The sequence below is a fragment of the Oncorhynchus keta genome, unplaced genomic scaffold (assembly GCF_023373465.1).
Source record: "Oncorhynchus keta strain PuntledgeMale-10-30-2019 unplaced genomic scaffold, Oket_V2 Un_contig_26810_pilon_pilon, whole genome shotgun sequence".
Taxonomy (NCBI): Eukaryota; Metazoa; Chordata; class Actinopteri; order Salmoniformes; family Salmonidae; genus Oncorhynchus; species Oncorhynchus keta.
The window spans coordinates 1-60,000 of record NW_026285181.1 but is presented as its reverse complement, the minus strand read 5'-3'; the positions used below and the strand labels follow the sequence as shown (position 1 = coordinate 60,000).

At 44.9% G+C, this 60,000-nt stretch overlaps 4 long non-coding RNA genes and 1 pseudogene across 10 annotated transcripts; 3 read left to right on the top strand and 2 right to left on the bottom strand.

Moving 5' to 3' along the window:
* Window positions 1-8,894: 8,894 nt before the first annotated feature.
* Window positions 8,895-10,580, bottom strand: LOC127922723 (uncharacterized). 3 transcript variants are annotated; one of them, XR_008112076.1, is made up of 7 exons: window positions 10,499-10,580; window positions 10,211-10,306; window positions 10,119-10,166; window positions 9,791-10,028; window positions 9,466-9,511; window positions 9,092-9,141; window positions 8,895-8,988 (listed from the first exon to the last, which is right to left on the bottom strand). It is a non-coding gene; the product is annotated as an uncharacterized LOC127922723 (long non-coding RNA). The 3 variants fall into 3 exon arrangements; XR_008112077.1 differs by lacking the exons at window positions 8,895-8,988; window positions 9,092-9,141 and adding an exon at window positions 9,260-9,421 and having other exon boundaries at window positions 9,791-9,934; window positions 10,071-10,166; XR_008112075.1 differs by lacking the exons at window positions 8,895-8,988; window positions 9,092-9,141 and adding an exon at window positions 9,260-9,421.
* Window positions 10,581-15,151: 4,571 nt separating this feature from the next.
* LOC127922722 (uncharacterized) lies at window positions 15,152-16,081 on the bottom strand. The gene is made up of 3 exons (XR_008112074.1): window positions 15,952-16,081; window positions 15,453-15,651; window positions 15,152-15,218 (listed from the first exon to the last, which is right to left on the bottom strand). It is a non-coding gene; the product is annotated as an uncharacterized LOC127922722 (long non-coding RNA).
* Window positions 16,082-17,674: 1,593 nt separating this feature from the next.
* LOC127922721 (WASH complex subunit 5-like) lies at window positions 17,675-56,391 on the top strand (annotated as a pseudogene).
* Window positions 43,943-45,473, top strand: LOC127922720 (uncharacterized). 2 transcript variants are annotated; one of them, XR_008112073.1, is made up of 3 exons: window positions 43,943-44,246; window positions 44,647-44,796; window positions 44,935-45,473. It is a non-coding gene; the product is annotated as an uncharacterized LOC127922720 (long non-coding RNA). The 2 variants fall into 2 exon arrangements; XR_008112072.1 differs by lacking the exon at window positions 44,647-44,796 and adding an exon at window positions 44,497-44,596 and having other exon boundaries at window positions 44,885-45,473.
* On the top strand, window positions 52,753-55,323 carry LOC127922719 (uncharacterized). Of its 4 annotated transcripts, none has more exons than XR_008112070.1 (4): window positions 52,753-53,014; window positions 53,375-53,495; window positions 54,419-54,459; window positions 54,688-55,323. It is a non-coding gene; the product is annotated as an uncharacterized LOC127922719 (long non-coding RNA). The 4 variants fall into 4 exon arrangements; XR_008112069.1 differs by having other exon boundaries at window positions 53,335-53,495; XR_008112068.1 differs by having other exon boundaries at window positions 52,753-53,055; window positions 53,335-53,495.
* Window positions 56,392-60,000: the final 3,609 nt, after the last annotated feature.

The window sequence follows — 60,000 nt, the reverse complement described above, 5'->3', positions numbered from 1 at the left end:
TGTGTCATGAAGACTTGAACCAGGTTACAGTGTGATTAGTGCAACCAATGACAATAGAGAGGGGGTGTGTCATGAAGACTTGAACCAGGTAACAGTGTATTTAGTGCAACCAATGACAATAGAGAGGGGGTGTGTCATGAAGACTTGAACCAGGTAACAGTGTATTTAGTGCAACCAATGACAATAGAGAGGGGGTGTGTCATGAAGACTTGAACCAGGTAACAGTGTATTTAGTGCAACCAATGACAATAGAGAGGGGGTGCGTCATGAAGACTTGAACCAGGTTACAGTGTGATTAGTGCAACCAATGACAATAGAGAGGGGTGCGTCATGAAGACTTGAACCAGGTTACAGTGTGATTAGTGCAACCAATGACAATAGAGAGGGGTGTCATGAAGACTTGAACCAGGTTACAGTGTGATTAGTGCAACCAATGACAATAGAGAGGGGGTGCGTCATGAAGACTTGAACCAGGTTACAGTGTGATTAGTGCAACCAATGACAATAGAGAGGGGGTGTGTCATGAAGACTTGAACCAGGTTACAGTGTGATTAGTGCAACCAATGACAATAGAGAGGGGGTGTGTCATGAAGACTTGAACCAGGTGTGATTAGTGCAACCAATGACAATAGAGAGGGGGTGTGTCATGAAGACTTGAACCAGGTTACAGTGTGATTAGTGCAACCAATGACAATAGAGAGGGGTGTGTCATGAAGACTTGAACCAGGTTACAGTGTAATGAGTGCAACCAATGACAATAGAGAGGGTGCGTCATGAAGACTTGAACCAGGTTACAGTGTGATTAGTGCAACCAATGACAATAGAGAGGGGGTGTGCGTCATGAAGACTTGAACCAGGTTACAGTGTGATTAGTGCAACCAATGACAATAGAGAGGGGGTGTGTCATGAAGACTTGAACCAGGTTACAGTGTGATTAGTGCAACCAATGACAATAGAGAGGGGGTGCGTCATGAAGACTTGAACCAGGTTACAGTGTGATTAGTGCAACCAATGACAATAGAGAGGGGTGTGTCATGAAGACTTGAACCAGGTTACAGTGTGATTAGTGCAACCAATGACAATAGAGAGGGGGTGTGTCATGAAGACTTGAACCAGGTGTGATTAGTGCAACCAATGACAATAGAGAGGGGTGTGTCATGAAGACTTGAACCAGGTTACAGTGTGATTAGTGCAACCAATGACAATAGAGAGGGGTGTGTCATGAAGACTTGAACCAGGTTACAGTGTAATGAGTGCAACCAATGACAATAGAGAGGGGTGTGTCATGAAGACTTGAACCAGGTTACAGTGTGATTAGTGCAACCAATGACAATAGAGAGGGGGTGTGTCATGAAGACTTGAACCAGGTTACAGTGTGATTAGTGCAACCAATGACAATAGAGAGGGGGTGTGTATTACGTTATTGTTATCGTATAGAAACATCATGGGAATATTGTACATCATGTTAGGATCAACAGACATTATTGATTCATTTAATTTCACATCATAATTTCGTATTTAATTTCACATCATAATTTCGTATTTAATTTCACATCATAATTTCGTATTTAATTTCACATCATAATTTCGTATTTCATTTCACATCATAATTTCGTATTTAATTTCATATTTGTTACATGTAATCTTTTGGTTCAACCTTAATCTGACGTACCCCCACTTTACAGAGTACTGAATAGAGTAACTAATACAGGGTAATGAATACAGGGTAATGAATACAGGGTAATGAATACAGAGTAATGAATAGAGTAACTAATACAGGGTAATGAATACAGGGTAATGAATACAGGGTAATGAATTCAGGGTAATGAATACAGAGTAATGAATACAGGGTAATGAATACAGAGTAATGAATAGAGTAATGAATACAGGGTAATGAATACAGGGTAATGAATACAGAGTTATTAATACAGAGTAACTAATACAGGGTAATGAATACAGGGTAATTAATACAGAGTAATTAATACAGTAACTAATACAGGGTAATGAATACAGAGTAATTAATACAGAGTAACTAATACAGGGTAATGAATACAGGGTAATGAATACAGAGTAATGAATACAGTAACTAATACAGGGTAATTAATACAGTAACTAATACAGGTTAATGAATACAGGGTCATGAATACAGTAACTAATACAGGTTAATTAATACAGGGTCATGAATACAGGGTAATGAATACAGGGTAATGATTACAGGGTAATGAATACAGTAACTAATACAGGGTAATGAATACAGTAACTAATACAGAGTAATGAATACAGTAACTAATACAGAGTAATGAATACAGTAACTAATACAGGGTAATGAATACAGAGTAATGATTACAGAGTAATGAATACAGGGTAATGAATACAGAGCAACTAATACAGGGTAATGAATACAGGGTAATGAATACAGAGTAATGAATACAGGGTAATGAATACAGTAACTAATACAGGGTAATGAATACAGGGTAATGAATACAGGGTAATGAATACAGAGTAATTAATACAGGGTACTGATTACAGAGTAATGAATACAGGGTAATGAATACAGGGTAATGAATACAGGGTACTGATTACAGAGTAATGAATACAGAGTAACTAATACAGGGTAATGAATACAGAGTAATTAATACAGTAACTAATACAGAGTAATTAATACAGTAACTAATACAGAGTAATTAATACAGGGTAATGAATAGAGCATAATGAATGGAGGGTAATGAATACAGGGTAATGAATACAGAGTAATGAATACAGGGTCATGAATACAGGGTAATGAATACAGGGTAATGAATACAGGGTAATGAATACAGAGTAATGAATACAGGGTCATGAATACAGGGTAATGAATACAGGGTACTGAATACAGGGTACTGATTACAGAGTAATGAATACAGAGTAACTAATACAGGGTAATGAATACAGGGTAATTAATACAGAGTAATTAATACAGTAACGAATACAGAGTAACTAATACAGGGCAATGAATACAGAGTAATGAATATAGAGTAACTAATACAGGGTAATGAATACAGAGTAATTAATACAGAGTAATTAATACAGTAACTAATACAGAGTAATTAATACAGGGTAATGAATAGAGCATAATGAATGGAGGGTAATGAATACAGGGTAATGAATACAGAGTAATGAATACAGGGTCATGAATACAGGGTAATGAATACAGGGTAATGAATACAGGGTCATGAATACAGAGTAATGAATACAGGGTCATGAATACAGGGTAATGAATACAGAGTAACTAATACAGGGTAATGAATACAGGGTAATTAATACAGAGTAATTAATACAGTAACGAATACAGAGTAACTAATACAGGGCAATGAATACAGAGTAATGAATACAGAGTAATGAATACAGGGTAATGAATACAGAGTAATGAATACAGAGTAATGAATACAGGGTAATGAATACAGGGTAATAAATACAGAGTAATGAATACAGAGTAATGATTACAGGGTAACGATTACAGAGTAATGAATACAGGGTAATGAATAGAGCGTAATGAATGGAGGGTAATGAATACAGGGTAATGAATACAGGGTAATGAATACAGAGTAATGAGTACAGGGTAATGAATACAGAGTAATGAATACAGAGTAATGAATACAGGATAATGAATACAGGGTAATGAATACAGAGTAATGCATACAGGGTAATGAAGACAGTAACTAATACAGGGTAATGAATACAGGGTAATGAATACAGAGTAATGAATACAGGGTAATGAATACAGGGTCATGAATACAGAGTAATGAATACAGGATAATGAATACAGGGTAATGAATACAGAGTAATGAATACAGAGTAATGAATACAGGGTAATGAATACAGAGTAATGAATACAGGGTAATGAATAGAGCGTAATGAATGGAGGGTAATGAATACAGGGTAATGGATACAGAGTAATGATTACAGGGTAATGAATACAGAGTAATGAATACAGAGTAATTAATACAGAGTAATTAATACAGTAACTAATACAGAGTAATTAATACAGGGTGATGAATAGAGCATAATGAATGGAGGGTAATGAATACAGAGTAATGAATACAGAGTAATGAATACAGGATAATGAATACAGGGTAATGAATACAGAGTAATGAATACAGGGTAATGAATACAGGATAATGAATACAGGGTAATGAATACAGAGTAATGAATACAGGGTAATGAATACAGGGTAATGAATACAGAGTAATGAATACAGAGTAATGAATACAGGGTAATGAATACAGAGTAATGAATACAGAGTAATGAATACAGGATAATGAATACAGGGTAATGAATACAGAGTAATGAATACAGAGTAATGAATACAGGATAATGAATACAGAGTAATGATTACAGGGTAATGAATACAGAGTAATGATTACAGGGTAATGAATACAGAGTAATGAATACAGGGTAATGAATACAGAGTAATGAATACAGGGTAATGAATACAGAGTAATGAATACAGAGTAATGAATACAGGGTAATGAATACAGAGTAATGATTACAGGGTAATGAATACAGGGTAATGAATACAGAGTAATGAATACAGGGTAATGAATACAGAGTAATGAATACAGGGTAATGAATACAGAGTAATGAATACAGGGTAATGAATACAGAGTAATGAATACAGGGTAATGAATACAGAGTAATGAATACAGGGTAATGAATACAGAGTAATGAATACAGGGTAATGAATACAGGGTAATGAATACAGAGTAATGAATACAGGGTAATGAATACAGAGTAATGAATACAGGGTAATGAATACAGAGTAATGAATACAGGGTAATGATTACAGAGTAATGAATACAGGGTAATGCCTACTGCAGTGAAACAGCCACAGCCGTGAATGTATGTCTCAGTATCTGTAACACAGCATGGGCCTAACAACCAAACAATGCTATTACATACAGTATTATCAATCAAATGCAGCTCATACATGAAGTCTAATTAGGGGACCTTAATTCAAGCTGACACAGTTCCTTGAAAAATAAAGTGCAAGCGAGAGTAAGAAATCAAGGCAGAGAGAGAGAGAGAGAGAGAGAGAGAGAGAGAGAGAGAGAGAGAGAGAGAGAGAGAGACAGAGAGAGGCAGAGAGAGAGAGAGGCAGAGAGAGAGAGAGAGAGAGAGAGAGAGAGAGAGAGACAGACAGACAGACAGACAGACAGACAGACAGACAGACAGACAGACAGACAGAGACAGAGAGAGAGACCCTTCCTCTGTACCAAAGTGCTTGGTAAATCAATCACAGCTAAGCTAAAAGACAACCCCAATGAATGTCTGTAATCACCTCGCCTGAACAGATCAGCGTGAGAGAGAGCTCCCACCATGGAAATAGATTTGTTATAGTTGTTTAATGTCTATTATCTATCCAGTTGCTGTTTAATGTCTATTATCTATCCAGTTGCTGTTTAATGTCTATTATCTATCCAGTTGCTGTTTAATGTCTATTATCTATCCAGTTGCTGTTTAATGTCTATTATCTATCCAGATGCTGTTTAATGTCTATTATCTATCCAGATGCTGTTTAATGTCTATTATCTATCCAGTTGCTGTTTAATGTCTATTATCTATCCAGATGCTGTTTAATGTCTATTATCTATCCAGATGCTGTTTAATGTCTATTATCTATCCAGATGCTGTTTAATGTCTATTATCTATCCAGCTGCTGTTTAATGTCTATTATCTATCCAGTTGCTGTTTAATGTCTATTATCTATCTATTATCTATCCAGTTGCTGTTTAATGTCTATTATCTATCCAGTTGCTGTTTAATGTCTATTATCTATCTATTATCTATCCAGTTGCTGTTTAATGTCTATTATCTATCCAGTTGCTGTTTAATGTCTATTATCTATCCAGTTGCTGTTTAATGTCTATTATCTATCCAGTTGCTGTTTAATGTCTATTATCTATCCAGATGCTGTTTAATGTCTATTATCTATCTATTATCTATCCAGTTGCTGTTTAATGTCTATTATCTATCCAGTTGCTGTTTAATGTCTATTATCTATCCAGTTGCTGTTTAATGTCTATTATCTATCCAGTTGCTGTTTAATGTCTATTATCTATCCAGTTGCTGTTTAATGTCTATTATCTATCCAGTTGCTGTTTAATGTCTATTATCTATCTATTATCTATCCAGTTGCTGTTTAATGTCTATTATCTATCCAGTTGCTGTTTAATGTCTATTATCTATCCAGTTGCTGTTTAATGTCTATTATCTATCCAGATGCTGTTTAATGTCTATTATCTATCTATTATCTATCCAGTTGCTGTTTAATGTCTATTATCTATCCAGTTGCTGTTTAATGTCTATTATCTATCCAGTTGCTGTTTAATGTCTATTATCTATCCAGATGCTGTTTAATGTCTATTATCTATCCAGATGCTGTTTAATGTCTATTATCTATCCAGATGCTGTTTAATGTCTATTATCTATCCAGCTGCTGTTTAATGTCTATTATCTATCCAGTTGCTGTTTAATGTCTATTATCTATCTATTATCTATCCAGTTGCTGTTTAATGTCTATTATCTATCCAGTTGCTGTTTAATGTCTATTATCTATCCAGTTGCTGTTTAATGTCTATTATCTATCCAGTTGCTGTTTAATGTCTATTATCTATCCAGTTGCTGTTTAATGTCTATTATCTATCCAGTTGCTGTTTAATGTCTATTATCTATCCAGTTGCTGTTTAATGTCTATTATCTATCTATTATCTATCCAGTTGCTGTTTAATGTCTATTATCTATCCAGTTGCTGTTTAACGTCTATTATCTATCCAGTTGCTGTTTAATGTCTATTATCTATCCAGTTGCTGTTTAATGTCTATTATCTATCCAGTTGCTGTTTAATGTCTATTATCTATCCAGATGCTGTTTAATGTCTATTATCTATCCAGATGCTGTTTAATGTCTATTATCTATCCAGTTGCTGTTTAATGTCTATTATCTATCCAGATGCTGTTTAATGTCTATTATCTATCCAGATGCTGTTTAATGTCTATTATCTATCCAGATGCTGTTTAATGTCTATTATCTATCCAGCTGCTGTTTAATGTCTATTATCTATCCAGTTGCTGTTTAATGTCTATTATCTATCTATTATCTATCCAGTTGCTGTTTAATGTCTATTATCTATCCAGATGCTGTTTAATGTCTATTATCTATCCAGATGCTGTTTAATGTCTATTATCTATCCAGTTGCTGTTTAATGTCTATTATCTATCCAGTTGCTGTTTAATGTCTATTATCTATCCAGTTGCTGTTTAATGTCTATTATCTATCTATTATCTATCCAGTTGCTGTTTAATGTCTATTATCTATCCAGTTGCTGTTTAATGTCTATTATCTATCCAGTTGCTGTTTAATGTCTATTATCTATCTATTATCTATCCAGTTGCTGTTTAATGTCTATTATCTATCCAGTTGCTGTTTAATGTCTATTATCTATCCAGTTGCTGTTTAATGTCTATTATCTATCTATTATCTATCCAGTTGCTGTTTAATGTCTATTATCTATCTATTATCTATCCAGTTGCTGTTTAATGTCTATTATCTATCCAGTTGCTGTTTAATGTCTATTATCTATCCAGATGCTGTTTAATGTCTATTATCTATCCAGTTGCTGTTTAACGTCTATTATCTATCCAGTTGCTGTTTAATGTCTATTATCTATCTATTATCTACCCAGTTGCTGTTTAATGTCTATTATCTATCTATTATCTATCCAGTTGCTGTTTAATGTCTATTATCTATCTATTATCTATCCAGTTGCTGTTTAATGTCTATTATCTATCCAGATGCTGTTTAATGTCTATTATCTATCCAGTTGCTGTTTAACGTCTATTATCTATCCAGTTGCTGTTTAATGTCTATTATCTATCTATTATCTACCCAGTTGCTGTTTAATGTCTATTATCTATCTATTATCTATCCAGTTGCTGTTTAATGTCTATTATCTATCTATTATCTATCCAGTTGCTGTTTAACGTCTATTATCTATCCAGTTGCTGTTTAATGTCTATTATCTATCCAGTTGCTGTTTAATGTCTATTATCTATCTATTATCTACCCAGTTGCTGTTTAATGTCTATTATCTATCTATTATCTATCCAGTTGCTGTTTAATGTCTATTATCTATCTATTATCTATCCAGTTGCTGTTTAATGTCTATTATCTATCCAGTTGCTGTTTAATGTCTATTATCTATATATTATCTATCCAGTTGCTGTGTTAATGTCTATTATCTATCTATTATCTATCCAGTTGCTGTTTAATGTCTATTATCTATCCAGTTGCTGTTTAACGTCTATTATCTATCCAGTTGCTGTTTAATGTCTATTATCTATCCAGTTGCTGTTTAATGTCTATTATCTATCCAGCTGCTGTTTAATGTCTATTATCTATCCAGATGCTGTTTAATGTCTATTATCTATCCAGCTGCTGTTTAATGTCTATTATCTATCCAGTTGCTGTTTAATGTCTATTATCTATCTATTATCTATCCAGTTGCTGTTTAATGTCTATTATCTATCCAGTTGCTATTTAATGTCTATTATCTATCCAGTTGCTGTTTAATGTCTATTATCTATCCAGTTGCTGTTTAATGTCTATTATCTATCTATTATCTATCCAGTTGCTGTTTAATATCTATTATCTATCCAGTTGCTGTTTAATGTCTATTATCTATCCAGTTGCTGTTTAACGTCTTCTATTATCTATCCAGTTGCTGTTAGTCTACACCTGTTGTTTCTCTCTCTGCCATTTCACTGTTAGTCTACACCTGTTGTTTCTCTCTCTCTGCCATTTCACTGTTAGTCTACACCTGTTGTTTCTCTCTCTCTCTGCCATTTCACTGTTAGTCTACACATGTTGTTTCTCTCTCTCTCTCTCTGCCATTTCACTGTTAGTCTACACCTGTTGTTTCTCTCTCTCTGCCATTTCACTGTTAGTCTACACCTGTTGTTTCTCTCTCTCTCTCTCTCTCTCTGCCATTTCACTGTTAGTCTACATCTGTTGTTTCTCCTCTCTCTCTCTCTGCCACTTCACTGTTAGTCTACACCTGTTGTTTCTCCCTCTCTCTCTCTCTGCCATTTCACTGTTAGTCTACACCTGTTGTTTCTCTCTCTCCCTGCCATTTCACTGTTAGTCTACACCTGTTGTTTCTCTCTCTCTCTCCCTGCCATTTCACTGTTAGTCTACACCTGTTGTTTCTCTCTCTCCCTGCCATTTCACTGTTAGTCTACACCTGTTGTTTCTCTCTCTCTCTCCCTGCCATTTCACTGTTAGTCTACACCTGTTGTTTCTCTCTCTCTCTCTGCCATTTCACTGTTAGTCTACACCTGTTGTTTCTCTCTCTCTCTCTCTCTGCCATTTCACTGTTAGTCTACACCTGTTGTTTCTCTCTCTCCCTGCCATTTCACTGTTAGTCTACACCTGTTGTTTCTCTCTCTCTCCCTGCCATTTCACTGTTAGTCTACACCTGTTGTTTCTCTCTCTCCCTGCCATTTCACTGTTAGTCTACACCTGTTGTTTCTCTCTCTCTCTCTCTCTCTGCCATTTCACTGTTAGTCTACACCTGTTGTTTCTCTCTCTCCCTGCCATTTCACTGTTAGTCTACACCTGTTGTTTCTCTCTCTCTCTCCCTGCCATTTCACTGTTAGTCTACACCTGTTGTTTCTCTCTCTCCCTGCCATTTCACTGTTAGTCTACACCTGTTGTTTTCTCTCTCTCTCTCTGCCATTTCACTGTTAGTCTACACCTGTTGTTTCTCTCTCTCTCTCTCTGCCATTTCACTGTTAGTCTACACCTGTTGTTTCTCTCTCTCTCTCCCTGCCATTTCACTGTTAGTCTACACCTGTTGTTTCTCTCTCTCTCTCCCTGCCATTTCACTGTTAGTCTACACCTGTTGTTTCTCTCTCTCTCCCTGCCATTTCACTGTTAGTCTACACCTGTTGTTTCTCTCTCTCTCTCTCTGCCATTTCACTGTTAGTCTACACCTGTTGTTTCTCTCTCTCTGCCATTTCACTGTTAGTCTACACCTGTTGTTTCTCTCTCTCTCTCTCTGCCATTTCACTGTTAGTCTACACCTGTTGTTTCTCTCTCTCTCTCCCTGCCATTTCACTGTTAGTCTACACCTGTTGTTTCTCTCTCTCTCTGCCATTTCACTGTTAGTCTACACCTGTTGTTTCTCTCTCTCTCTCTCTGCCATTTCACTGTTAGTCTACACCTGTTGTTTCTCTCTCTCTCTCCCTGCCATTTCACTGTTAGTCTACACCTGTTGTTTCTCTCTCTCTCTCCCTGCCATTTCACTGTTAGTCTACACCTGTTGTTTCTCTCTCTCTCTCCCTGCCATTTCACTGTTAGTCTACACCTGTTGTTTCTCTCTCTCTCTCCCTGCCATTTCACTGTTAGTCTACACCTGTTGTTTCTCTCTCTCTCTCTCTGCCATTTCACTGTTAGTCTACACCTGTTGTTTCTCTCTCCCTGCCATTTCACTGTTAGTCTACACCTGTTGTTTCTCCCTCTCTCTCTCTCTGCCATTTCACTGTGTGTGTGTGTTGGTTACACAGAGCATGTGACCCTGGAATGGCCTCGTGTTAAATTAGTAATGAATCCCATGTCCCCCCCTGCATGTTATATAGAGCAGCTAATAGGACTCACAAAGAGTTTGAGAGAAGAGAGAACGGGCGACGGTGGTAGACTATAGCAGTTATCAATTCAGACCCATTCAGACCTGTAAAAAGAGATGTAATTTTTAAATGTTATTTAACCAGGCAAGGTAGTTAAGAACAAATTATTATTTTCAATGACGGCCTCGGGACAGTAACTGCCTGTTCAGGGGTTTGTACCTTGGGGATTTGCAACCTTTCGGTTACTTGTCCAACGCTCTAACAACTAGACTACCCTGCCGCCCCGAAATCCCATCACTACATTTACATCACTACTCGGATCAGGGCGCTTTAGGTGTTCAAATCTCATCACAGACAACTTTAGCATTAAGCTAATTAGCAACTTTGCAACTACTTACTACTTTTTAGCTTCTTTGCAACTACTTAGCATGTTAGCTAACCCTAACTCTAACCTTAACCTTTTAAACTTACCCCTAACCTTAACCCTTTAAACTAACTCCTAACCTTAACCCTTTAAACTAACTCCTAACCTTAACCCTTTAAACTAACCCCTAACCTTAACCCTTTAAACTAAGCCCTAACCTTAACCCTTTAAACTAACCCCTAACCTTAACCCTTTAAACTAACCCCTAACCTTAACCCTTTAAACTAACCCCTAACCTTAACCCTTTAAACTAACCTTAACCCTTTAAACTAACTCCTAACCTTAACCCTTTAAACTAACTCCTAACCTTAACCCTTTAAACTAACCCCTAACCTTAACCCTTTAAACTAACCCCTAACCTTAACCCTTTAAACTAACTCCTTGTCACGTTCTGACCTTTATTTTCTGTGTTTTGTGTTTAGTTAGTATGGTCAGGGCGTGAGTTGGGTGGGCAGTCTATGTTTGTTTGTCTAGGTTTTGGGAATTTCTATGTTTCGGCCTAGTATGGTTCTCAATCAGAGGCAGGTGTCAGTAGTTGTCTCTGATTGAGAATCATACTTAGGTGGCGTGGGTTTCACTGTGTGTTTGTGGGTGATTGTTTCCTGTCTCTGTGTATGCACCAGATAGGACTGTAATTTGAGTTTTCACATTTTCTTGTTTTGTTAGTTTGTTCATGTGTACCTTATATCATTAAAAAGTACCATGGAAAATTACCACGCCGCGTATTGGTCCTCTGATCCGTTTCGCCTCTCTTCTTCGGAAGAAGAGGAGGCAACTCGTTACAGAATCACCCACCACAATCGGACCAAGCGGCGTGGTAAAGGACAGCGACGACAGCAGCAGCAGCATCAACAACAGAGGCCACCATCACAGGACTCCTGGACATGGGAGCAGATATGGAACGAAGAGGGACCCTGGGCACGGGCTGGGGAAAATCGCAGCCCCAAAGCAGAGCTGGAGGCAGCGAAAGCTGATCGGCGGCAATATGAGGAGCCAGCACGGCAGTGCGACAGGTACGAGAGGCAGCCCCAAATTTTTTTTGGGGGGGGGCACACGAGGGGTGGTACTAAGCCAGGTAGCAGACCTGAGCTCACTCCTCGTGCTTATTATGAGCAGCGCATTACTGGTCAGGCACCGTGTTATGCGGTTGAGCGCACGGTGTCGCCAGTGCGTGTCCATAGCCCGGTGCGCTATAGGGCAGCCCCCCGAGAGTGCCATGCGAGTGTGGGCATTGAGCCAGGGCGTATGGTGCCTGCTCAGCGGGTCTGGTCGCCGGTACGCAGTCTGGGTCCAGGTTATCCTGCGCCGGCTCTGCGTGCTGTGTCTCCGGGCGCTGGGAGGGTGCAGTGCGTCCTCTGCCTGCGCTCCGCTCGTACCGGGCAACTGTGGGAGTGGAGCCTAGGGGAGAGGTGCGTGTAGTAAGCACTAGATCTCCCGTGCTTACCCACAGCCCGGTTCAACCTGTGCCTGCACTTTTGAGGGTCCGGGCTCGAGTAGTTGTCCAGCCTGGGGAAGTGGTGCCAAGGTTGCGCACCAGAGCTCCAGTGCTCCCCACAGCCCGGTCTTTCAGGCTCCTCCTAACACCAAGCCTCCTGAAAGTCTCCCCAGCCTGGTAGTTCCTGTGGCAGCCCCACGCACCAGGCTGTCTCTCAGTCTCCTCCCTGCAGGTGCTCCCGCCTGTCCGGCGCCGCTGCCGGAGCCTCTCGCCTGTCCGGCGCCGCTGCCGGAGCCTCCCGCCTGTCCGGCGCTGCTGCCGGAGCCTCCCGCCTGTCCGGCGCCGCTGCCGGAGCCTCCCGCCTGTCCGGAGCCTCCCGCCTGTCCGGCGCCGCTGCCGGAGCCTCCCGCCTGTCCGGCGCCACTGCCGGAGCCTCCCGCCTGTCCGGCGCCACTGCCGGAGCCTCCCGCCTGTCCGGCGCCGCTGCCGGAGCCTCCCGCCTGTCCGGCGCCGCTGCTGGAGCGTCCCGCCTGTCCGGCGCCGCTGCCTCCTGTAGCAGCTCCACGCACCAGGCTGTCTCTCTGTCTCCTCTCTGCAGGTGCTCCCGCCTGTCCGGCGCCGCTGCCGGAGCCTCCCGCCTGTCCGGCGCTGCTGCCGGAGCCTCCCGCCTGTCCGGCGCCGCTGCCGGAGCATCCCGCCTGTCCGGCGCCGCTGCCGGAGCCTCCCGCCTGTCCGGCGCCGCTGCCGGAGCCTCCCGCCTGTCCGGCGCCGCTGCCGGAGCCTCCCGCCTGTCCGGCGCCGCTGCCGGAGCCTCCCGCCTGTCCGGAGCCTCCCGCCTGTCCGCCGCTGCCGGAGCCTCCCGCCTGTCCGGCGCCGCTGCCGGAGCCTCCCGCCTGTCCGGCGCCGCTGCCGGAGCCTCCCGCCTGTCCGGCGCCGCTGCCGGAGCCTCCCGCCTGTCCGGCGCCGCTGCCGGAGCCTCCCGCCTGTCCGGCGCTGCTGCCGGAGCGTCCCGCCTGTCCGGCGCCGCTGCCGGAGCGTCCCGCCTGTCCGGCGCCGCTGCCGGAGCCCCTCAGCCCAGAGGCGCCAGAGCCCCTCAGCCCAGAGGCGCCAGAGCCCCTCAGCCCAGAGGCGCCAGAGCCCCTCAGCCCAGAGGCGCCAGAGCCCCTCAGCCCAGAGGCGCCAGAGCCCCTCAGCCCAGAGGCGCCAGAGCCCCTGTCCCTCTGTCCAGAGCCCCTGTCCCTCTGTCCAGAGCCCCTGTCCCTCTGTCCAGAGCCCCTGCCCCTCTGTCCCGAGCTGCCCCTCTGTCCAGTGGGGTCATTGAGAGGGGTTGCCATGGTGAGAAAGCCACGGAGGCGGAAAATGAGGCGGACAAAGACAAGGGTGAAGTGGGGTCCGCGTCCCGCGCCAGAACCGCCACCGCGGACAGACGCCCACCCAGACCCTCCCCTATAGGTCAAGGTTTTGCGGCCGGGAGTCCGCACCTTTGGGGGTACTGTCACGTTCTGACCTTTATTTTCTGTGTTTTGTGTTTAGTTAGTATGGTCAGGGCGTGAGTTGGGTGGGCAGTCTATGTTTGTTTGTCTAGGTTTTGGGAATTTCTATGTTTCGGCCTAGTATGGTTCTCAATCAGAGGCAGGTGTCAGTAGTTGTCTCTGATTGAGAATCATACTTAGGTGGCGTGGGTTTCACTGTGTGTTTGTGGGTGATTGTTTCCTGTCTCTGTGTATGCACCAGATAGGACTGTAATTTGAGTTTTCACATTTTCTTGTTTTGTTAGTTTGTTCATGTGTACCTTATATCATTAAAAAGTACCATGGAAAATTACCACGCCGCGTATTGGTCCTCTGATCCGTTTCGCCTCTCTTCTTCGGAAGAAGAGGAGGCAACTCGTTACACTCCTATCCTTAACCCTTTAAACTAACCCCTAACCTTAACCCTTTAAACTAACCCCTAACCTTAACCCTTTAAACTAACTCCTAACCTTAACCCTTTAAACTAACCTTAACCCTTTAAACTAACTCCTAACCTTAACCCTTTAAACTAACCTTAACCCTTTAAACTAACTCCTAACCTTAACCCTTTAAACTAACTCCTAACCCTTTAAACTAAACCCTAACCTTAACCCTTTAAACTAACTCCTAACCTTAACTCTTTAAACAAGCTCCTAACCTTAACCCTTTAAACTAACTCCTAACCTTAACCCTATAAACTAACTCCTAACCTTAACCCTATAAACTAACTCCTAACCTTAACCCTTTAAACTAACTCAAACCGTAACCCTTTAAACTAACCCCTAACCTCAACCCTTTAAACTAACCCCTAACCTCAACCCTTTAAACTAACCCCTAACCTTAACCCTTTAAACTAACTCCTAACCTTAACCCTTTATTTTAATTTTAATCTTTATTTAACTAGGCATGTCAGTTAAGAACAAATTCTTACCAAAAGGCCTCCTGCGGGAACGTAGGATACATTTAAAAAACAAAATAGGACAAAACACATCACGACAAGAGAGACCTAAGACAACAACATAGCATGGTAGCAATACAACAGGGTAGCAACACAACACCACATAAAGAGAGACCTAAGACAACAACATGGTAGCAATACAACATGGCAACAACATGGTAGCAACACAACATGGTAGCAATACAACACTACATAAAGAGAGACACCACAACACTACACAAAGAGAGACCTAAGACAACAACATAGCATGGTAGCAATACAACATGACAACAACATGGTAGCAACACAACACTACATAAAGAGAGACCTAAGACAACAACATAGCATGGTAGCAATACAACATGACAACAACATGGTAGCAACACAACACTACATAAAGAGAGACCTAAGACAACAACATAGCATGGTAGCAATACAACATGACAACAACATGGTAGCAACACAACACTACATAAAGAGAGACCTAAGACAACAACATAGCATGGTAGCAATACAACATGACAACAACATGGTAGCAACACAACATGGTAGCAGCACAAAACATGGTACAAACATTATTGGGCCCAGACAGCAGCACAAAGGGCAAGGTAGTGACAACAATACATCATGTGAAGCAGCCACAACAATCTAACCTGAACCCCTAATCCCCTAGCTTATCTAACCTGAACCCCTAATCCCCTAGCTTATCTAACCTGAACCCCTAATCCCCTAGCTTATCTAACCTGAACCCCTAATCCCCTAGCTTATCTAACCTGAACCCCTAATCCCCTAGCTTATCTAACCTGAACCCCTAATCCCCTAGCTTATCTAACCTGAACCCCTAATCCCCTAGCTTATCTAACCTGAACCCCTAATCCCCTAGCTTATCTAACCTGAACCCCTAATCCCCTAGCTTATCTAACCTGAACCCCTAATCCCCTAGCTTATCTAACCTTAACCCCTAATCCCCTAGCTTATCTAACCTTAGCCACCAAGCTAACACCCGTTAAGGTGCTTTAGGTGCCAAGGATTCAGAGGTGTTGTAGCAGTGTGAAGAAGGGAGATCCCAAGATGTGAGAGAACTGTGCAGGATAGGAGTGTAAAGCTGGGATAGAGAACGCACTGTGGGGTTGCCAATGCAGCTGGGGATACAAAGTGCAGAGAGAGAGAGAGAGAGAGAGAGAGAGAGAGAGAGAGAGAGAGAGAGAGAGAGAGAGAGAGAGAGAGAGAGAGAGAGAGAGAGAGAGAGAGAGAGAGAGAGAGAGAGAGAGAGACAGAGAGAGAGAGAGAGAGAGAGAGAGAGAGAGACACGGAGACACAGAGAGAAAGAGACACAGAGAGAGAGAGAGAGAGAGAGAGAGAAAGAGAGAGAGAGAGAGAGAGAGAGAGAGAGAGAGAGAGAGAGAGAGAGAGAGAGAGAGAGAGAGAGAGAGAGAGAGAGAGAGAGAGAGAGAGAGAGAGAGAGAGAGAGAGAGAGAGAGAGAGAGAGAGAGAGAGAGAGAGAGAGAGAGAGAGAGAGAGAGAGAGAGAGAGAGAGAGAGAGAGAGAGAGAGAGAGAGAGAGAGAGAGAGAGAGAGAGAGAGAGTTCACGTGGGGTAGAACGTTTCCTATGCAGGGAGTGAAGAAAGTAGCGGATAGCCCAAGGGTGAGTGATTCAACTGGAAGCACCCCCACTGAGTAGGCCAGAAGTAAGGTTAGATTTCTTGCGTTTGTAGCCATGGTAATCGACTGTACTGCACTGATGGAGCAGAAATCAAAGAAGATATATGAGGTAGTTGCAGCAGCAGAGAGATTTTAGTGTAGAAGATCTGCAAGGAGTTTAGAGAAGAGAGGTAACATCCTCCCAGGCTGATGTCGAGGGACGAAGTAGTGGGAGGGTGTACAGGTACAGGGTTAGATAATAGATAGTGTATAGGTGCAGGGTTAGATAGTGTATAGGTAGAGGGTTAGATAGTGTATAGGTACACAGTTAGATAGTGTATAGGTACAGGGTTAGATAGTGCATATTGGTGAGGTTTTAATGGGTGTAGGGTTAGTTAGTAGGCCAATTTTTTCAAAAGGTAATGAATTCATACCACAGAATAGTAGGCTGATACACAGCCAATACAGTAGGTGGCGACATGCACCTATAATATTTGTTTGCGGACCGCCATAATAGCAACGAAGAAGAAGAAGCGGCAGAAAATTCACACGAAGAAGAAAAGCCCCCTGCTCTTAGTCTTGACTTCGTCGCCACCTAGTGGTCCACAAACACTCTGCAGGGAAGATGAATCATGTGGTTTGTCATGTGATGATAAACAGGAATTGAATTGTAAAAACTTGAAACGGTCAACATTTTGCGAGCAACTACACGATCCTATAGGTGTATACCTTAAGGTGAGTACGGTTGTGAAATGGAAATGATGCATGTAAAACATTTAGAAAGTTGAAAACTAGTCATCGCTCGGTTCGATAGAATTCACCGCTTGTTGCAAAATATCTTTCCGGCCACTCGCTTCAAACTAGCCTGCTGGTGATAACTACATATACAATTATTTCATGTAGCTATCTGAACTCGTTAACATTATACACATGAATACTATTTAGAGATGCAGTTTTAGTCCCTGGTTTAACCTGTGGCAGCTGTGTCTCATCTTTTTTTTTTTTTTGTACACAATACTAGAGTAGAAGTGGGCCAGAGCCCGAATTGCAGAGGTGCCTTGTCGACCTGAGACCGTCGCCATGGTGGATTTCCTGGCGGAAAACAACCTGTGTGGTCAGGCGGTGCTGAGGATCGTGTCCCGGGAAACGCTATCATCGCCGAGCTCCTCCGCCTCTCGGAGTTCATCCCTGCTGTCTTCAGACTCAAAGACAAAAGCGACCAGCAGAAATACGGAGACATCATCTGTGACTTCAGCTACTTCAAGGTGAGATGGGGAGGGGGGGGTTGTCTTGTTCAATGAGTGTGATATGAGATCACAGTGAAAGGACATTGAGGTGCACCTCCTTCGGTAATGGACACGCACACCGCCAGTGTCATGGTTAGGTCTTTCCAGTTATGTGATTGTTACCTGTCATCTATGAACAAGATTGTTTAGAATGTGTTATGGCATGATGATGATTATGATGAAGTACAAATCAAATGTTATTTGTCACATACACATGGTTAGCAGATGTTAATGCGAGTGTAGCGAAATGCTTGTGCTTCTAGTTCCGACAACGCAGTAATAACCAACAAGTAATCTAACTAACAATTCCACAACAACTACCTTATACACACAAGTGTAAAGGGATAAATAATATGTACATAAAGATATATGAATGAGAGATGGTACAGAACGGCACAGGCATGATGATGATGATGAAGAACAGGGATAATGTTGATGATGATGAAGAACAGGGATAATATTGATGATGATGATGATGATGAAGAACAGGGATAATATTGATGATGAAGAACAGGGATAATATTGATGATGATGATGATGATGAAGAACAGGGATAATATTGATGATGATGATGAACAGGGATACTATTGATGATGATGATGATGAACAGGGATAATATTGATGATGATGATGATGATGAAGAGGCATAATGTTGATGATGATGATGATGATGAAAAAGAGGGATAATGTTGATGATGATGATGATGAAGAACAGGGATAATACATGAGTAACCTTTTATATTCTCCTGTTGCCTTCCAGGGTCCAGAGTACTACGACAGTCATCCAAGTTATGAACTAGATGATTTAGTATGTGTGATGATGATGATGATGAAGAACAGGGATAATGTTGATGATGATGATGATGATGAACAGGGATAATGTTGATGATGATGAAGAACAGGGATAATGTTGATGATGATGAATAACAGGGATAATGTTGATGATGATGATGATGATGAAGAACAGGGATAATGTTGATGATGATGATGAAGAACAGGGATAAAACATGAGTAACCCTTTATATTCTCCTGTTGCCTTCCAGGGTCCAGAGTACTACGACAGTCATCCAAGTTATGAACTAGATGAGTTAGTATGTGTTATGATGATGATGATGATGAAGAACAGGGATAATGTTGATGATGATGAAGAACAGGGATAATGTTGATGATGATGATGAACAGGGATAATGTTGATGATGATGAAGAACAGGGATAATGTTGATGATGAAGAACAGGGATAATGTTGATGATGATGAAGAACAGGGATAATAATGATGATGATGATGATGATGAAGAACAGGGATAATAATGATGATGATGATGATGAAGAACAGGGATAATGTTGATGATGATGATGATGATGATGAAGAACAGGGATAATATTATGTCCATGAGTAATCCTGTTGCCTTCCAGGGTCCAGAGTACTACGACAGTCATCCAAGTTATGAACTAGATGATTTAGTATGTGTTATGATGATGATGATGATGAAGAACAGGGATGATGATGAAGAACAGGGATAATGTTGATGATGATGATGAAGAAGAACAGGGATAATACATGAGTAACCCTTTTTCCCCGTTGCCTTCCAGGGTCCAGAGTACTACGACAGTAAGCTAGAAGCCAAACCAGATCTGCAGGATCTGGACGATGAGTTCCGGGAGAACAACCTGGAGATACTCTCACGGTTCTACCTGGCGTTTGAAAGTGTTCACAAGTACATCGTTGATCTAATCAGGTCATACAGAATTACCTGTCTGTCTGTCTGTCTTTATCTAATCAGCTGTTCTGTCTGTCTTTATCTAATCAGCTGTTCTGTCTTTATCTAATCAGCTGTTCTGTCTGTCTGTCTTTATCTAATCAGCTGTTCTGTCTTTATCTAATCAGCTGTTCTGTCTCTCTGTCTTTATCTAATCAGCTGTTCTGTCTCCTCACCATGCTTTATCTAATCAGCTGTCTCTGTCTCCTCACCATGCTTTATCTAATCAGCTGTTCTGTCTCCTCACCATGCTTTATCTAATCAGCTGTTCTGTCTCCTCACCATGCTTTATCTAATCAGCTGTTCTGTCTCTGTCTCTGTCTCCTCACCATGCTTTATCTAATCAGCTGTTCTGTTTCCTCACCATGCTTTATCTAATCAGCTGTTCTGTCTCTGTCTCCTCACCATGCTTTATCTAATCAGCTGTCTCTGTCTCCTCACCATGCTTTATCTAATCAGCTGTTCTGTCTCCTCACCATGCTTTATCTAATCAGCTGTCTCTGTCTCCTCACCATGCTTTATCTAATCAGCTGTTCTGTCTCCTCACCATGCTTTATCTAATCAGCTGTTCTGTCTCCTCACCATGCTTTATCTAATCAGCTGTTCTGTCTCCTCACCATGCTTTATCTAATCAGCTGTTCTGTCTCTGTCTCCTCACCATGCTTTATCTAATCAGCTGTTCTGTCTCCTCACCATGCTTTATCTAATCAGCTGTTCTGTCTCCTCACCATGCTTTATCTAATCAGCTGTTCTGTCTCCTCACCATGCTTTATCTAATCAGCTGTCTCTGTCTCTGTCTCCTCACCATGCTTTATCTAATCAGCTGTCTCTGTCTCCTCACCATGCTTTATATAATCAGCTGTTCTGTCTCTGTCTCCTCACCATGCTTTATCTAATCAGCTGTTCTGTCTCCTCACCATGCTTTATCTAATCAGCTGTTCTGTCTCCTCACCATGCTTTATCTAATCAGCTGTTCTGTCTCCTCACCATGCTTTATCTAATCAGCTGTCTCTGTCTCTGTCTCCTCACCATGCTTTATCTAATCAGCTGTCTCTGTCTCCTCACCATGCTTTATCTAATCAGCTGTCTCTGTCTCCTCACCATGCTTTATCTAATCAGCTGTTCTGTCTCCTCACCATGCTTTATCTAATCAGCTGTTCTGTCTCCTCACCATGCTTTATCTAATCAGCTGTCTCTGTCTCTGTCTCCTCACCATGCTTTATCTAATCAGCTGTCTCTGTCTCCTCACCATGCTTTATCTAATCAGCTGTTCTGTCTCCTCACCATGCTTTATCTAATCAGCTGTCTCTGTCTCTGTCTCCTCACCATGCTTTATCTAATCAGCTGTCTCTGTCTCCTCACCATGCTTTATCTAATCAGCTGTTCTGTCTCTGTCTCCTCACCATGCTTTATCTAATCAGCTGTTCTGTCTCTGTCTCCTCACCATGCTTTATCTAATCAGCTGTTCTGTCTCTGTCTCCTCACCATGCTTTATCTAATCAGCTGTTCTGTCTCTGTCTCCTCACCATGCTTTATCTAATCAGATGTTCTTCTCTCCAGGTATCTGGATGATCTGTATGAAGGAGTTTACATTCAACAGACCCTGGAGACGGTGCTGCTGAATGAGGATGGAAAACAGCTCCTGGTAAAAAAAAACATTTATTTAAATTTTTATTTTACTCGTCAAGTCAGTTAAGAATAAATTAGTGTTTTCAATGACGGTTAACTGCCTTGTTCAGGGGCAGAACGACAGATTTTTACCTCGTCAGTTCGGGAGATTCGATCTTGCAACCTTTCTGTTACTAGTCCAACGCCGTAACCGGGGGAAGAGTGTCCAACGCTGTAACCAGGGGGGAAGTGTCCAACGCTGTAACCAGGAGGGGGGAGTGTTCCCTGGAAGCTTTGTAGCTCTAAGATAAACTTTTATACATTTAGGAGAATCGTCCTTATGTTTGGCAATGTCCTGGTATGTTAGAGTCCTACAGTGTGCTGTTTGTCTCCTTGGTAACCAGTGTGGGGTCCTGTATGTCCTGAAGGTATGTTAGAGTCCTACCATGTGCTGTTTGTCTCCTTGGTAACCAGTGTGAGGTCCTGTATGTCCTGAAGGTATGTTAGAGTCCTACCATGTGCTGTTTGTCTCCTTGGTAACCAGTGTGAGGTCCTGGATGTCCTGAAGGTATGTTAGAGTCCTACAGTGTGCTGTTTGTCTCCTTGGTAACCAGTGTGAGCTCCTGAAGGTATGTTAGAGTCCTACCATGTGCTGTTTGTCTCCTTGGTAACCAGTGTGAGCTCCTGAAGGTATGTTAGAGTCCTACCATGTGCTGTTTGTCTCCTTGGTAACCAGTGTGAGGACCTGAAGGTATGTGAGAGTCCTACCATGTGCTGTTTGTCTCCTTGGTAACCAGTGTGAGGTCCTGAAGGTATGTTAGAGTCCTACAGTGTGTTGTTTGTCTCCTTGGTAACCAGTGTGAGGTCCTGAAGGTATGTTAGAGTCCTACAGTGTGTTGTTTGTCTCCTTGGTAACCAGTGTGAGGTCCTGAAGGTATGTTAGAGTCCTACCATGTGCTGTTTGTCTCCTTGGTAACCAGTGTGAGGTCCTGTATGTCCTGAAGGTATGTTAGTCCTACCATGTGCTGTTTGTCTCCTTGGTAACCAGTGTGAGGTCCTGTATGTCCTGAAGGTATGTGAGAGTCCTACCATGTGCTGTTTGTCTCCTTGGTAACCAGTGTGAGGTCCTGTATGTCCTGAAGGTATGTTAGTCCTACCATGTGCTGTTTGTCTCCTTGGTAACCAGTGTGAGGTCCTGAAGGTATGTTAGAGTCCTACCATGTGCTGTTTGTCTCCTTGGTAACCAGTGTGAGGTCCTGTATGTCCTGAAGGTATGTTAGTCCTACCATGTGCTGTTTGTCTCCTTGGTAACCAGTGTGAGGTCCTGAAGGTATGTTAGAGTCCTACCATGTGCTGTTTGTCTCCTTGGTAACCAGTGTGAGGTCCTGTATGTCCTGAAGGTATGTTAGAGTCCTACCATGTGTTTGTCTCCTTGGTAACCAGTGTGAGGTCCTGAAGGTATGTTAGAGTCCTACCATGTGCTGTTTGTCTCCTTGGTAACCAGTGTGAGGCGCTGTATCTCTATGGAGTCATGCTGTTGGTTATTGACCAGAAGATGGAGGGGGAGGTCAGAGAGAGGATGCTGGTGTCCTACTATAGATACAGGTGAGACCTTTGCTGCTGTTTTTGGGGGAAAATGCTTCTACATCCTTTATACAATCCTATAATACTATGATAGTATCTATAATACTATGATAGTATCTATAATACTATGATAGTATCTATAATACTCTCTATAATGGCTTCTACATCCTTTATACAATCCTATAATACTATGATAGTATCTATAATACTATGATAGTATCTATAATACTGTGATAGTATCTATAATACTATGATAGTATCTATAATACTATGATAGTATCTATAATACTGTGATAGTATCTATAATACTGTGATAGTATCTATAATACTGTGATAGTATCTATAATACTATGATAGTATCTATAATACTCTCTAAAATGGCTTCTACATCCTTTATACAATCCTATAATACTATGATAGTATCTATAATACTATGATAGTATCTATAATACTGTGATAGTATCTATAATACTATGATAGTATCTATAATACTCTCTCTAATGGCTTCTACATCCTTTATACAATCCTTTTAAGAATCAATCCTCTTTGTTATTTTGTCAGGGACCCTTTAATGGTGTCAGTAATACTATCTGTAATACTACAATACTATCTATAATACTGTAATACTATCTATAATACTATGATAATATATATAATACTATGATAATATCTATAATACTATATATAATACTGTAATACTCTCTATAATACTGTAATACTCTCTATAATACTGTAATACTCTCTATAATACTACTATCTATAATACTGTAGTACTATCTATCATACTGTAGTAGTACTACAGTATTGTAGTAATATGTATCATTTGAATGAAAGAAAAACAACCATTTGATTGGAGCTTGCTACTAGCTATACATGTTGTCCTGTTTGTGTGTCCAGTGCTGCCCGCTCCTCAGCGGACTCTAACCTGGATGACATCTGTAAGCTGCTGCGGAGTACTGGCTACTCCAGCCAATCAGGGGCCAAGCGGCCAGCTAACTACCCCGAGAGCTACTTCCAGAGAGTACCTATCAGTTCTACCTTCATCAGCATGGTGATCGGGAGGCTGCGCTCTGATGACATCTATAACCAGGTAGAACTGAGTTGTTATTATTATTGGTGTTGTTATTATTGTTATTATTATTATCATTATTGTTATTATTATTGGTAGTGTGATTATTATTGTTGTTATTATTATTGTTATTATTGTTGTTGTTGTTATTATTATTATTGTTATTATTATTACTATTATTGTTGTTATTATTATTGTTATTATTGTTGTTATTATTATTGTTATTATTGTTGTTATTGTTATGATTATTATTGTTATTGTTATTATTATTACTATTATTGTTGTTATTATTATTACTATTATTGTTGTTATTATTATTGTTATTATTATTATTGTTATTATTATTGTTGTTGTTATTGTTATTATTGTTGTTATTATTATTGTTTATTATTATTATTGTTGTTATTGTTGTTATTATTACTATTGTTATTATTGGTGTTATTATTATTATTGTTGTTGTTATTATTATTACTATTGTTGTTATTGTTGTTATTATTGGTGTCATTGTTGTTGTTATTATTATTTTTAAACCATTTGTTTTATTACCTTTTTAAAAGGTTACTCGTGTCATACTAACCCACTGTCATATGGAGTGTCATACTAACCCACTGTCATATGGAGTGTCATACTAACCCACTGTCATATGGAGTGTCATACTAACCCACTGTCATATGGAGTGTCATACTAACCCACTGTCATATGGAGTGTCATACTAACCCACTGTCATATGGAGTGTCATACTAACCCACTGTCATATGGAGTGTCATACTAACCCACTGTCATATGGAGTGTCATACTAACCCACTGTCATATGGAGTGTCATACTAACCCACTGTCATATGGAGTGTCATACTAACCCACTGTCATATGGAGTGTCATACTAACCCACTGTCATATGGAGTGTCATACTAACCCACTGTCATATGGAGTGTCACACTAACCCACTGTCATATGGAGTGTCACACTAACCCACTGTCATATGGAGTGTCACACTAACCCACTGTCATATGGAGTGTCACACTAACCCACTGTCATATGGAGTGTCACACTAACCCACTGTCATATGGAGTGTCACACTAACCCACTGTCATATGGAGTGTCACACTAACCCACTGTCATATGGAGTGTCATACTAACCCACTGTCATATGGAGTGTCACACTAACCCACTGTCATATGGAGTGTCACACTAACCCACTGTCATATGGAGTGTCACACTAACCCACTGTCATATGGAGTGTCACACTAACCCACTGTCATATGGAGTGTCATACTAACCCACTGTCATATGGAGTGTCATACTAACCCACTGTCATATGGAGTGTCATACTAACCCACTGTCATATGGAGTGTCATACTATTGTTCTCCTAGTTAGTATTGTAAACACCCCATTGGTTCCCTTTTATTTGATTTATTTTACCTTTATTTTACCTTTATTTTACCTTTATTTAACCAGGCAAGTCAGTTAAGAACAAATTCTTATTTTCAATGACGGCCTGGGAACAGTGGGGTTAACTGCCTTGTTCAGGGGCAGAACGACAGATTTGTACCTTGTCAGCTCGGGGATTTGAACTTGCAACCTTTCGGTTACTTGTCCAACACTCTAACCACTAGGCTACCCTGCCGCTGTCCTGTGTCTCCTAAAGCTGCCCTGCCGCCCCAGGGTAGCCTAGTGGTTAGTATTCTTGAACTGAATGACATTTCTTACACACTCACTAATGCTACAATATTACATTGTCTTTAATGTTTTATTCAATCTATTTGTATGTTACGATCATGAAATCTTCTGATTCTCAGATCCATGTTTCGTCCTGTCTCTAAAGCTGTCCTGTGTCTCCTAAAGCTGTCCTGTGTCTCCTAAAGCTGTCCTGTGTCTCCTAAAGCTGTCCTGTGTCTCCTAAAGCTGTCCTGTGTCTCTAAAGCTGTCCTGTGTCTCTAAAGCTGTCCTGTGTCTCCTAAAGCTGTCCTGTGTCTCCTAAAGCTGTCCTGTGTCTCCTAAAGCTGTCCTGTGTCTCTAAAGCTGTCCTGTGTCTCCTAAAGCTGTCCTGTGTCTCCTAAAGCTGTCCTGTGTCTCTAAAGCTGTCCTGTGTCTCTAAAGCTGTCCTGTGTCTCCTAAAGCTGTCCTGTGTCTCCTAAAGCTGTCCTGTGTCTCTAAAGCTGTCCTGTGTCTCCTAAAGCTGTCCTGTGTCTCCTAAAGCTGTCCTGTGTCTCCTAAAGCTGTCCTGTGTCTCCTAAAGCTGTCCTGTGTCCCCTAAAGCTGTCCTGTGTCCTCTAAAGCTGTCCTGTGTCTCTAAAGCTGTCCTGTGTCTCTAAAGCTGTCCTGTGTCTCTAAAGCTGTCCTGTGTCTCTAAAGCTGTCCTGTGTCTCTAAAGCTGTCCTGTGTCTCCTAAAGCTGTCCTGTGTCTCTAAAGCTGTCCTGTGTCTCTAAAGCTGTCCTGTGTCTCTAAAGCTGTCCTGTGTCTCTAAAGCTGTCCTGTGTCTCCTAAAGCTGTCCTGTGTCTCCTAAAGCTGTCCTGTGTCTCTAAAGCTGTCCTGTGTCTCTAAAGCTGTCCTGTGTCTCAAAAGCTGTCCCGTGTCTCAAAAGCTGTCCCGTGTCTCAAAAGCTGTCCCGTGTCTCCTAAAGCTGTCCCGTGTCTCCTAAAGCTGTCCCGTGTCTCCTAAAGCTGTCCCGTGTCTCCTAAAGCTGTCCCGTGTCTCCTAAAGCTGTCCCGTGTCTCCTAAAGCTGTCCCGTGTCTCTAAAGCTGTCCCGTGTCTCTAAAGCTGTCCTGTGTCTCCTAAAGCTGTCCTGTGTCTCTAAAGCTGTCCTGTGTCTCTAAAGCTGTCCTGTGTCTCTAAAGCTGTCCTGTGTCTCTAAAGCTGTCCTGTGTCTCCTAAAGCTGTCCTGTGTCTCCTAAAGCTGTCCTGTGTCTCCTAAAGCTGTCCTGTGTCCCCTAAAGCTGTCCTGTGTCCCCTAAAGCTGTCCTGTGTCCCCTAAAGCTGTCCTGTGTCCTCTAAAGCTGTCCTGTGTCCTCTAAAGCTGTCCTGTGTCCTCTAAAGCTGTCCTGTGTCCTCTAAAGCTGTCCTGTGTCCTCTAAAGCTGTCCTGTGTCTCTAAAGCTGTCCTGTGTCTCTAAAGCTGTCCTGTGTCTCTAAAGCTGTCCTGTGTCTCTAAAGCTGTCCTGTGTCTCTAAAGCTGTCCTGTGTCTCTAAAGCTGTCCTGTGTCTCCTAAAGCTGTCCTGTGTCTCCTAAAGCTGTCCTGTGTCTCTAAAGCTGTCCTGTGTCTCTAAAGCTGTCCTGTGTCTCCTACAGCTGTCCTGTGTCTCCTAAAGCTGTCCTGTGTCTCCTACAGCTGTCCTGTGTCTCCTAAAGCTGTCCTGTGTCTCCTAAAGCTGTCATGTGTCTCCTAAAGCTGTCATGTGTCTCCTAAAGCTGTCATGTGTCTCCTAAAGCTGTCCTGTGTCTCCTAAAGCTGTCCTGTGTCTCCTAAAGCTGTCCTGTGTCTCCCCCAGGTGTCTGCGTACCCTCTGCCTGAGCATCGCAGCACAGCGTTGGCTAACCAGGCTGCCATGCTGTATGTCTGTCTCTACTTCATTCCCTCCATACTTCAGACTCAACAGGCCAAGATGAGGGAGATAGTGGACAAGTACTTCCCTGATAACTGGGTGAGAGACTCATCTAAACTCTACTTCCCTGATAACTGGGTGAGAGACTCATCTAAACTCTACTTCCCTGATAACTGGGTGAGAGACTGTATCTAAACTCTACTTCCCTGATAACTGGGTGAGAGACTGTATCTAAACTCTACTTCCCTGATAACTGGGTGAGAGACTGTATCTAAACTCTACTTCCCTGATAACTGGGTGAGAGACTGTATCTAAACTCTACTTCCCTGATTACTGGGTGAGAGACTGTATCTAAACTCTACTTCTCTGTTAACTGGGTGAGAGACTGACTCTACTTCCCTGATAACTGGGTGAGAGACCGTATCTAAACTCTACTTCCCTGTTAACTGGGTGAGAGACTGACTCTACTTCCCTGATAACTGGGTGAGAGACTGTATCTAAACTCTACTTCCCTGATTACTGGGTGAGAGACTGTATCTAAACTCTACTTCCCTGATTACTGGGTGAGAGACTGTATCTAAACTCTACTTCCCTGATAACTGGGTGAGCGACTGTATCTAATCTCTACTTCCCTGAATACTGGGTGAGAGACTGTATCTAAACTCTACTTCCCTGATAACTGGGTGAGAGACTGTATCTAAACTCTACTTCCCTGATAACTGGGTGAGAGACTGTATCTAAACTCTACTTCCCTGATTACTGGGTGAGAGACTGTATCTAAACTCTACTTCCCTGATTACTGGGTGAGAGACTGTATCTAAACTCTACTTCCCTGATAACTGGGTGAGAGACTGTATCTAAACTCTACTTCCCTGATAACTGGGTGAGAGACTGTATCTAAACTCTACTTCCCTGAATACTGGGAAAAACATTTAGAGTACTTGTTTGTCTTGATGCGGTATATTTCCCTCGGCCTCCAGCCGTTACGCTCGTTTCAAGTATTGACAATTTCTCCCTCTGCAGGTCATCAGTGTCTACATGGGAATCACTGTGAATCTGGTGGAGGCCTGGGAACCGTATAAAGCTGCCAAGATCGCCCTCAACTACACCCTGGACTCAGCCAATATCAGAGAGCAGGTACGGAGGCGAACGGGCTATACTGACAAAACGTCTACTAACGTGAAATGGTTTTCACTCGGGTTTCCTATCAGGCCTTGCTAGAGACTTGACTCTCCCATCATATCCTTCACAAGTTGTTGTGGAAAATGTGGAAGGTTCGAGGGACTGCTTATGACTCTCCCCCCCCCACTGCCATGTTATAACACCTGTTATAACACCCTATAACCATCCGTACTCCAACCCTCCTCTAGGCCAGTCGTTATTCAGTCAGCATGGAGGGCCTGAGGCCACAGATCCAGCAGCTGCTGAAGGAAGGGTTCCTGAGGGAGGAGATCGTCCTGGATAACGTCCCCAAGCTGCTCAACTGTCTCCGGGACTGTAACGTTTCCATACGCTGGCTGATGCTACACACTGCAGACTCAGGTAGGGCCTTCCTGTTGACGTCTAGGTCCATGCATCAAATGGGCTTACTACTGATTTATGGAAGCATTAATAAAGGCCTTATGAAGGGTTCAGGAAGCATCCATGAAGGGTTCAGGAAGCATCCATAAAGGGTTCAGGAAGCATCCATGAAGGGTTCAGGAAGCGTCCATAAAGGGTTCAGGAAGCATCCATGAAGGGTTCAGGAAGCATCCATGAAGGGTTCAGGAAGCATCCATGAAGGGTTCAGGAAGCATCCATGAAGGGTTCAGGAAGCATCCATGAAGGGTTCAGGAAGCATCCATGAAGGGTTCAGGAAGCATCCATAAAGGGTTCAGGAAGCATCCATAAAGGGTTCAGGAAGCATCCATAAAGGGTTCAGGAAGCATCCATGAAGGGTTCAGGAAGCATCCATGAAGGGTTCAGGAAACATCCATAAAGGGTTCAGGAAGCGTCCATAAAGGGTTCAGGAAGCATCCATAAAGGCCTTATGAAGGGAACAGGAAGCATCCATAAAGGGAACAGGAAGCATCCATAAAGGGAACAGGAAGCATCCATAAAGGGTTCAGGAAGCATCCATAAAGGGTTCAGGAAGCATCCATAAAGGGTTCAGGAAGCATCCATAAAGGCATTAGAAAGGGTTCAGGAAGCGTCCATAAAGGGTTCAGGAAGCGTCCATAAAGGGTTCAGGAAGCGTCCATAAAGGGTTCAGGAAGCGTCCATAAAGGGTTCAGGAAGCGTCCATAAAGGGTTCAGGAAGCGTCCATAAAGGGTTCAGGAAGCGTCCATAAAGGGTTCAGGAAGCGTCCATAAAGGGTTCAGGAAGCGTCCATAAAGGGTTCAGGAAGCGTCCATAAAGGGTTCAGGAAGCGTCCATAAAGGGTTCAGGAAGCGTCCATAAAGGGTTCAGGAAGCGTCCATAAAGGCCTTATGAAGGAACAGGAAGCATCCATAAAGGGTTCAGGAAGCATCCATAAAGGGTTCAGGAAGCATCCATAAAGGGTTCAGGAAGCATCCATAAAGGGTTCAGGAAGCATCCATAAAGGCCTTATGAAGGGTTCAGGAAGCATCCATAAAGGCATTAGAAAGGGTTCAGGAAGCATCCATAAAGGGTTCAGGAAGCGTCCATAAAGGGTTCAGGAAGCGTCCATAAAGGGTTCAGGAAGCGTCCATAAAGGGTTCAGGAAGCGTCCATAAAGGGTTCAGGAAGCGTCCATAAAGGGTTCAGGAAGCGTCCATGAAGGGTTCAGGAAGCGTCCATAAAGGGTTCAGGAAGCATCCATAAAGGCCTTATGAAGGGAACAGGAAGCATCCATAAAGGGTTCAGGAAGCATCCATAAAGGGTTCAGGAAGCATCCATAAAGGGTTCAGGAAGCATCCATAAAGGGTTCAGGAAGCATCCATAAAGGGTTCAGGAAGCATCCATAAAGGGTTCAGGAAGCATCCATAAAGGGTTCAGGAAGCATCCATAAAGGGTTCAGGAAGCATCCATAAAGGGTTCAGGAAGCATCCATAAAGGCCTTAGAAAGGGTTCAGGAAGCATCCATGAAGGCCTTAGAAAGGGTTCAGGAAGCATCCATGAAGAGTTCAGGAAGCATCCATAAAGGGTTCATGAAGCATCCATGAAGGGTTCAGGAAGCGTCCATAAAGGGTTCAGGAAGCGTCCATAAAGGGTTCATGAAGCGTCCATAAAGGGTTCATGAAGCATCCATAAAGGGTTCATGAAGCGTCCATAAAGGGTTCATGAAGCGTCCATAAAGGGTTCATGAAGCGTCCATAAAGGGTTCAGGAAGCATCCATGAAGGGTTCATGAAGCATCCATGAAGGGTTCAGGAAGCATCCATGAAGGGTTCAGGAAGCATCCATAAAGGGTTCATGAAGCATCCATAAAGGGTTCATGAAGCATCCATAAAGGGTTCATGAAGCATCCATAAAGGGTTCATGAAGCATCCATAAAGGGTTCATGAAGCATCCATAAAGGGTTCATGAAGCATCCATGAAGGGTTCATGAAGCATCCATGAAGGGTTCAGGAAGCATCCATGAAGGGTTCAGGAAGCATCCATAAAGGGTTCATGAAGCATCCATAAAGGGTTCATGAAGCATCCATAAAGGGTTCATGAAGCATCCATAAAGGGTTCATGAAGCATCCATAAAGGGTTCATGAAGCATCCATAAAGGGTTCAGGAAGCATCCATGAAGGGTTCATGAAGCATCCATAAAGGCATTAGAAAGGGTTCAGGAAGCATCCATGAAGGGTTCAGGAAGCATCCATATTCCTTATGAAGGGTTCATGAAGCCTTTTAATTTAGTTTGTTTAAAGTGGGAATGAGAACTTGTATCAAAACTATGCAGGGCAGAACCTCCAGTAGCATCATATCAGACAGAACCTCCAGTAGCATCGTATCAGACAGAACCTCCAGTAGAATTGTGTCAGGCTGAACCTCGGGTGTAATCGTGTCGTGCTGAACCTCGGGTGTAATCGTGTCGGGCTGAACCTCGGGTGTAATCGTGTCGGGCTGAACCTCTGGTGTAATCGTGTCGGGCTGAACCTCTGGTGTAATCGTGCCGGGCTGAACCTCGGGTGTAATCGTGCCGGGCTGAACCTCGGGTGTAATCGTGCATTATGTCACGCCAGGCGACGCTGTGTCACGCCAGGCGACGCTGTGTCACGCCAGGTGCTCCTATATCCCGCCAGGTGCTCCTATATCACGCCAGGCGCTCCTATATCACGCCAGGCGCTCCTATATCACGCCAGGCGATACTATATCACGCCAGGCGCTCTTATATCACGCCAGGCGCTCCTATATCCCGCCAGGCGCTCCTATATCCCGCCAGGCGCTCCTATATCCCGCCAGGCGCTAAACTAAACTGTGTTGTCTTTTCTTCTTGCAGCCTATGATCCCAACAACAAGCGTCTGCGCCAGATCAAAGACCAGGTGATCAACGACTCCAAGTACAACCCCAGATCCTGTTCCCAGGTTCTCCTAGACACCGCCCAGTTTGAGTTCACCCTCAAAGAGTGAGTCTGAACCGTATCATATATGTCAAGTTGTAATTACACAATAAAATAAAAACACATGTTGGGTCTCTGAATATAAATGGTGAATTCACCATCTAACCCCCTGTTTATTTTTCCCTCTCAGATGTTCAAGAAGATGCTGTCAGAGAAGCAGCTGAAATGGGAGGATTATCGAGCTGAGGGATCTGAGGGATGACCCAAGCTGGCTGAGGTCTTCTCTGGAGTCAAGCCTCTAACCAGAGTGGAGAAGAATGGTGAGATGGATGATAGCGGAACTAGCTACGGCATCGAAACACACATAATTACCACAGCTGCTAGTTCGACATTAAAACACACATAATTACCACAGCTGCTAGTTCGACATTAAAACACACCATAATTACCACAGCTGCTAGTTCGACATTAAAACACACCATAATTACCACAGCTGGTAGTTCGACATGAAAACACACCATAATTACCACAGCTGCTAGTTCGACATTAAAACACACCATAATTACCACAGCTGGTAGTTCGACATGAAAACACACCATAATTACCACAGCTGCTAGTTCGACATTAAAACACACATAATTACCACAGCTGCTAGTTCGACATTAAAACACACCATAATTACCACAGCTGCTAGTTCGACATTAAAACACACCATAATTACCACAGCTGCTAGTTCGACATTAAAACACACCATAATTACCACAGCTGGTAGTTCACAATCTGGACTCCGTACTCTTATTGTGACTTCTGGTTGGAGTCAATCACTGAAACGGTTGATATGTGTGAGGTATACTGTACACTGATTGGACAAAGCATTAGGAACACCTGCTCTTTCCATGACATCGACTCACCAGGTGAATCCAGGTGAAAGATATGATCCCTTATTGATGTCACTTGTTAAATCCTCTTCAATCAGTGTAAATGAAGGGGGGGAGACGGGTTAAAGAAGGATTTAAATGCCTTTTGAACGGGGTATGGTAGTAGGTGACAGGCGCCCCGGTTTGTGTCAAGAACTGCAACGCTGCTGGGTTTTTCCACACTCAACAGTTTCCCGTGTGTATCAAGACTGGTCCACCACCCCGATCGGTGGGGAAGCATTGGAGTCAACATGGTCCACCACCCAATCGGTGGGAAGCATTGGGAGTCAACATGGTCCACCACCCAATCGGTGAGAAGCATTGGAGTCAACATGGTCCCACCACCCAATCGGAGGAAGCATTGGAGTCAGCATGGTCCACCACCCAATCGGTGGGAAGCATTGGAGTCAACATGGTCCACCACCCAATCGGTGGGAAGCATTGGAGTCAACATGGTCCACCACCCAATCGGTGGGAAGCATTGGAGTCAACATGGTCCACCACCCAATCGGTGGGAAGCATTAGGTCAACATGGTCCACCACCCAATCGGTGAAGCATTGGAGTCAACATGGTCCACCCACCCAATCGGAGGGAAGCATTGGGTCAACATGGTCCACACCCAATCGGTGGGAAGCATTGGAGTCAACATGGTCCACCACCCAATCGGTGGGAAGCATTGGAGTCAACATGGTCCACCACCCAATCGGTGGGAAGCATTGGAGTCAACATGGTCCACCACCCAATCGGAGGGAGCATTGGAGTCAGCATGGGTCCACCACCCAATCGGAGGAAACATTAGAGTCAACATGGTCACCACCCAATCGGAGGAGCATTGGAGTCAGCATGGTCCACCACCCAATCGGTGGGAAGCATTGATCAACATGGTCCACCACCCAATCGGTGGGAAGCATTGGAGTCAGCATGGTCCACCACCCAATCGGTGGGAAGCATTGGAGTCAACATGGTCCACCACCCAATCGGTGGAAGCTTATTGGAGTCAACATGGTCCTGCCCAATCGGTGGGAAGCATTGGGTCGACATGGTCCACCACCCAATCGGAGGGAAGCATTGGGTCAACATGGTCCACCACCCAATCGGTGGGAAGCATTGGAGTCAACATGGTCACCACCCAATCGGAGGGAAGCATTAGATCCCGGCACTGGTCCACCACCCAATCGGTGGGAAACATGGAGTCAACATGGTCCACCACCCAATCGGAGGAAGCATTGGAGTCAACATGGTCCACCACCCAATCGGAGGAAAGCATGGGTCAACATGGTCCACAACCCAATCGGAGGGAAGCATTGGAGTCAACATGGTCCCACCACCCAATCGGTGGGAAGCATGGAGTCAACATGGTCCAACACCCAATCGGTGGGAAGCATTGGAGTCAACATGGTCCACCACCCAATCGGTGGGAAGCATTGGAGTCAACATGGTCAATCGGAGGAAGCATTGGGAGTCAACATGGTCAACATCCCATTTGAACGCCTTCGGCACCTTGTGGAGTCCCTTGGCTGACAAACTGAGGCTGTTCTGAGGGAAAAGAGTGCAACTCAATATTAGGAAGGTGTTCCTAATGTTTTGTGTAGTCAGTGTACATGTTCTTAAAAGCTTGTGGCTCACTGTACCATAGCTATTCCTGTTGCAGGCTCACTGTACCATACTTATTCCTGTTGCAGGCTCACTGTCCTACTTATTCCTGTTGATGGCTCACTGTACCATACTTATTCCCTGTTGCAGGCTCACTGTACCATACTTATTCCTGTTGCAGGCTCACTGTACCATACTTATTCCTGTTGATGGCTCACTGTACCATACTTATTCCTGATTCAGGCTCACTGTACCATACTTATTCCTGTTGCAGGCTCACTGTACCATACTTATTCCTGTTTCAGGCTCACTGTACCGTACTTATTCCTGTTGCAGGCTCACTGTGCCATACTTATTCCTGATGCAGGCTCACTGTACCATACTTATTCCTGTTTCAGGCTCACTGTACCGTACTTATTCCTGTTGCAGGCTCACTGCACCATACTTATTCCTGTTGCAGGCTCACTGTACCATACTTATTCCTGTTGCAGGCTCACTGTACCATGCTTATTCCTGTTGCAGGCTCACTTGTGCCATGCTTATTCCTGTTGCAGGCTCACTGTACCATGCTTATTCCTGTTGCAGGCTCACTGTACCATACTTATTCCTGTTGCAGGCTCACTGTACCGTACTTATTCCTGTTGCAGGCTCACTGTACCGTACTTATTCCTGTTGCAGGCTCACTGTACCGTACTTATTCCTGTTGCAGGCTCACTGTACCGTACTTATTCCTGTTGATGGCTCACTGTACCGTACTTATTCCTGATGCAGGCTCACTACCATACTTATTCCTGTTGCAGGCTCACTGTACCGTACTTATTCCTGTTGCAGGCTCACTGTACCATACTTATTCCTGTTGCAGGTTCACTGTTGTACCATACTTATTCCTGTTGCAGGCTCACTGTACCATACTTATTCCTGTTGCAGGCTCACTGTACCATACTTATTTCTGTTGATGGCTCACTGTACCATACTTATTCCTGTTGATGGCTTATTTCTGTTGATGGCTCACTGTACCATACTTATTCCTGTTGATGACTCACTGTGCCGTACTTATTCCTGTTGATGGCTCACTGTACCATACTTATTCCTGTTGCAGGCTCACTGTACCATACTTATTCCTGTTTGCAGGCTCACTGTACCATACTTATTCCTGTTGCAGGCTCACTGTACCATACTTATTCCTGTTGCAGGCTCACTGTACCATACTTATTCCTGTTGCAGGTTCACTGTACCATACTTATTCCTGTTGCAGGCTCACTGTACCATACTTATTCCTGTTGCAGGCTCACTGTACCATACTTATTTCTGTTGATGGCTCACTGTACCATACTTATTCCTGTTGATGGCTTATTTCTGTTGATGGCTCACTGTACCATACTTATTCCTGTTGATGACTCACTGTACCGTACTTATTCCTGTTGATGGCTCACTGTACCATACTTATTCCTGTTGCAGGCTCACTGTACCATACTTATTCCTGTTGCAGGCTCACTGTACCATACTTATTCCTGTTGCAGGCTCACTGTACCATACTTATTCCTGTTGCAGGCTCACTGTACCATACTTATTCCTGTTGCAGGCTCACTGTACCATACTTATTCCTGTTGCAGGCTCACTGTACCGTACTTATTCCTGTTGATGGCTCACTGTACCGTACTTATTCCTGTTGATGGCTCACTGTACCGTACTTATTCCTGATGCAGGCTCCACTACCATACTTATTCCTGTTGCAGGTTCACTGTTCCATGCCATTCTGTTGATGGCTCACTGTACCATACTTGTTCCTGTTGCAATAGTGGCTGATCTCACTATGCCATACTTCCACTCTAAGGGCACGCTAGATGTTGATGTGCGTTGTTATTGTTGTTGTGTTGGACAGAGAACCTGCAGGCATGGTTCAGGGAGATCTCGAAGCAGATCCGAGTCTCTGAACTCACGAGGGACTCCACCGCGGCAGGCAGGAGGGCCGTTCAGCTGATACAGGCCCTCGTAGAGTGAGGCTGGGAAATTCACCGCAAACAACAACGACTAGAACGGGAACAAGACTACAGTTATGTTATCTCTGGGTTACACTCTTGAGTGACCGTTACCGTACTGTGGTGACCGTTACATAATCATTATATTACTATGTTAACACTCTTAGTGACCATTACATGATCATTATATTACATGGTAACACTCTTAGTGACCATTACATGATCATTATATTACATGGTAACACTCTTAGTGACCGTTACATGGTAACACTCTTAGTGACCGTTACATGGTAACACTCTTAGTGACCGTTACATGGTAACACTCTTAGTGACCATTACATGATCATTATATTACATGGTAACACTCTTAGTGACCATTACATGATCATTATATTACATGGTAACACTCTTAGTGACCGTTACATGGTAACACTCTTAGTGACCATTACATGATCATTATATTACATGGTAAGCACTCTTAGTGACCGTTACACGATCATTATATACATAGTAACACTCTTAGTAATAGTTACATGGTAACACTCTTGGTGGCTGTTACATGGTAACACTCTTAGTGACCGTTACATGGTAACACTCTTACTGACCGTTACATGGTAACACTCTTACTGACCGTTACATGGTAACTCTTACTGACCCGTACATGGTAGCACTCTTACTGACCCCGTTACATGGTAACACTCTTAGTGACACACCGTTACATGGTAACACTCTTAGTGACCGTTACATGGTAACACTCTTAGTGACCGTTACATGGTAACCTCTTAGTGACCATTACGATCATTTATATTACATGGTAACACTCTTAGTGACCGTTACATGGTAACACTCTTAGTGACCGTTACATGGCAACACTCTTAGTGACCATTGCATGATCATTATATTACATGGTAACACTCTTAGTGACCGTTACATGGTGCCTCTTAGTGACGGGATTTGGTAACACTCTTAGTGACCGTTACATGGTAACACTCTTAGTGACCGTTACATGGTAACACTCTTAGTGACCGTTACATGGTAGCACTCTTAGTGACCGTTACATGGTAACACTCTTAATGACCGTTACATGGTCATTATGTTGCATAGTGATTACATGGTAACACTCTTGAACATTTGTATCCCTTCGATTTGATATACAATGATGCAGCTTTGTCCAAAATATGTTGTAACTTTTCGGTGAAAAGCAAAAACTTTTCTCATGTTCATTCTACCAGCCGAGTGGATAAGAGACTTGGAAGTGTGGAAACAGGAGACTATATAAACCCTGACTTCCTGTCCTCTCCTTGCCTATAAACCCTGACTTCCTGTCCACTCCTTACCTATAAACCTGACTTCCTGTCCTCTCCTTACCTAGCAAACACTTTGACTTCCTGTCTCTCTTACCAATATACCTGACTTCTGTCCTCTCCCTTACCTATAAACCCTGACTTCCCTCTCATACCTATAAACCCTGATTTCCTGTCATCTCCTTACCTATGAACCCTGATTTCCTGTCCTCTCCTTACCTATGAACCCTGATTTCCTGTCCTCTCCTTACCTATGCCTGACTTCTGTCACTCTCCTTACCAATAAAAACTGACTTCTTGTCCTCTTTTTTACCTGTGCTCAGGTTCAAGAGTTCCACCAGTTGGAGTCCAGCCTGCAGGTGTGTCAGTTCCTGGCTGACACCAGGAAGTTCCTTCACCAGATGATCAGGACCATCAACATCAAGGAGGAGGTTCTGATCACCATGCAGATAGTAGGAGACCTGTCCTATGCATGGCAGATCATAGACAGGTAGGGGTTATGAATGGTCCTGATCACCATGCAGACAGTAGGAGACCTGTCCCTCACATGGCAGATCATGGAACAGGTAGGGTTATAAATGGGTTATAAATGGTCCTGATCACCATGCAGATAGTAGGAGACCTGTCCCTACGCATGGCAGATCATAGACAGGTAGGGGTTATAAATGGAGTTATAAATGGTCTGATCACCATGCAGATAGTAGGAGACCTGTCCTATGCATGGCAGATGTAGACAGGTAGGGGTTATGAATGGGTTATGTATGGTCCTGATCACCATGCAGATAGTAGGAGACCTGTCCCTACGCCCATGGCAGATCATAGACAGGTAGGGGGTTATAAATGGGTTATAAATGGGTTATGAATGGGTTATGTATGGTCCTGATCACCATGCAGATAGTAGGAGACCTGTCCTCGCATGGCAGATCATAGACAGGTAGTGGTTATAAATGGGTTATGTATGGTCCTGATCACCATGCGGACAATGGAGGAACCTGTCCTATGCATGGCCAGATCATCGACAGGTAGGGGTTATAAATGGTCCTGATCACCATGCAGATAGTAGGAGACCTGTCCTACGCATGGCAGATCATGACAGGTAGGGGTTATGAATGGTCTGATCACCATGCAGATAGTAGGAACCTGTCCTACGCATGGCAGATCATAGACAGGTAGGGGTTATAAATGGGTTATGAATGGTCTGATCACCATGCAGATAGTAGGAGACCTGTCCCTGTGCATGGCAGATCATAGACAGGTAGGGGTTATGAATGGGTTATGAATGGTCTGATCACCATGCAGATAGTAGGAGACCTGTCTATGCATGGCAGATCATAGACATGTAGGGGTTATGAATGGGTTATGAATGGGTTATGTATGGTCTGATCACCCATGCAGACAGTAGGAGACCTGTCCCTACGCATGGCAGATCTTAGACAGGTAGTGGTTATAAATGGGTTATAAATGGGTTATGAATGGGTTATGAATGGTCTGATCACCATGCAGATAGTAGGAGACCTGTCCTATGCATGGCAGATCATAGACATGTAGGGTTATGAATGGGTTATGAATGGGTTATGTATGGTCTGATCACCATGCAGACAGTAGGAGACCTGTCCTACGCATGGCAGATCATAGACAGGTAGTGGTATAAATGGGTTATAAATGGGTTATGAATGGGTTATGAATGGTCCTGATCACCATGCAGATAGTAGGAGACCCTGTCCTACATGGCAAGATCATAGACAGGTAGGGGTTATAAATGGGTTATTTGTGGGTTATGAATGGTCTGATCACCATGCAGATAGTAGGAGACCTGTCCCTACGCATGGCAGATCATAGACAGGTAGGGGTTATAAATGGGTTATTTGTGGGTTATAAATGGGTTATGAATGGTCTGATCACCATGAAATATGAACCCAGTGAGACTAACCTGGTCAAATAAGGGCAGTGAGACTAACCCAGGAGACTAACCCAGTGAGACTAACCTGGTCAAATAAGAACCCAGTGAGACTAACCTGGTCAAATAAGAACCCAGGAGACTAACCCAGGGAGACTAGCCTGGTCAAATAAGAACCCGGGGAGACTAACCTGGTCAAATAAGAACAGTGAGACTAACCTGGTCAAATAAGAACCCCAGTGAGACTAACCCAGTGAGACTAACCTGGTCATATAAACAGAGACTAACCTGGTCACATAAGAACCCAGTGAGACTAACCTGGTCAAATAAGAACCCAGGAGACTAACTTAGGGAGACTAACCTGGTCAAATAAGAACCCAGGAGACTAACCTGGTCAAATAAGAACCCAGGGAGACTAACCTGGTCAAATAAGAAACAGGAGACTAACCTGGTCAAATAAGAACCCAGGAGACTAACCTGGTCAGAAATAAGAACCAGGGAGACTAACCTGGTCAAATAAGAACAGGAGACTAACCTGGTGCATAAGAACCCAGGAGACTAACCTGGTCAAATAGAACCCAGGAGACTAACCTGAGACTAACTGGGAGACTAACCCGGAGACTAACCCAGGAGACTAACCTGGTCAAATACGAATATATAAATGTTCCATTTGGAATGTTTTTCTCTGGTTGTTTTCCCAGCTTCACGTCCATCATGCAGGAGGTATCCAGAAGTGAACCCATCCATAGTGACCAAACTACGAGCAACCTTCCTAAAGGTCAACCATTCACTGCTCGGACACAAACAGTACATTTAAGTAGAGCACACAGGTTCATCCGTAAACAAGGGAAAAAGAGGTATTTCCTGTTTGAAAACATGCGGTCTGTAACGTGTTGTTATTGATCCGTGTTTCAGTTGGCGTCTCGTTGGACTGCCTCTGCTGCGTATCAACCAGGCCAAGCAGTCAGATCTGCTCAGTGTCTCTCAGTTCTACTCGGGGAACTGGTGACCTACGTCAGAAAGGTATGATCCCCGGAGCACGTGGTCTCTGATCTCTACCCCCAACCCTTGTCTCTACCCCAGCCCCCTAGTCTCTAATCTCTATCTTACAGCCCCTAGTCTCTACTCTCTACTCCCAGCCCCCTCGTCTCTACTCTCTACCCCAGCCCTAGTCTCTACTCTCTACCCCAGCCCTAGTCGCTGCTCTCTACCCCAGCCCCCTAGTCGCTACTCTCTACCCCCAGCCCTCTAGTCTCTGCCTCTCTGCCCCCAGCCCTAGTCTCTGCTCTCTGCCCGGCCCCTAGTCTTCTACCCCCCAGCCTCTAGTCTCTGCTCTCTGCCCCAGCCCCCTAGTCTCTACTCTCTACTCCCAGCCCTAGTCTCTACTCTCTACCCCCCAGCCCCTAGTCTCTCTCTCTATCCCCAGCCCCTGGTCTCTACTCTCTACTCCCAGCCCCCTAGTCTCTGCACTCTCTACCCCCAGCCCCCTAGTCTCTACTCTCTACCCCCAGCCCTAGTCTCTACTCTCTACCCCCAGCCCCTAGTCTCTACTCTCTACCCCCAGCCCCTAGTCTCTACTCTCTACCCCAGCCACTAGTCTCTGCTCTCTGCCCCCCAGCCCTAGTCTCTACTCTCTACCCCCATCCCCCTAGTCTCTACTCTCTGCTCCCAGCCCCTAGTCTCTACTCTCTAACCCCAGCCCCCTGGTCTCATACTCTCTACCTCTAGCCCTGGTCTCTCTCTCTACCCCCAGCCCTAGTCTCTACTCTCTACCCCCAGCCCCCTAGTCTCTCTCTCTACCCCCAGCCCCTAGTCTCTACTCTCTGCCCCCAGCCCCTAGTCTCTACTCTCTACCCCAGCCCCTAGTCTCTCTCTCTATCTGGCCCCTAGTCTCTGCTCTCTACTCCCAGCCCCCTAGTCTCTGCTCTCTGCCCCCAGCCCCTAGTCTCTGCTCTCTACCCCAGCCCCTAGTCTCTACTCTCTACCCACAGCCCCCTAGTCTCTACTCTCTACCCGCAGCCCCTAGTCTCTACTCCTCTGCCGCAGCCCCTAGTCTCTGCTCTCTATCCCCAGCCCTAGTCTCTACTCTCTACTCCCAGCCCCCTAGTCTCTACTCTCTACCCCCAGCCCCCTAGTCTCTACTCTCTACCCCCCCCAGCCCCCATAGTCTCTGCTTTCTACCCCCCAGTCCCTAGTCTCTGCTCTCTACCCCCAGCCCCCTAGTCTCTACTCTCTACCCCAGCCCCTAGTCTCTACTCTCTACCCCAGCCCCCTAGTCTCTACTCTCTACCCCCAGCTCCCTAGTCTCTACTCTCTACGCAGCCCCCTAGTCTCTACCCCAGCCTCCTGAGTCTCTACTCTCTACCCCCAGCCTCCTAGTCTCTACTCTCTACCCCCAGCCCCCTAGTCTCTACTCTCTACCCAGCCCCTAGTCTCTCTCTCTGCCCCCAGCCCTAGTCTCTACTCTCTCTACCTCCCCTGGCCCTGGTCTCTCTCTCTCCCCAACCCCTAGTCTCTACTCTCTACCCCCCAGCCCCCTAGTCTCTGCTCTCTACCCCCACCACTAGTCTCTGCTCTCTGCCCCCAGCCCTAGTCTCTGCCCCCAGCCCCTAGTCTCTCTCTCTACTCCCAGCCCCTAGTCTCTGCTCTCTTTCTCTACTCTCTATCCCCAGCCCCTAGTCTCTGCTCTCTGCTCCCAGCCCCCTAGTCTCTACTCTCTCTATCCCCAGCCCCCTAGTCTCTGCTCTCTGCTCCCTTAGTCTCTCCTCTACCCCCAGCCCCTAGTCTCTCTACTCTCTGCCCGCAGCCCCCTAGTCTCTACTCTCTGCCACAGCCCTAGTCTCTACTCTCTGCCCCATCCCTAGTCTCTACTCTCTACCCCCATCCCTAGTCTCTACTCTCTGCTCCCAGCCCCTAGTCTCTGCTCTCTACCCCAGCCCCCTAGTCTCTGCTCTCTACCTCCAGCCCTGGTCTCTGCTCTCTACCCCCAGCCCTAGTCTCTCTCTGCCCCCTAGTCTCTACTCTCTGCCCCTAGTCTCTACTCTCTGCCCCCAGCCCCTAGTCTCTGCTCTCTGCCTCTGGCCCCTGGTCTCTCTCTCTACCCCCAGTCCCCTAGTCTCTACTCTCTACCCCCAGTCCCCTAGTCTCTACTTTCTACCCCTAGTCTCCCCTAGTCTCTACTCTCTACCCCCAGCCCCTAGTCTCTACTCTCTACCACCAGCCCCTAGTCTCTACCCCCAGCCGCTAGTCTCTACTCTCTACCCCCAGCCGCCTAGTCTCTACTCTCTACCCCCCAGCCTAGTCTCTACTCTCTACCCCAGCCTAGTCTCTACTCTCTACCCCCAGCCCCTAGTCTCTACTCTCTACCCCAGCCCCTAGTCTCTACTCTCTACCCCAGCCCCTAGTCTCTACTCTCTACCCCCAGCCCCTAGTCTCTACTCTCTACCCCCAGCCCCTAGTCTCTACTCTCTACCCCCAGCCCCTAGTCTCTACTCTCTACCCCCAGCCCCTAGTCTCTACTCTCTACCCCCAGCCCCTAGTCTCTACTCTCTACCCCCAGTCCCCTAGTCTCTACTCTCTACCCCCAGCCCCTAGTCTCTGCTCTCTACCCCCAGCACCCTAGTCTCTACTCTCTACCCCCAGCCCCCTAGTCTCTAGTCTCTAGTCTCTACTCTCTACCCCTAGTCTCTACTCTCTACCCCTAGTCTCTACTCTCTACCCCCAGCCCCTAGTCTCTACTCTCTACCCCCAGCCCCTAGTCTCTACTCTCTACCCCCAGCCCCCGGTCTCTACTCTCTTACCCCCAGTCCCTACCCCCAGTCCCTGCTCTGACCCCTTACTCCCTAACCCAACCCTCTACAGATCATCATCCCGGAGAGCATGTTGTCTCCTCTACTCTCCACTAGGTGTTACAGATCATCCCCGAGAGCATGTTGTCTCCTCTACTCTCCACTAGGTGTTACAGATCATCCCTGAGAGCACGTTGTCTCCTCTACTCTCCACTAGGTGTTACAGATCATCCCCGAGAGCATGTTGTCTCCTCTACTCTCCACTAGGTGTTACAGATCATCCCCGAGAGCACGTTGTCTCCTCTACTCTCCACTAGGTGTTACAGATCATCCCCGAGAGCACGTTGTCTCCTCTACTCTCCACTAGGTGTTACAGATCATCCCTGAGAGCACGTTGTCTCCTCTACTCTCCACTAGGTGTTACAGATCATCCCTGAGAGCATGTTGTCTCCTCTACTCTCCACTAGGTGTTACAGATCATCCCTGAGAGCACGTTGTTTCCTCTACTCTCCACTAGGTGTTACAGATCATCCCTGAGAGCATGTTGTCTCCTCTACTCTCCACTAGGTGTTACAGATCATCCCTCAGAGCATGTTGTCTCCTCTACTCTCCACTAGGTGTTACAGATCATCCCTGAGAGCACGTTGTCTCCTCTACTCTCCACTAGGTGTTACAGATCATCCCTGAGAGCACGTTGTCTCCTCTACTCTCCACTAGGTGTTACAGATCATCCCTGAGAGCACGTTGTCTCCTCTACTCTCCACTAGGTGTTACAGATCATCCCTGAGAGCATGTTGTCTCCTCTACTCTCCACTAGGTGTTACAGATCATCCCTGAGAGCATGTTGTCTCCTCTACTCTCCACTAGGTGTTACAGATCATCCCTGAGAGCACGTTGTTTCCTCTACTCTCCACTAGGTGTTACAGATCATCCCTGAGAGCATGTTGTCTCCTCTACTCTCCACTAGGTGTTACAGATCATCCCTGAGAGCATGTTGTCTCCTCTACTCTCCACTAGGTGTTACAGATCATCCCTCAGAGCATGTTGTCTCCTCTACTCTCCACTAGGTGTTACAGATCATCCCTGAGAGCACGTTGTCTCCTCTACTCTCCACTAGGTGTTACAGATCATCCCTGAGAGCACGTTGTCTCCTCTACTCTCCACTAGGTGCTACAGATCATCCCTGAGAGCATGTTGTCTCCTCTACTCTCCACTAGGTGTTACAGATCATCCCTGAGAGCACGTTGTCTCCTCTACTCTCCACTAGGTGTTACAGATCATCCCTGAGAGCACGTTGTCTCCTCTACTCTCCACTAGGTGTTACAGATCATCCCTGAGAGCATGTTGTCTCCTCTACTCTCCACTAGGTGTTACAGATCATCCCGTCTCCTCTACTCTCCACTAGGTTTTACAGATCATCCCTGAGAGCATGTTGTCTCCTCTACTCTCCACTAGGTGTTACAGATCATCCCTGAGAGCATGTTGTCTCCTCTACTCTCCACTAGGTGTTACAGATCATCCCTGAGAGCACGTTGTCTCCTCTACTCTCCACTAGGTGTTACAGATCATCCCTGAGAGCATGTTGTCTCCTCTACTCTCCACTAGGTGTTACAGATCATCCCTGAGAGCATGTTGTCTCCTCTACTCTCCACTAGGTGTTACAGATAATCCCTGAGAGCATGTTGTCTCCTCTACTCTCCACTAGGTGTTACAGATCATCCCAGAGAGCACGTTGTCTCCTCTACTCTCCACTAGGTGTTACAGATCATCCCTGAGAGCATGTTGTTTCCTCCACTCTCCACTAGGTGTTACAGATCATCCCTGAGAGCATGTTGTCTCCTCTACTCTCCACCAGGTGTTACAGATCATCCCTGAGAGCATGTTGTCTCCTCTACTCTCCACTAGGTGTTACAGATCATCCCTGAGAGCATGTTGTCTCCTCTACTCTCCACTAGGTGTTACAGATCATCCCTGAGAGCACGTTGTCTCCTCTACTCTCCACTAGGTGTTACAGATCATCCCTGAGAGCATGTTGTCTCCTCTACTCTTCACTAGGTGTTACAGATCATCCCTGAGAGCATGTTGTCTCCTCTACTCTCCACTAGGTGTTACAGATCATCCCCGAGAGCATGTTCACCTCCTTGGCTAAGATCATCAAGCTGCAGATCCATGCCATCGTGGAGGTTCCCACCAGACTGGACAAGGACAAGCTGAAGGACTACGCCCAGCTGGGGGCTCGCTACGAGGTCAGAGGTCGTTTTAGAGACGGCTTATGGTCTCTGTGTGTCGGAAGAGCATGGCGCTTGCGATGACAAAGGTTGCGGGTTTGATTCCCGCTGGGGCCTCCCAATAGAAAAATGTATGCACACATGACTGTTAGGGTCTTTGTATAAAAGTATCTGCTAAATGGCAGATGTAGTGACTATAACTAGGACCTATAGTAGTGACTATAACTAGGACCTATACTATAACTAGGACCTATAGTAGTGACTATAACTAGGACCTATAGTAGTGACTATAACTAGGACCTATAGTAGTGACTATAACTAGGACCTATAGTAGTGACTATAACTAGGACCTATAGTAGTGACTATAACTAGGACCTATAGTAGTGACTATAACTAGGACCTATAGTAGTGACTATAACTAGGACCTATAGTAGTGACTATAACTAGGACCTATAGTAGTGACTATAACTAGGACCTATAGTAGTGACTATAACTAGGACCTATAGTAGTGACTATAACTAGGACCTATAGTAGTGACTATAACTAGGACCTATAGTAGTGACTATAACTAGGACCTATAGTAGTGACTATAACTAGGACCTATAGTAGTGACTATAACTAGGACCTATAGTAGTGACTATAACTAGGACCTATAGTAGTGACTATAACTAGGACCTATAGTATAACTAGGACCTATAGTAGTGACTATAACTAGGACCTATAGTATAACTAGGACCTATAGTAGTGACTATAACTAGGACCTATAGTATAACTAGGACCTATAGTAGTGACTATAACTAGGACCTATAGTAGTGACTATAACTAGGACCTATAGTAGTGACTATAACTAGGACCTATAGTAGTGACTATAACTAGGACCTATAGTATAACTAGGACCTATAGTAGTGACTATAACTAGGACCTATAGTATAACTAGGACCTATAGTAGTGACTATAACTAGGACCTATAGTATAACTAGGACCTATAGTAGTGACTATAACTAGGACCTATAGTAGTGACTATAACTAGGACCTATAGTAGTGACTATAACTAGGACCTATAGTATAACTAGGACCTATAGTAGTGACTATAACTAGGACCTATAGTATAACTAGGACCTATAGTAGTGACTATAACTAGGACCTATAGTATAACTAGGACCTATAGTAGTGACTATAACTAGGACCTATAGTATAACTAGGACCTATAGTAGTGACTATAACTAGGACCTATAGTATAACTAGGACCTATAGTAGTGACTATAACTAGGACCTATAGTATAACTAGGACCTATAGTAGTGACTATAACTAGGACCTATAGTATAACTAGGACCTATAGTAGTGACTATAACTAGGACCTATAGTATAACTAGGACCTATAGTAGTGACTATAACTAGGACCTATAGTATAACTAGGACCTATAGTAGTGACTATAACTAGGACCTATAGTATAACTAGGACCTATAGTAGTGACTATAACTAGGACCTATAGTATAACTAGGACCTATAGTAGTGACTATAACTAGGACCTATAGTATAACTAGGACCTATAGTAGTGACTATAACTAGGACCTATAGTATAACTAGGACCTATAGTAGTGACTATAACTAGGACCTATAGTATAACTAGGACCTATAGTAGTGACTATAACTAGGACCTATAGTATAACTAGGACCTATAGTAGTGACTATAACTAGGACCTATAGTATAACTAGGACCTATAGTAGTGACTATAACTAGGACCTATAGTATAACTAGGACCTATAGTAGTGACTATAACTAGGACCTATAGTAGTGACTATAACTAGGACCTATAGTATAACTAGGACCTATAGTAGTGACTATAACTAGGACCTATAGTATAACTAGGACCTATAGTAGTGACTATAACTAGGACCTATAGTATAACTAGGACCTATAGTAGTGACTATAACTAGGACCTATAGTAGTGACTAACTAGGAGCCAGAGTTTCCCTGGTTCCTGGCCCCTAACTCAGCAGAGGGAGCAGATGCTCACTGAGTCTCCCCAACCGTTCCTCTCTGGCTCAAAGGAACAGCGTTCTGTGAGAGGCAGCGTTCTGTGAGAGGCAGCGTTCTGTGAGAGGCAGCGTTCTGTGAGAGGCAGCGTTCTGTGAGAGGGGCAGCGTTCTGTGAGAGGCAGCGTTCTGTGAGAGGCAGCGTTCTGTGAGAGGCAGCGTTCTGTGAGAGGCAGCGTTCTGTGAGAGGCAGCGTTCTGTGAGAGGCAGCGTTCTGTGAGAGGCAGCGTTCTGTGAGAGGCAGCGTTCTGTGAGAGGCAGCGTTCTGTGAGAGGCAGCGTCCTGTGAGAGGCAGCGTTCTGTGAGAGGCAGCGTTCTGTGAGAGGCAGCGTCCTGTGAGAGGCAGCGTCCTGTGAGAGGCAGCGTTCTGTGAGAGGCAGCGTTCTGTGAGGCAGCGTTCTGAGAGGCAGCGTTCTGTGAGAGGCAGCGGGTTTTCTACAGCTGAACATCCAGGACTTTTTATTTTGTTCCTGATTTTCTCACAGGTTGCCAAACTCACCCACGCCATCTCCATCTTTACTGAAGGGATTCTGATGATGAAGACGACGCTGGTTGGAATCATCAAGGTCCGTTTTTAAATTAAAACTGTTTTTTGCAACTGTTGTTTTTAGATATATTGACGGCAGGTAGCCTAGTGGTTAGAGCGTTGGACTAGTAATCGAAAGGTTGGTAGATCGGACCCCCCGAGCTGACAAGGTAAAAAAATCTGTCATTCTGCCCCTGAACAAGGCAGTTAACCCACTGTTCCCCGATAGGCCTTCATTGTAAAATAAGAATTTGTTCTTAACTGACTTCGCCTAGTTAAATAAAGATTAAATAAAATAAAAATATATGTTTATGTTTGAGAAAATGTGTCTAAATGCATTAGTCTTACCTTATTTAAATGTCGTGTCTTCAGGTGGATCCCAAGCAGCTCCTGGAAGATGGTATCAGGAAGGAGTTGGTGAGAAGAGTAGCCTACGCTCTACACAAAGGACTTATCTATAACCCCAAGGCTAAGGTGAGATAGTAGCCTACGCTCTACACAAAGGACTTATCTATAACCCCAAGGCTAAGGTGAGATAGTAGCCTACGCTCTACACAAAGGACTTATCTATAACCCCAAGGCTAAGGTGAGATAGTAGCCTACGCTCTACACAAAGGACTTATCTATAACCCCAAGGCTAAGGTGAGATAGTAGCCTACGCTCTACACAAAGTACTTCTTCTTCAGAATATTAATGTAATTTCTCATCACCTGGTACAGACCAGTGAGTTGATGCCGAAGCTGAAGGAGTGTTACAGAATATTAATGTCATTTCTCATCACCTGGTACAGACCAGTGAGTTGATGCCGAAGGAGTGTTACAGAATATTAATGTCATTTCTCATCACCTGGTACAGACCAGTGAGTTGATGCTGAAGGAGTGTTACAGAATATTAATGTCATTTCTCATCACCTGGTACAGACCAGTGAGTTGATGCCGAAGCTGAAGGAGTGTTACAGAATATTAATGTAATTTCTCATCACCTGGTACAGACCAGTGAGTTGATGCCGAAGCTGAAGGAGATGGCGGCCACCATGGATGGATTCTACCGGTCCTTTGAGTACATCCAGGATTACGTCTCCATCTACGGCCTGAAGATCTGGCAGGAGGAGGTCTCTCGTATCATCAACTACAACGTGGAGCAGGAGTGTAACAGCTTCCTACGCACCAAGGTTTGACCTTTTTATATGGTCACATGACCTCTTTCTCAGTGGGTCTGGTTGATTCCTCGTATCCCCTTTCTATATATATAGTCACATGACCTCTTTCTCACTGGGTCTGGTTGATTCCTCGTATCCCCTTTCTATATATATAGTCACATGACCTCTTTCTCACTGGGTCTGGTTGATTCCTTGTATCCCCTTTCTATATATATACTCACATGACCTCTTTCTCAGTGGGTCTGGTTGATTCCTTGTATCCCCTTTCTGTATATATGGTCACATGACCTCTTTCTCACTGGGTCTGGTTGATTCCTTGTATCCCCTTTCTATATAGTCACATGACCTCTTTCTCAGTGGGTCTGGTTGATTCCTCGTATCCCCTTTCTATATATATGGTCACATGACCTCTTTCTCAGTGGGTCTGGTTGATTCCTTGTATCCCCTTTCTATATATATAGTCACATGACCTCTTTCTCACTGGGTCTGGTTGATTCCTTGTATCCCCTTTCTATATATATACTCACATGACCTCTTTCTCAGTGGGTCTGGTTGATTCCTTGTATCCCCTTTCTATATATATGGTCACATGACCTCTTTCTCACTGGGTCTGGTTGATTCCTTGTATCCCCTTTCTATATATATGGTCACATGACCTCTTTCTCAGTGGGTCTGGTTGATTCCTCGTATCCCCTTTCTATATATATGGTCACATGACCTCTTTCTCACTGGGTCTGGTTGATTCCTCGTATCTCCTTTTTATATATATAGTCACATGACCTCTTTCTCAGTGGGTCTGGTTGATTCCTCGTATCCCCTTTCTATATATATGGTCACATGACCTCTTTCTCACTGGGTCTGGTTGATTCCTCGTATCTCCTTTTTATATATATAGTCACATGACCTCTTTCTCACTGGGTCTGGTTGATTCCTCGTATCCCCTTTCTATATATATAGTCACATGACTTCAACTATGACAGACACAATGAGAAGAAAAATCCAGAAAATCACATTGTAGGATTTTTTATGAATTTATTTGCAAATGATGGTGGAAAATGAGTAAGAGGCTCTATACAGTAGAGGGGCTCTATACAGTAGAGGGGCTCTATACGGTAGAGGGGCTCTATACGCGGTAGAGGGGCTCTATACAGTAGAGGGGCTCTATACGCAGTAGAGGGGCTCTATACGCGTAGAGGGGGCTCTATACGCGGTAGAGAGGGCTCTATACGCGGTAGAGGGGCTCTATACGCGGTAGAGGGGCTCTATACGCGGTAGAGGGGGCTCTATACGCGGTAGAGGGGGCTCTATACGCGGTAGAGGGGCTCTATACGCGGTAGAGGAGCTCTATACGCGGTAGAGAGGGCTCTATACGCGGTAGAGAGGGCTCTATACGCGGTAGAGGGGCTCTATACGCGGTAGAGGGGCTCTATACTGGTAGAGGGGCTCTATACAGTAGAGGGGCTCTATACAGTAGAGGGGCTCTATACGCGTAGAGGGGCTCTATACGCGGTAGAGGGGGCTCTATACGCGGTAGAGGGGCTCTATACGCGGTAGAGGGGCTCTATACGCGGTAGAGGGGGCTCTATACGCGGTAGAGGGGGCTCTATACGCGGTAGAGGGGCTCTATACGCGGTAGAGGGGCTCTATACGCGGTAGAGGGGCTCTATACGCGGTAGAGGGGCTCTATACGCGGTAGAGGAGGCTCTATACGCGGTAGAGGGGCTCTATACGCGGTAGAGGGGCTCTATACGCGGTAGAGGGGGCTCTATACGCGGTAGAGGAGGCTCTATAGTAGAGGGCGCGGTAGAGAGGCTCTATACGCGTGATAGAGGGGCTCTATACGCGGTAGAGGGGCTCTATACGCGGTAGAGGGGCTCTATACGCGGTAGAGGGGCTCTATACGCGGTAGAGGGGCTCTATACAGTAGAGGCTATATACAGTAGAGAGGCTATATACAGTAGAGAGGCTATATACAGCAGAGAGGCTATATACAGCAGAGAGGCTATATACAGCAGAGAGGCTATATACAGCAGAGAGGCTATATACAGCAGAGAGGCTATATACAGCAGAGAGGCTATATACAGCAGAGAGGCTATATACAGCAGAGAGGCTATATACAGCAGAGAGGCTATATACAGCAGAGAGGCTATATACAGCAGAGAGGCTATATACAGTAGTGGGGCTATATACAGTAGAGAGGCTATATACAGCAGAGAGGCTATATACAGCATATATTAGCTGGTTGAATCAGGTTAGTTATATCTGGGGGTTGGATTGAAAACCTACAGGAGAGTAGCTCTCCAGAGACAGGGTTGGGAGAGCTCTGGTTTCAATAATATACGTACTATTTAAACGGCTAATGTTCACCTCTTTGTGTTTCTTAGATTCAGGATTGGCAGAGTGTCTACCAGTCGACCCATATCCCCATACCCAAGTTCCCCGCGGTCGATGAGTCAGCCACCTTCATCGGACGACTCTGTAGAGAGATCCTCCGCATCACAGACCCCAAGTAGGTATCTCTCTCCATGTCACCTTGGTGGCATCAGTCTGTTAGCTTGTATCTACACTACCTACTCATTCAAGGGTATTTATTTATTTAAAAAAAAACTATTTTCTACATTGTAGAATAATAGTGAAGACATCAACACTATGAAATAACACATGGAATCATATACTAACCTGACAAAAAAAAATGTAATAGCCACCTTTTGCCTTGATGACAGCTTCAAACACTCTTGGCATTCTCTCAACCAGCTTCACCTGGAATGCTTTTCCCAACAGTCATCAAGACAAAGGGTGGCTATTTGAAGATTTAATTATGGAAGGTAGCGTTGGTGTTCTTTAATGGCGTAAACATGGTAGAGGAAGTCTGTTTTTTGGGGGGTATACTCTCTTCTCAGTGCTTTTAATATGTCTTCATGCAAAGCCTTCACCTGTTACCTGTGTTTCCCAGGGCGACGTGTTACATGGACCAGTTGAACACCTGGTACGACCTGAAGACCCACCAGGAGGTGACCAACAACCGTCTGTTCTCTGAGATACAGGACACCCTGGGGACCTTCGGCCTCAACGGGCTGGACAGGCTGCTCTGCTTCATGATGGTCAAGGAACTGCAGGTCACGTGATATTATGTTGTGAAACCCAGCCTGCCAGCCTATCAACACTACTCTGTTAGGATGCTATGGAATGTACTTCCGCAGTCCTAACAACTATTTAACCTTTTTCATTTAACCAGGTTAACCTTTTTCATTTAACCAGGTTAACCTTTTTCATTTAACCAGGTTAACCTTTTAATTTAACCTTTTAATTTAACCAGGTTAACCTGTTTAATTTAACCAGGTTAACCTTTTAATTTAACCAGGTTAACCTTTTAATTTAACCAGGTTAACCTTTTAATTTAACCAGGTTAACCTTTTAATTTAACCAGGTTAACCTGTTTAATCTAACCAGGTTAACCTTTTCATTTAACCAGGTTGTCCCATTTTGACTTAAAACAATCATGATATTGAGGTCAATATCAGTGGGCTGTTATATTTTAATACAGATACTGTCGTTCGTAGCTTCACTTTTCTGTTCGAGACAACGCCGGTCCTTATCATTCAACAAACACACAGTGCACTGGTTCCTCTCTAGGTTTATAATCTCCACCCTTCATAGCCTGGTTCCTCCTCTAGGTTTATAATCTCCACCCTCATAGCCTGGTTCCTCTCTAGGTTTATAATCTCCACCCTCATAGCCTGGTTCCTCTCTAGGTTTATAATCTCCACCCCTCATAGCCTGGGTCCTCTCTAGGTTTATAATCTCCACCCCTCATAGCCTGGTTCCTCTCTAGGTTTATAATCTCCACCCCTCATAGCCTGGTTCCTCTCTAGGTTTATAATCTCCACCCCTCATAGCCTGGGTCCTCTCTAGGTTTATAATCTCCACCCCTCATAGCCTGGTTCCTCCTCTAGGTTTATAATCTCCACCCCTCATAGCCTGGTTCCTCTCTAGGTTTATAATCTCCACCCCTCATAGCCTGGTTCCTCTCTAGGTTTATAATCTCCACCCCTCATAGCCTGGTTCCTCTCTAGGTTTATAATCTCCACCCCTCATAGCCTGGTTCCTCCTCTAGGTTTATAATCTCCACCCCTCATAGCCTGGTTCCTCTCTAGGTTTATAATCTCCACCCCTCATAGCCTGGTTCCTCCTCTAGGTTTATAATCTCCACCCCTCATAGCCTGGTTCCTCCTCTCGGTTTATAATCTCCACCCCTCATAGCCTGCTTCCTCTCTAGGTTTATAATCTCCACCCCTCATAGCCTGGTTCCTCTCTAGGTTTATAATCTCCACCCCTCATAGCCTGGTTCCTCCTCTAGGTTTATAATCTCCACCCCTCATAGCCTGGTTCCTCTCTAGGTTTATAATCTCCACCCTCATAGCCTGGTTCCTCTCTAGGTTTATAATCTCCACCCTCCATAGCCTGGTTCCTCTCTAGGTTTATAATCTCCACCCCTCATAGCCTGGTTCCTCTCTAGGTTTATAATCTCCACCCTCATAGCCTGGTTCCTCCTCTAGGTTTATAATCTCCACCCCTCATAGCCTGGTTCCTCTCTAGGTTTATAATATCCACCCCTCATAGCCTGGTTCCTCTCTAGGTTTATAATCTCCACCCGTCATAGCCTGGTTCCTCCTCTAGGTTTATAATCTCCACCCGTCATAGCCTGGTTCCTCTCTAGGTTTATAATCTCCACCCCTCATAGCCTGGTTCCTCTCTAGGTTTATAATCTCCACCCTCATAGCCTGGTTCCTCTCTAGGTTTATAATCTCCACCCCTCATAGCCTGGTTCCTCTCTAGGTTTATAATCTCCACCCTCATAGCCTGGTTCCTCCTCTAGGTTTATAATCTCCACCCTCATAGCCTGGTTCCTCTCTAGGTTTATAATCTCCACCCCTCATAGCCTGGTTCCTCTCTAGGTTTATAATCTCCACCCCTCATAGCCTGGTTCCTCCTCTAGGTTTATAATCTCCACCCCTCAGAGCCTGGTTCCTCCTCTAGGTTTATAATCTCCACCCCTCAGAGCCTGGTTCCTCCTCTAGGTTTATAATCTCCACCCCTCATAGCCTGGTTCCTCCTCTAGGTTTATAATCTCCACCCGTCATAGCCTGGTTCCTCTCTAGGTTTATAATCTCCACCCCTCATAGCCTTGTTCCTCTCTAGGTTTATAATCTCCACCCTCTAGCCTGGTCCTCTGGTTATAATCTCACCCTCAGCCTGGTTCCTCTCTAGGTTTATAATCTCCACCCCTCAGCCTGGTTCCTCTCTAGGTTTATAATCTCCACCCCTCATAGCCTGGTTCCTCTCTAGGTTTATAATCTCCACCCCTCATAGCCTGGTTCCTCCTCTAGGTTTATAATCTCCACCCCTCATAGCCTGGTTCCTCCTCTAGGTTTATAATCTCCACCCCTCATAGCCTGGTTCCTCTCTAGGTTTATAATCTCCACCCCTCATAGCCTGGTTCCTCTCTAGGTTTATAATCTCCACCCCTCATAGCCTGGTTCCTCTCTAGGTTTATAATCTCCACCCCTCATAGCCTGGTTCCTCTCTAGGTTTATAATCTCCACCCCTCATAGCCTGGTTCCTCTCTAGGTTTATAATCTCCACCCCTCATAGCCTGGTTCCTCTCTAGGTTTATAATCTCCACCCCTCATAGCCTGGTTCCTCTCTAGGTTTATAATCTCCACCCCTCATAGCCTGGTTCCTCTCTAGGTTTATAATCTCCACCCCTCATAGCCTGGTTCCTCTCTAGGTTTATAATCTCCACCCCTCATAGCCTGGTTCCTCTCTAGGTTTATAATCTCCACCCCTCATAGCCTGGTTCCTCTCTAGGTTTATAATCTCCACCCCTCATAGCCTGGTTCCTCTCTAGGTTTATAATCTCCACCCCTCATAGCCTGGTTCCTCTCTAGGTTTATAATCTCCACCCCTCATAGCCTGGTTCCTCTCTAGGTTTATAATCTCCACCCCTCATAGCCTGGTTCCTCTCTAGGTTTATAATCTCCACCCCTCATAGCCTGCTTCCTCTCTAGGTTTATAATCTCCACCCCTCATAGCCTGCTTCCTCTCTAGGTTTATAATCTCCACCCCTCATAGCCTGGTTCCTCTCTAGGTTTATAATCTCCACCCCTCATAGCCTGGTTCCTCTCTAGGTTTATAATCTCCACCCCTCATAGCCTGCTTCCTCTCTAGGTTTATAATCTCCACCCCTCATAGCCTGCGTCCTCTCTAGGTTTATAATCTCCACCCCTCATAGCCTGGGTCCTCTCTAGGTTTATAATCTCCACCCCTCATAGCCTTGTTCCTCTCTAGGTTTATAATCTCCACCCCTCATAGCCTGGTTCCTCTCTAGGTTTATAATCTCCACCCCTCATAGCCTGCTTCCTCTCTAGGTTTATAATCTCCACCCCTCATAGCCTGGTTCCTCTCTAGGTTTATAATCTCCACCCCTCATAGCCTGGGTCCTCTCTAGGTTTATAATCTCCACCCCTCATAGCCTGGTTCCTCTCTAGGTTTATAATCTCCACCCCTCATAGCCTGGTTCCTCTCTAGGTTTATAATCTCCACCCCTCATAGCCTGGTTCCTCTCTAGGTTTATAATCTCCACCCCTCATAGCCTGCCTGGTTCCTCTCTAGGTTTCTTCCTAGGTTCTGGCCTTTCTAGGGAGTTTTTCCTAGCCACCGTGCTTCTACACCTGCATTGCTTGCTGTTTGGGGGTTTTAGGCTGGGTTTCTGTACAGCACTTTGAGATATCAGCTTTATAAATACATTTGATTTGTAATTTAGAATCATTCACGTGGTGCAGTTTGTTAGTTGCTTCCCCTTCAAGGTTCCGTAACACGACAAGGGTTTTTGTTTTGGTTCCATTAGAACTTCCTGTCGGTGTTCCAGAAGACCATCCTGAGAGACAAGGCTATGGTGGATGTCTTTAAAGCCATGCTGAGCTCTGTCAATCCCGTCAAAGGTATTGTGGGTAAGTATCAACAGCTCAGGAAGGATTCTTACCAGGGTTCTGTTCATTAGGTTATACAATGGAAAACTTTTTTAAAACATAAAATGATTACTGAGACAAATCCAGGAAGTACCTTCCCTGTTTCAGTCATTATGACCAGGGAACATTAGGCTCCCACTGAAAAGGACCCAAAGATTATGACCAGGGAACATTTAGGCTCCCACTGAAAAGGACCCAGAGATGATGACCAGGGAACATTAGGCTCCCACTGAACAGGACCCAGAGATGATGACCAGGGAACATTAGGCTCCCACTGAAAAGGACCCAAAGATTAAGACCAGGGAACATTTAGGCTCCCACTGAAAAGGACCCAGAGATGATGACCAGGGAACATTAGGCTCCCACTGAACAGGACCCAGAGATGATGACCAGGGAACATTAGGCTCCCACTGAACAGGACCCAGAGATGATGACCAGGGAACATTAGGCTCCCACTGAAAGGACCCAAAGATTATGACCAGGGAACATTTGAGGCTCCCACTGAAAAGGACCCAGAGATGATGACCAGGGAACATTTAGGCTCCCACTGAACAGGACCCAGAGATAATGACCAGGGAACATTAGGCTCCCAGTGAACAAGACCCAGAGATGATGACCAGGGAACATTAGGCTCCCACTGAACAGGACCCAGAGATAATGACCAGGGAACATTAGGCTCCCAGTGAACAAGACCCAGAGATGATGACCAGGGAACATTAGGCTCCCACTGAACAGGACCCAGAGATAATGACCAGGGAACATTAGGCTCCTGCTGAAAAGGACCCAGAGATGATGACCAGGGAACATTAGGCTCCCAGTGAACAGGACCCAGAGATGATGACCAGGGAACATTAGGCTCCCAGTGAACAGGAGATGATGACCAGGGAACATTAGGCTCCCACTAAACAGGACCCAGAGATGATAACCAGGGAACATTAGGCTCCCACTGAACAGGACCAGAGATGATGACCAGGGAACATTAGGCTCCCACTGAACAGGACCCAGAGATGATAACCAGGGAACATTAGGCTCCCACTGAACAGGACCCAGAGATGATGACCAGGGAACATTAGGCTCCCACTGAACAGGACCCAGAGATGATGACCAGGGAACATTAGGCTCCCAGTGAACAGGAGATGATGACCAGGGAACATTAGGCTCCCACTAAACAGGACCCAGAGATGATAACCAGGGAACATTAGGCTCCCACTGAACAGGACCCAGAGATGATGACCAGGGAACATTAGGCTCCCACTGAACAGGACCCAGAGATTATGACCAGGGAACATTAGGCTCCCACTGAACAGGACCCAGAGATGATGACCAGGGAACATTAGGCTCCCACTGAACAGGACCCAGAGATAATGACCAGGGAACATTAGGCTCCAGCTGAACAGGACCCAGAGATGATGACCAGGGAACATTAGCCTCCCACTGAACAGGACCCAGAGATGATGACCGGGAACATTAGGCTCCCACTGAACAGGGCCCAGAGATGATGACCAGGGAACATTAGGCTCCCACTGAACAGGACCCAGAGATGATGACCAGGGAACATTAGGCTCCCACTGAACAGGACCCAGAGATGATGACCAGGGAACATTAGGCTCCCACTGAACAGGGAGATAATGACCAGGGAACATTAGCCTCCCACTGAACAGGACCCAGAGATGATGACCAGGGAACATTAGCCTCCCACTGAACAGGACCCAGAGATGTGACCAGGGAACATTAGGCTCCCACTGAACAGGGCCCAGAGATGATGACCAGGGAACATTAGACTCCCACTGAACAGGACCCAGAGATGATGACCAGGGAACATTAGGCTCCCACTGAACAGGAGATAATGACCAGGGAACATTAGGCTCCCACTGAACAGAGGAGATAATGACCAGGGAACATTAGGCTCCCACTGAACAGGAGATGATGACCAGGGAACATTAGCCTCCCACTGAACAGGGAGATGATGACCAGGGAACATTAGGCTCCACTGAACAGGAGATTATGACCAGGGAACATTAGGCTCCCACTGAACAGGAGATGATGACCAGGGAACATTAGGCTCCCACTGAACAGGACCCAGAGATGATGACCAGGGAACATTAGGCTCCCACTGAACAGGACCCAGAGATAATGACCAGGGAACATTAGGCTCCCACTGAACAGGACCCAGAGATGATGACCAGGGAACATTAGGCTCCCACTGAACGGGAGATAATGACCAGAGAACAGTGGCTCCCACTGAACAGGACCAGAGATGATGACCAGGGAACATTAGGCTCCCACTGAACAGGAGAGATAATGACCAGGGAACAGTAGGCTCCCACTGAACAGGACCCAGAGATGATGACCAGGGAACATTAGGCTCCCACTGAACAGGAGATGATGACCAGGGAACATTAGGCTCCAGCTGAACAGGACCCAGAGATGATGACCAGGGAACATTAGGCTCCCACTGAACAGGAGATAATGACCAGGGAACAGTAGGCTCCCACTGAACAGGACCCAGAGATGATGACCAGGGAACATTAGGCTCCCACTGAACAGGAGACAATGACCAGGGAACATTAGGCTCCCACTGAACAGGAGATGATGACCAGGGAACATTAGGCTCCCACTGAACAGCAAATCATGACCAGGGAACATTAGGCTCCCACTGAACAGGACCCAGAGATGATGACCAGGAACATTAGGCTCCCACTGAACAGGACCCAGAGATGATGACCAGGGAACATTAGGCTCCCACTGAACAGGACCCAGAGATGATGACCAGGGAACATTAGGCCTCCACTGAACAGGAGATGATGACCAGGGAACATTAGGCTCCCGCTGAACAGGACCCAGAGATGATGACCAGCGAACATTAGGCTCCCACTGAACAGGACCCAGAGATGATGACCAGGGAACATTAGGCTCCCACTGAACAGGACCCAGAGATGATGACCAGAAAACATTAGGCTCCCACTGAACAGGACCCAGAGATGATAACCAGGGGAACATTAGGCTCCCGCTGAACAGGACCCAGAGATGATAACCAGGGAACATTAGGCTCCCGCTGAACAGGACCCAGAGATGATGACCAGGGAACATTAGGCTCCCGCTGAACAGGACCTAGAGACATGACCAGGGAACATTAGGCTTCCACTGAACAGGACCCAGAGATAATGACCAGGGAACATTAGGCTCCCACTGAACACGACCCAGAGATAATGACCAGGGAACATTAGCCTCCCACTGAACAGGAGATGATGACCAGGGAACATTAGGCTCTCACCGAACAGGACCCAGAGATAATGACCAGGGAACATTAGGCTCCCACTGAACAGGACCCAGAGATAATGACCAGGGAACATTAGCCTCCCACTGAACAGGAGATGATGACCAGGGAACATTAGGCTCCCACTGAACAGGACCCAGAGATGATGACCAGGGAACATTAGGGCTCCCACTGAACAGGACCCAGAGATAATGACCAGGGAACATTTAGGCTCCCACTGAACAGGAGATGATGACCAGGGAACATTAGGCTCCCACTGAACAGGACCCAGAGATAATGACCAGGGGAACATTAGGCTCCAGCTGAACAGGACC